This window comes from Balaenoptera physalus (genome assembly GCF_965194825.1).
Source record: "Balaenoptera physalus genome assembly, contig: HAP1_SCAFFOLD_601, whole genome shotgun sequence".
Taxonomy (NCBI): Eukaryota; Metazoa; Chordata; class Mammalia; order Artiodactyla; family Balaenopteridae; genus Balaenoptera; species Balaenoptera physalus.
The window spans coordinates 178,476-236,189 of NW_028126143.1; the positions used below are offsets into that span (position 1 = coordinate 178,476).

At 40.2% G+C, this 57,714-nt stretch overlaps 2 protein-coding genes across 2 annotated transcripts; one reads left to right on the forward strand and one right to left on the reverse strand.

Moving 5' to 3' along the window:
• Positions 1–21,287: 21,287 nt before the first annotated feature.
• Positions 21,288–55,648, forward strand: LOC309653568 (cyclin-Y-like protein 1). Its single transcript, XM_082478479.1, has 10 exons — positions 21,288–21,548; positions 30,676–30,750; positions 32,636–32,670; positions 38,722–38,822; positions 42,371–42,406; positions 44,608–44,659; positions 45,632–45,751; positions 49,573–49,739; positions 53,021–53,183; positions 54,739–55,648. The coding sequence occupies exons 1-10, from the start codon at positions 21,323–21,325 to the stop codon at positions 54,853–54,855; spliced, it is 1,092 nt and encodes a 363-aa protein (XP_082334605.1). The 5' UTR covers positions 21,288–21,322; the 3' UTR covers positions 54,856–55,648.
• LOC309653564 (10 kDa heat shock protein, mitochondrial) lies at positions 35,423–36,373 on the reverse strand. The gene has a single exon (XM_082478473.1). The coding sequence runs from the start codon at positions 35,917–35,919 to the stop codon at positions 35,611–35,613; it is 309 nt and encodes a 102-aa protein (XP_082334599.1). The 5' UTR covers positions 35,920–36,373; the 3' UTR covers positions 35,423–35,610.
• Positions 55,649–57,714: the final 2,066 nt, after the last annotated feature.

Sequence of the window (57,714 nt, forward strand, 5' to 3'; positions counted from 1 at the left end):
ACAGTTTAGGAACCGCAGCCGAGGCTCCCCGACTGATTGACTAATCCGGCTGGAACCGCCTCCCTTCGGGTTTGTCCTCACAGACTCCCTAAGCCCGGGAGCGACAGTAAAAACCGGCGTGTGTCTAGCAGTCCTTTTCAGGATAACAGAGAAATGTTTCGGAGACTATGGGTTGAAGGCTTTTATAAATTCCTGTGTGTCAGGATGCTTCTAAACCAGGGCAGTACTAATGACTGTATGATTTTCTTAAAAAAAAAAAAAAAGCTTATGTAGAGACAGTTGCTTCTTCCATCAAGTTATACAATTCTGGGGTGTTTCCACAAAATCTTGAAATTAAATTTCATGTGAAGTTCCGTGCTGATTGTGTAAAGTACTTTGTCACGGAGCAGTTTTCCTTAAACCGGGAAGACGTGCTTGGGGTAGTCGGAAGTCAAGTGCTTAAGAAAGAGGCTGGGAGTTCTGTCACTGCCTGGAGTCTTGCGGCCATGCGCTCGCTGGTTAGGAGCTGCGCATCTGCTTGAGGTGTTCTTGCAGCCGTCCTGTGTGTAACCACCGTAATTATAGTGGAAGAACCAAGTGGATTGATCATACTGCATAATTGACTCCGTGGACGAGTTATTGGCAATAACTTAAGTTTTTAAAAAATATGTCAACTGCAGGTTCTCAAATAAGTACTCTCCAGGGTGCTAAATGTTGACTCCATTAAGATACTAAATTGGGGGCTCAGAAAGGGGCTCCATACCCCATTTGCTGAGGCTGTAACTAGTGCTTATTTGTAATAAGAACCTTGATTATAAGATGCATCCTATGTGCCTCATACTGGGTTTGAAACGACTTTCTTGTATGTCATCATTTTTCTAATTAGAAGCACTAAGTTCTCCTTCTTAACTGAAATGATGAAATAACTCTGTAAACTCAATGATGTTATGGACAGTTACTGATAAGAAAAGCAGCAAACCTGCATGCTTGTCTAGATTCCAAGGATTCAAGTGAAAAATTTATGGCCATCAGAGGTCCACAGTGCAAAGATGTTTAGGGCCATTTTCCAGCCAAGGTTCCAGCCATGATTGTGTTCCAGCCAGGAAGTTCTGTCAGCACCAAAGAACAAGTGTTGGAATAGTAACATGGATCCCGTAATAGCAGGAGTGGTCCCTCCGGTGTCCTAAGTAATCAGGTGTGCTCAGATGCTGCGTGCTCCAGCCTACAGCAGAGCTCAGATTCTTGCTCATTTATAACAAATCTGTTAACTGTTCTGTCTACACATGTGTCTTTTAAAACAGGAACATTCATAGCTCACAATCATGGCTGGAACCTTGGCTGGAAAATGGCCCTAAACATCTTTGCACTGTGGACCTCTGATGGCCATAAATTTTTCACTTGAATCCTTGGAGTCTAGACAAGCATGCAGATTTGCTGCTTTTCTTATCAGTAACTGTCCATAACATCATTGAGTTTACAGAGTTATTTAATCATTTCAGTTAAGAAGGAGAACTTAGTGCTTCTAATTAGAAAAATGATGACATACAAGAAAATCGTTTCAAACCCATTATATTTCTAGTTGTAAACATTTTTTTGAAGTCAGAAAAACAACATGTTCTTTATGACTGCTGGTTTGAATCATGAGAATTTGGCCACATTTGAATGTCTCTTGCTCAGGATTGGAACTTCTTTTTCTCTTTCGTTTTAGGTAGCCGTACCCTGTTACATGTATTCCCTAAGTTGAGCCAGTTCGTATACCTGTGTCCCTGAGTCTCCTGTGTCCCTGTGGTTAAACCCCTGGGTGGAGAACCGCCAGTGCAGTGTGTAAAGGTGTCCTGCTTTCCTGTTCAAACACTGCTGTTGGTTTGTGCTGAACGCAATTTTCTGTTTTTAATTAACATCACTGCTTCAGTCGAGGGGCTGGAAGCCTGGGAGAGCCAGTCATATGTGAGTTCTCACGGTGAGCTTGGCGACTGGAAGGTGAGAGCATGTCAGGTCATTTAAAGTATGCATCTAGTAATGTCACCACTTCGTCATCTAGTTAGAGATGTGAGTTGTCGCGGGAGCTAAAGGAAACAGGTAACCTCTGGGGAAGGATGTCCGTTTGTTCTAGGCTTTTGTCACGTGTTTCTCATCCTTGCTGACTCATCTTTGATTTCAAGTGTAGAATTTCTGATGATCTCTATGATGTCATAAGCAAGATTCACATATTTTAAGATGGGGAATTACCTGACTTTACCAGGAGATAGGTTTCCTATCTTGGATAGGTTTCCAAGATCCAAGTTTAAAAAGTGTGCTTATTTATTGAAAATACCAGATGTAAAAATTGCCGTATTTCACCAAATGTGTAGAACAGCGACCTTTTATATCTACATGTCTGTATAGCTACATAAACATAAATGTGGCTTTTTAAATTTCAACGTTAATTTAGTTCCATGTCCCTAGATGTCCCAGGAGACACACTTACGAAGGGTGACAAGAGGGCAGCACTGATGTGAGTTCGGTCAAGGGAGTGAGTGGCAGACGGAGACGTCGAGCTGCTTTATCGCTGGGTGGAGGGAGGGAGCTCGTGTCAGTGAGTTTATAGCCCGGTTCCCTCTCTGTCACACGGGTACCCCAGCTGCAGAATTATGAGAGCAGCTCGCCTGCCACCACAGGAAGCAGGTGGCGTCGGGCACGTGAGGTCCGTCTCTGTACCCCAGGCCCCCGCGCTGTCCTTCTCAGAGCAGACACTCGCTCTGAGGCACGTGGACACGGGTGATGGGTGGCCGCTCCAGGCGGGACGGGGACGGGGAACCGTGTGTCCCCTGCCTCCCCCTCGCCCGAAGAACCTGTGGTCTGGGTTCTGAGTCACTTCAGACCTGATTCCGACATCCTCAGAAACTCGCTAATTAGAATCTACCTGTATTTTTTGCAATGTACCAAGGCAGGTTCAAGAAATGCTTTTGGGGGAAAAGTGCATGCGAATTTCGTGGAAAAAAGTATTTGTGTTTCGACTGGCGTGTGCTTTTCCTTAGTATCAGCTGGTTACTGCATGTTGTCATTCAGATTGTACCTTTGGAGAGCTTTGGGCTTGTTTTCAGGGAACACTGGATGTCAGTTTCCCCCAGGCCACCGAGGTCCCCACTCATTCTGCGCTGAGCAGCGGAGGCTCGGCGCCCTGGACGCCCGCCCTCCGGCCTCCCCGCAGCCTCACCTCCTTCCTCTCTTGCGTTTCATCTTCAAGGCTGTTGCAAAAGTGTGGCGAATATTATGCTGTTGTGATTTCTCAATTGAAATTATTGGTGAGACAGTTTCTGTTTTCTACGGAGGCTGTAGTTTTACATCCATAAATATTGTTAACTAGCTATCTTTTAATGAAGCAAGGAAGTAGGACTTTTAAAAAGTGAATGTGACTCTTAGCTTGCTTAGCGGACCACTCAGCAGGCCCTGTTGGAAACAGTTAGAAAAGGCCAGTTACGTGTGGGCGCCGAGCTGCCCTGCCGTGGAGCCCTGGCACCGGCGATGACCTTGTGAGAGTTTCCAGAGCGGCTGAGTCTCGGCGCTTTGCACTCAACACTGTCTGCAGGTTATTTACAGTCACACTTATTATTCTGAGTGACTAAATCTGACTCTAAACTGTTGACATTTGACAGCAATTCTAGTTTTGATAGGCACCAAAATTCATTTGAAATTTGGATGAATACCATTGTATTATGGCGCTGAATTGTACTATTATAAATACGATCATATAAATGGTAAGGTTCAGTATTGTAAATCTCATGGTGTTATTAGCATTCATACTGTTTTATTTCTTGTGCTGATTTTACTTGAAGGCTGACTCCCCTCCCCTTCCAGTGAGTGGTAATTGCATTTAAGCGTTGACTAAAAGAGAAGTAACTGTAATTATTTGTATTTTAATCGAAGTAGTTTGAATGACAAATCATTGTAAGAATCCAATTCCATTTCTAGAATGAATGTGAATGCTCTCAGCAGGTGTATATTTTATTGTCTGTTTTATGAATTCATATCAGTAAGAATATAACCACATGGATGCACCCAGATTCTACATTAGGACATTTTTGTTCATTGAGCTAGTGTTTAGGAGAATAATCTGTATTTATAAAGTGTGACATAACTGCCAATTATTCCTATCAGGAATTACAACACTTTCTATTGACAATAAATGTCACATTTGACAACGTTCGCACACATTTTGCATGACACGACTTTCAGAAACTAAGTGCGGTGGCCGTCGGGTCTTCTTTAAAGGGAGACCAGCTTCCCTTGCTAAGTCAGAATCCAAGAGGTGGCAGGGGAGCTGAACCCACCTCCCTGACTCTTTCCCTCCGAGTGTGTTGCCCTGGGAGCTGTCCCTTCGTGGTCCCTGCCCCCAGCTGACCATCTTCACCTCTGTCCCTGCAACACTTAGGCCACCGTGTCCCCAGACCTGCTGCCCCTCTGGCTTCACCTCCAAGGGGTTTGAGCTGCTGACGGCTCACCTGGCACTCCTCCCTCCCCGACCCTCTGCTTTTCCTCCTTCCGTCTCCGGCTCTTTGGGGACCTGGTCCTCTGCTCTGCCTTTCAGAGTGCGGTGTACAGACCTTCTGCTGTAGGTTCTTTTCTCGCTGTATGTTTCCAGGTGGCCTCACCTGCCTCTGGTTAACCCACTGATGCCCAACACGGTGCCTCGGTGAGCCCCGCTTGGCTGTCCAGTTAACACTTCCAAGATCCTCCGCCTAATCTGAATCCCGAAACCCCGCTCTCTCTCTGTGTTTATATGTCAGACAACGGCAGCACCACCCAGCCAGCTCATGTCTCTGTCTGATGTGCTCGTGCCCTTGAGGCCGCCTCAGGGCCTTTGCTCACGCTCTCGTCTCTCCCTGGACGTTGACCCCGTCCCTGGCCTCTGTCCCAGCCTCCATCAGCCCTGCTCATTCCCAGTCACAGCCGCGCCCCTTCTCTCTTGCTTTCAGAACCCACGTTTGTCTGGGTATCTGGTGCCCGTATGCTTTATGGGCCTCATCCCACCCTCAGGTGTAAATATGGACCAGTCTAAGTCAATGATTGCCTTTGGAAAGGGCATGATTGCAGCTTTGCCAGTGAGGCTGCTTGTGAGTGAGGGGGGAAGTTCCCCTTTCTTTCAGAAAGAGACGCAAGACTGGGTGAATAAATTACATGCCTGGTACGTAACAGCTGATACGCACTGTTGAATCATAAGTATTTATCTGAATTAATGGTATGTCATGCTGTAAGAGGGAGGAAGTTCTGTTTCTGGCTCTTGTACTGAGAATTTATATTTATGATTAGCTATTTTGTAAATTTATTTATTTATTTATTTATTTATTTTAGGCTGCATTGGGTCTTCGTTGCTGCGCGTGGGCTTCTCTTGCTGCAGAGCACAGATTCTAGGCGTGCGGGCTTCAGTAGTTGTGGCACGGGGGCTCAGTAGTTGTGGCTCGTGGGCACTAGAGCGCAGGCTCAGTAGTTGTGGCGCACGGGCTTAGTTGCCCCGCGGCATGTGGCGTCTTCCTGGACCAGGGCTCGAACCCGTGTCCCCTGCATTGGCAGGTGGATTCTTAACCACTGTGCCATCAGGGAATCCCTGATTAGCTATTTCGGGTTTGAATAAAATTGTGCCTTTATATTTTTATAATTGCTGCATTTTGATATCAATTTTACAAATCAGCATAACTGTTAATGGTAAAATATACCGTATTCTCTTCTCATCTCTATCCTGCTGAATATTATCCTTAATGATTTCTCTTCAGATAATTATACTTTACCAAATGGCTCCATTAGTTGACTCTTCACATTATAATTATCTTAAGTTTTTGTTACGTGCTGAGGAGCATGAAATTACTCCTCAACTGTAAACCTGGGGACATTCGGACCCCTTGAGGCGGCAGCAGTGCTTTGGGGAAGGTGTGTGGGCTCGACATAGGCAGTGCTAGTCCTGTCATCTTGGTGATAGATCCAGGCTGTCATGGCTTGTGTGACAAGGTAGACAAATAGCAGCTTCTGCATTTGTGGCATTAGAAACGCCAGAGGTTTCACTGCCTTCCTGCCGGGGAGGGCAGCCAGGAGAAGTGGCGCCAAGCTGGCCTTTTCCACAGCCGTGAGGGTTTTCCTGAAGGGGTCAGGACTTTATGAAGGTAAACTTAAATGTCATTTGGAAAAGTACTTTGTGGTTACAGATGTGTACGTACCTGCACCTGCGTGCACACCATTTATGCGTGTACATCACTAACAGAGCAAAGTGTGAGCACCTGTTAGGAGCTGTGCTGGGAGCTGAGAGGACAAAGCAGGACAGAAGGGGTCCAGACACAAGGTGCATGCCGGTGAGCACCCCCCAGCTCCCCCCACCCATGACCACTAGCGGAGGTAGATTCTGGAAGCGCAGGCTTTGGGGCGGGGCAGGGGGGCGTGAGTGGCGGGCGACAGGTGCTTCCTTCCTGCCCCGAGTGGTGACTGCTGCTTGTTGCTGGGGGTACGGCTGTGGCTGTGTGCACAGGAAAAGAGTGACACACGGAAAACATGATCGCAGATGTTTATGGCTGTTATGAGGGAGAGAGACACGACCTTCCGAGAATACCGTATGTGTTAATCATAAGTGCTCAGCTTGGCGTCTCGGGAGGCTGCCTGGACCATCAGCTGCCCGGTTGTACCCTGGCTCTGTGACCCCAGAGTCTGGGGCCTGCATGCTCTCAGGTGACTCTGTGCGACGGTGAGCAGGTACCAACTTCTTTGTGTGACTCACCTGTAAGGTCGGGAGAAAAATAGGGAGGATACTCATATCTCTAGAATAATGACTATCATTTAATTCTTTTTTTTGAGGGGGATTAATAAGAAAAGATCCAGGTGGGATAGAATTGATTACAAACAGGAGACAGTGTGTGCGTGCATGTGTGTGTGTATGTTATAGCACATTTGGAAAAATCATTTGCTCTTATTAGTTATCTATATTATACACATTAGTGTATATAAGTCATTCCCAATCTCCCAATTCATCCCAACACCACCACCACCCTGCCCCCGCTTTCCCTCCTTGGTGTCCGTATGTTTGTTCTCTATATTTGTGTCTCTATTTCTGCCTTGCAAACCGGTTCATCTGTACCATGTTTCTAGAGTCCACAAATATGCGTTAATATACAATATTTGTTTTCCTCTTTCTGACTTACTTCACTCAGTATGACAGTCTCTGGGTCCATCCACATCTCTACAAATAACTCAGTTTCGTTTCTTTTTATGGCTGAGTAATATTCCACTGCGTATATGTACCACATCTTCTGTATCCATTTGTCTGTCGATGGACACTTAGGTTGCTTCCATGACCTGGCTGTTATAAATAGTGCTGCAATGAACATTGGCGTGCATGTGTCTTTTTGAATTATGGTTTTCTCTGGGTATATGCCCAGTAGTGGGATTGCTGGGTCATATGGTAATTCTATTTTTAGTTTTTTAAGGAAACTCCATACTGTTCTCCATAGTGGCTGTATCAATTTACATTCCCACCAACACTGCAAGAGGGTTCCCTTTTCTCCACACCCTCTCCAACATTTACTGTTTGTAGATTTTTTGATGATGGTCATTCTGAACAGTGTGAGGTGATACCTCATTGTAGTTTTGATTTGCATTTCTTTAATAATTAATGATGTTGAGCAGCTTTTCATGTGCCTCTTGGCCATCTGTATGTGTTCTTTGGAGAGATGTCTATTTAGGTCTTCTGCCCATTTTTTGATTGGGTTTTTTTTTTTTTTTAATATTGAGCTGCATTAGCTGTTTATATATTTTAGAGATTAATCCTTTGTCCATTGATTCATTTGCAAATATTTTCTCCCATTCTGAGAGTTGTCTTTTCATCTTGTATATAGTTTCCTTTGCTGTGCAAAAGCTTTTAAGTTTCATTAGGTCCCATTTGTTTATTTTTGTTTCTATTTCATTTCTCTAGGAGGTGGGTCAAAAAAGATCTTGCTGTGATTTATGTCAAAGAGTGTTCTTCCTATGTTTTCCTCTAAGAGTTTTATAGTGTCTGGTCTTACTTTTAGGTCTTTAATCCATTTGGAGTTTATTTTTGTGTATGGTGCTAGGGAGTGTTCTAATTTCATTCTTTTACATGTAGCTGTCCAGTTTTTCCAGCACCACTTATTGAAGAGACTGTCTTTTCTCCATTGTATATCCTTGCCTCCTTTGTCATAGATTAGTTGACCATAGGTGTGTGGGTTTACCTCTGGGCTTTCTATCCTGTTCCACTGATCTATATTTCTTTTTTGGGCCAGTACCATATTGTGTTGATTACTGTAGCTTTGTAGTATAGTCTGAAGTCAGGGAGTCTGATTCCTCCAGCTCCGTTTTTTTCCCTCAAGATTGCTTTGGCTATCCGGGGTCTTTTGTGTCTCCATACACATTTTAAGATTTTTTGTTGTAGTTCTGTAAAAAATGCCATTGGTAATTTGATAGGGATTGCATTGAATCTGCAGATTGCTTTGGGTAGTATAGTCATTTTCACAATATTGATTCTTCCAATCCAAGAACATGGTATATCTCTCCATCTGTTTGTGTCATCCTTGATTTCTTTCATCAGTGTCTTAAAGTTTTCTGAGTAGAGGTCTTTTATCTCCTTAGGTAGGTTTATTCTTAGGTATTTTATTCTTTTTGTTGCAATGGTGAATGGGATCATTTCCTTAATTTATCTTTCTGATCTTTCATTGTTACTGCATAGGAATGCAAGAGATTTCTGTGCATTAATTTTGTATCCTGCAACTTTACCAAATTCATTGATTAGCTCTAGTAGTTTTCTGGTGGCATCTTTAGGATTCTCTATGTATAGTATCATGTTATCTGCAAACAGTGACAGTTTTACTTCTTCTTTTCAGTTTCTATTCCTTTTATTTCTTTTTCTTCTTCCAAAGAAGAAGCACTACCTGACAGCACTATTTACATAGTTTTTTGCAAAACTATGTTGAATAGGAGTGGCAAGAGTGGACATCCTTGTCTTGTTCCTGATCTTAGAGGAAATGGTTTCAGTTTTTCACCACTGAGAATGATGTTTGCTGTGGGTTTGTCGTGTATGGCCTTTATTATGTTGAGGTAGGTTCCCTCTATGCCCACTTTCTGGAGGATTTTTATCATAAATGGGTTTTGAATTCTGTCAAAAGCTTTTTCTGCATCTATTGAGACGATCCTATGGTTTTTATTCTCCAATTTGTTAGTATGGTTTATCACACTGAATAATATGCATATATTGAAGAATTCTTGCATTCCTGGGATAAATCCCACTTTATCATGGTGTATGATCCTTTTAATGTGTTGTTGGATTCTGTTTGCTAGTATTTTGTTGAGGATTTTTGCATCTATATTCATCAGTGATATTGGTCTGTAATTTTCTTTTTTTGTAGTATCTTTGTCTGGTTTTGGTATCAGGGTGATGGTGGTCTCATGGAATGAGTTTGGGAGTGTTCCTTCCTCTGCAATTTTTTGGAAGAGTTTGAGAAGGATGGGTGTTAGCTGGTCTCTAAATGTTTGATAGAATTCACCTGTGAAGACATCTGGTCCTGGACTTTTGTTTTTAATCACAGTTTCAGTTTCATTACTTGTGATTGGTCTGTTCATATTTTCTATTTCTTCCTGGTTCAGTCTTGGAAAGTTACACCTTTCTAAGAATTTGTCCATTTCTTCCAGGTTGTCCATTTTACTGGCATAGAGTTGCTTGTAGTAGTCTCTTATGATCCTTTGTATTTCTGCAGTGTCTGTTGTAACTTCTCCTTTTTTATTTCTAATTCAATTAATTTGAGTTCTCTCCGTCTTTTTCTTGGTGAGTCTGGCTAAAGGTTTATCAATTTTGTTTATCTTCTCAAAGAACCAACTTTTAGTTTCACTGATATTTGCTCTTGTTTTGTTTCTATTTCATTTATTTCTGCTCTGATCTTTATGTTTTCTTTCCTCCTACTAACTTTGGGTTTTGTTTGTTCTTCTTTCTCTAGTTCCTTTAGGTGTAAGGTTAGATTGTTTATTTGAGATTTTTCTTGTTTCTTGAGGTAGGATTGCATTACTATAAACTTCCCTCTTAGAACTGCTTTTGCTGCATCCCATAGGTTTTGGATCATCATGTTTTCATTGTCATTTGTCTCTAGGTATTTTTTGATTTCCTCTTTGATTTCTTCAGTGATCTCTTGGTTATTTAGTAATGTACTGTTTAGCCTCCATGTGATTGTGTTGTTTATGTTTTTTTCCTGTAATTGATTTCTAATCTCCTAATGTTGTGTTTGGAAAAGCCACTTGATATGATTTCAGTTTTCTTAAATTTACCAAGGCTAGATTTGTGACCCAAGATATGATCTATCCTGGAGAATGTTCCATGTGCACTTGAGAAGAAAGTGTAATCTGCTCTTTTCAGATGAAATATCCTATAAATATCAATTAAATATATCTGGTCTCTTGTGTCATTTAAAGCTTGTGTTTCCTTATTAATTTTCTGGCTGGATGATCTGTCCATTGGTGTAATTGAGGTGTTAAAGTCCCCCACTCTTATTGTGTTACTGTCGATTTCCTCTTTTATAGCTGTTAGCATTTACCTTATGTATTGAGGTGCTCCTATGTTGCGTGCATATATATTTATAATTGTTATATCCTCTTCTTGGATTGATCCCTTGATCATTATGTAGTGTCCTTCTTTGTCTCTTGTAACATTCTTTATTTTAAAGTCTATTTTATGTGATATGAGTATTGCTACTCCAGCTTTCTTTTGATTTCCATTTTCATGGAATATCTTTTTCCATCCCCTCACTTTCAGTCTGTATGTGTCCCTAGGTCTGAAGTGGGTCTCTTGTAGACAGCATATACGTGGGTCTTGTTTTTGTATCCATTTAGCGAGACTGTGTCTTTTGGTTGGAGCATTTAATCCGTTCACATTTAAGGTAGTTTTCGATATGTTTGTTCCTATTACCATTTTCTTAATTGTTTGGGGTTTGTTTTTGTAGGTCCTTTTCTTCTCTTGTGTTTCCCACTTAACAAAGTTCCTTTAGCATTTGTTGCAGAGCTGGTTTGGTGGTGCTGAATTCTCTTAGCTTTTGCTTGTCTGTAAAGCTTTTGCTTTCTCCATCAAATCTGAATGAGGTCCTTGCTAGGTAGAGTAATCTTAGTTACAAGTTCTTCTCCTTCATCACTTTAAATATATCGTCCCACTCCTTCTGGCTTGTAGAGTTTCTGCTGAGAAATCAGCTGTTAACCTTATGGGAGTTCCCTTGTATGTTATTTGTCGTTTGTCCCTTGTTGCTTTTAATAATTTTTCTTTGTCTTTAATTTTTGTCAGTTTGATTACTATGTGTCTTGGCGTGTTTCTCCTTGGGTTTATCCTGCCTGAGACTCTCTGTGCTTCCTGGACTTGGGTGGCTGTTTCCTTTCCCATGTTAGGGAAATTTTTGACTATAATCTCTTCCAATATTTTCTCGGGTCCTTTCTCTCTCTCTTCTCCTTCTGGGACCCCTATAATGTGAATGTTGTTGCGTTTCATGTTGTCCCAGAGGTCTCTTAGGCTGTCTTCATTTCTTTTCATTCTTTTTTCTTTAGTCTGTTCCACAGCAGTGAATTCCACCATTCTGTCTTCCAGGTCACTTATCCGTTCTTCTGCCTCAGTTATTCTGCTATTGATTCCTTCTAGTGTAGTTTTCATTTCAGTTATTGTATTGGTCATCTCTGTTTGTTTGTTCTTTAATTCTTCTAGGTCTTTGTGAATCATTACTTGCATCTTCTCAATCTTTGCCTCCATTCTTATTCCGAGGTCCTGGATCATCTTCACTATCATTATTCTGAATTCTTTCTCTGGAAGGTTGCCTATCTCCATTTCATTTAGTTGTTTTTCTGGGGTTTTTTCTTGTTCCTTCATCTGGTACCTAGCCCTCTGCCTTTTCATCTTGTCTATCTTTCTCTAACTGTGTTTCTTGGTCCACAGGCTGCAGGATTGTAGTTTTTCTTGCTTCTGCTGTCTGCCCTCTGGTGGTTGAGGCTATCTAAGAGGCTTGATGGGAGGCTCTGGTGGTGGGTAGAGCTCTCATTTACCAGTTTTATTTTACATAGGATGCCTCATTTACTAAAACCATAGATTCCAAGTTGCTCCATGAAAAATGTGATATTCTTAGCCGTCAACATTAGGGAATTTCCCCAATCACATTTTTAAATTGATTTAATGTGTTATTTTTTTTTTTTTTTAATGAAACAAATAACTTTTATTCCACATTGCTCTTTAGAGAAAAACAATACTAATTCCACAATATATATCACTAATATAATAGATCATTTTAACTATTGAATACACTCATTCATAGTCACATTTATATCATTTCCTTTTTTTTTTTTTTCACACACACACACACACACACACTGTATTTTATTTTTACAAGAGATAAATAGACTGACACCAAGCATTGTACATGGATGACCACAACAAAAGCAACAATGATTGCCATTACCAAACATGAAACACACTCATACTATGTCATAATATTGACATTCAGTCCAGTAATCCTCCACTGTAACAGCTCCTTTACTTTGCAGTGAAAATTGATTTGTATATTCTTTGCCTCTGAGTCCTTGTGGGATTTTTTTTTTTTTTTTAATTCAGACAGAAAGTCACAAAAATTATACTCATCCTCATCAGTTCACTCAGTCCCATGTAATTAATTGTTTTTTTTCATCTTGATCTTTTGTTAGCACTTTTATGAGTTCATAAGTTTTTCATCAGAGTTCTGAAAATGCTTATTCATTCAGTTCAGCAGTACAGTCAGTTACCAGAAACCTGTACATGTCAGAGTCTTTTCCATGAATTTCTTGAAGATGAAACCCTTTTATAGGAACATATTTGCAAAATCATCAGAGTACACCCAGAACTGTCTGTAAATGACAAAAGCCTTAAAAATGACCACGGTAAAAGATTTGATGAAAGTTCATAATAATGCAGTTGACAAGAAAATTAGTTATTTCTGAGATATACATTTTAAAGTAATAACTAGGATTATTACATATAACATTATACCAGAACATATAAGATTTTTAGAAATTTCATGTAATGTCTGAAACATTTATATTAACATATTTCCATACATATTTCCATACAAATATAAGATTTTTAGAAATTTCATGTAATGTCTGAAACATTTATATTAACATATTTCCATACATATTTCCATACAAATACAAATATAAGATTTTTAGAAATTTCATGTAATGTCTGAAACATTTATATTAACATATTTCCATACAAATAACCCAATGAAAGTTTAGTATTAGTTGTTTTGTTTGCTTTTTTATACTGCAGGTTCTTATTAGGCATCAATTTTATACACATCAGTGTATACATGTCAATCCCAATCGCCCAATTCAGCACACCACCATCCCCACCTCACCACAGTGTTCCCCCCTTGGTGTCCATATGTCCATTCTCTACATCTGTGTCTCAACTTCTGCCCTGCAAACTGGCTCATCTGTACCATTTTTCTAGGTTCCACATACATGCATTAATATATGATATTTGTTTTTCTCTTTCTGACTTACTTCACTCTGTATGACAGTCTCTAGCTCCATCCACGTCTCAACAAATGACTCAATTTCGTTCCTTTTTATGGCTGAGTAATATTCCATTGTATATATGTACCACAACTTTATCCATTCGTCTGTTGATGGGCATTTAGGTTGCTTCCATGACCTGGCTATTGTAAATAGTGCTGCAATGAACATTCGGGTGCATGTGTCTTTTTGAATTATGGTTTTCTCTGGGTATATGCCCAGTAGTGGGATTGCTGGGTCATATGGTAATTCTATTTTTAGTTCTTTAAGGAACCTCCATATTGTTCTCCATAGTGGCTGTATCAATTTACATTCCCACCAACAGTGCAAGAGGGTTCCCTTTTCTCCACACCCTCTCCAGCATTTGTTGTTTGTAGATTTTCTGATGATGCCCATTCTAACAGGAGTGAGGTGATACCTCATTGTAGTTTTGATTTGCATTTCTCTAATAATTAGTGATGTTGAGCATCTTTTCATGTGCTTCGTGGCCGTCTGTATGTCTTCTTTGGAGAAATGTCTATTTAGGTCTTCTGCCCATTTTTGGTTTGGGGTGATTGTTTCTTTGATATTGAGCTGAATGAGCTGTTTATATATTTTGGAGATTAATCCTTTGTCCGTTGATTCATTTGCAAATATTTTCTCCCATTCTGAGGGTTGTCTTTTCGTCTTGTTTATGGTTTCCTTTGCTGTGCAAAAGCTTTGAAGTTTCATTAGGTCCCACTTGTTTATTTTTGTTTTTAATTCCATTACTCTAGGAGGTGGATCAAAAAAGATCTTGCTGTGATTTATGTCAAAGAGTGTTCTTCCTATGTTTTCCTCTAAGAGTTTTATAGTGTCCAGTCTTATATTTAGGTCTCTAATCCATTTTGAGTTTATTTTTGTGTATGGTGTTAGGGAGTATTCTAATTTCATTCTTTTACATGTAGCTGTCCAGTTTTCCCAACACCACTTATTGAAGAGACTGTCTTTTCTCCATTGTATATCTTTGCCTCCTTTGTCATAGATTAGTTGACCATAGGTGCGTGGGTTAATCTCTGGGCTTTCTATCTTGTTCCATTGATCTATGTTTCTGTTTTTGTGCCAGTACCATATTGTCTTGATTACTGTAGCTTTGTAGTATAGTCTGAAGTCAGGGAGTCTGATTCCTCCAGCTCCATTTTTTTCCCCTCAAGACTGCTTTGGCTATTCGGGGTCTTTTGTGTCTCCATACAAATTTTAAGATGATTTGTTCTAGCTCCGTAAAAAAGGCCATTGGTAATTTGATAGGGATTGCATTGAATCTGTAGATTGCTTTGGGTAGTATACTCATTTTCACAATGTTGATTCTTCCAATCCAAGAACATGGTATATCTCTCCATCTGTTGGTATCATCTTTAATTTCTTTCATCAGTGTCTTATAGTTTTCTGCATACAGGTCTTTTGTCTCCCTAGGTAGGTTTATTCCTAGGTATTTTATTCTTTTTGTTGCAATGGTAAATGGGAGTGCTTCCATAATTTCTCTTTCAGATTTTTCATCATTAGTGTATAGGAATGCAAGAGATTTCTGTGCATTAATTTTGTATCCTGCAACTTTACCATATTCATTAATTAGTTCTAGCAGTTTTCTGGTGGCAGTTTTAGGATTCTCTATGTATAGTATCATGTCATCCGCAAACAGTGACAGTTTTACTTCCTCTTTTCCAATTTGTATTCCTTTTATTTCTTTTTCTTCTCTGATTGCCGTGGCTAGGACTTCCAGAACTATGTTGAATAATAGTGGTGAGAGTGGACATCCTTGTCTCGTTCCTGATCTTAGAGGAAATGCTTTCAGTTTTTCACCATTGAGAATGATGTTTGCTGTGGGTTTGTCATATATGGCCTTTATTATGTTGAGGTAGGTTCCCTCTATGCCCACTTTCTGGAGAGTTTTTATCAGAAATGGGTGTTGAATTTTGTCAAAAGCTTTTTCTGCATCTATTGAGATGATCATATGGTTTTTATTCTTCAATTTGTTAATATGGTGTATCACATTGATTGATTTGCGTATATTGAAGAATCCTTGCATCCCCGGGATAAATCCCACTTGATCGTGGTGTATGATCCTTTTAATGTGTTGTTGGATTCTGTTTGCTAGTATTTTGTTGAGGATTTTTGCATCTATATTCATCAGTGATATTGGTCTGTAATTTTCTTTTTTTGTAGTGTCTTTGTCTGGTTTTGGTATCAGGGTGATGGTGGCCTCATAGAATGAGTTTGGGAGTGTTCCTTCCTCTGCAATTTTTTGGAAGAGTTTGAGAAGGATGGGTGTTAGCTCTTCTCTAAATGTTTGATAGAATTCACCTGTGAAGCCATCTGGTCCTGGACTTTTGTTTGTTGGAAGATTTTTAATCACAGTTTCAATTTCATTACTTGTGATTGGTCTGTTCATATTTTCTGTTTCTTCCTGATTCAGTCTTGGAAGGTTATACCTTTCTAAGAATTTGTCCATTTCCTCCAGGTTGTCCATTTTATTGGCATAAAGTTGCTTATAGTAGTCTCTTAGGATGTTTTGTATTTCTGCGGTGTCTGTTGTAACTTCTCCTTTTTCATTTCTGATTTTATTGATTTGAGTCCTCTCCCTCTTTTTCTTGATGAGTCTGGCTAATGGCTTATCAATTTTGTTTATCTTCTCAAAGAACCAGCTTTTAGTTTTATTGCTCTTTGCTATTGTTTTCTTTGTTTCTATTTCATTTATTTCTGCTCTGATCTTTATGATTTCTTTCCTTCTGCTAATTTTGGGTTTTGTTTGTTCTTCTTTCTCTAGTTTCTTTAGGTGTAAGGTTAGATTGTTTACTTGAGATTTTTCTTGTTTCTTTAGGTAGGCTTGTATAGCTATAAACTTCCCTCTTAGAACCGCTTTTGCTGCATCCCATAGGTTTTGGGTCGTCGTGTTTTCATTGTCATTTGTCTCTAGGTATTTTTTTATTTCCTCTTTGATTTCTTCAGTGATCTCTTGGTTATTTAGTAACGTATTGTTTAGCCTCCATGTGTTTGTCTTTTTTACGTTTTTTTCCCTGTAATTCATTTCTAATCTCATAGCGTTGTGGTCAGAAAAGATGCTTGGTATGATTTCAATTTTCTTAAATTTACTGAGGCTTGATTTGTGACCCAAGATGTGATCTATCCTGGAGAATGTTCCGTGCGCACTTGAGAAGAACGTGTAATCTGCTGTTTTTGGATGGAATGTCCTATATATATCAATTAAATCTATCTGGTCTATTGTGTCATTTAAAGCTTCTGTTTCCTTATTTATTTTCATTTTGGATGATCTGTCCATTGGTGTAAGTGAAGTGTTAAAGTCCCCCACTATTATTGTGTTACTGTCGATTTCCTCTTTTAGAGCTGTTAGTAGTTGCCTTATGTATTGAGGTGCTCCTATGTTGGGTGCATATATATTTATAATTGTTATATCTTCTTCTTGGATTGATCCCTGGATCATTATGTAGTGTCCTTCCTTGTCTCTTGTAACATTCTTTATTTTAAAGTCTATTTTATCTGATATGAGTATAGCTACTCCAGCTTTCTTTTGATTTCCATTTGCATGGAATATCTTTTTCCATCCCCTCACTTTCAGTCTGTATGTGTCCCTAGGTCTAAAGTGGGTCTCTTGTAGACAGCATATATATGGGTCTTGTTTTTGTATCCATTCAGCCAGTCTATGTCTTTTGGTTGGGGCGTTTAATCCATTCACGTTTAAGGTAATTATCGATATGTATGTTCCTATGACCATTTTCTTAATTGTTTTGGGTTTGTTTTTGTAGGTCCTTTTCTTCTCTTGTGTTTCCCACTTAGAGAAGTTCCTTTAGCATTTGTTGTAGAGCTGGTTTGGTGGTGCTGAATTCTCTTAGCTTTTGCTTGTCTGTAAAGCTTTTGATTTCTCCATCAAATCTAAATGTGATCCTTGCCGGGTAGAGTAATCTTGGTTGTAGGTTCTTCCCTTTCATCACATTAAGTATATCATGCCACTCCCTTCTGGCTTGCAGAGTTTCTGCTGAGAAATCAGCTGTTAACCTTATGGGAGTTCCCTTGTATGTTATTTGTCGTTTTTCCCTTGCTGCTTTCAATAATTTTTCTTTGTCTTTAATTTTTGCCACTTTGATTACTATGTGTCTCGGCGTGTTTCTCCTTGGGTTTATTCTGTATGGGACTCTCTGCGCTTCCTGGACTTGGGTGGCTATTTCCTTTCTCATGTTAGGGAAGTTTTCGACTATAATCTCTTCAAATATTTTCTCTGGTCCTTTCTCTCTCTCTTCTCCTTCTGGGACCCTTATAATGCGAATGTTGTTGCGTTTAATGTTGTCCCAGAGGTCTCTTAGGCTGTCTTCATTTCTTTTCATTCTTTTTTCTTTAGTCTGTTCCGCAGCAGTGAATTCCACCATCCTGTCTTCCAGGTCACTTATCCTTTCTTCTGCCTCAGTTATTCTGCTATTGATTCCTTCTAGTGTAGTTTTCATTTCAGTTATTGTATTGGTCATCTCTGTTTGTTTGTTCTTTAATTCTTCTAGGTCTTTGTTAATCATTTCTTGCATCTTCTCAATCTTTGCCTCCATTCTTATTCCGAGGTCCTGGATCATCTTCACTATCATTATTCTGAATTCTTTTTCTGGAAGGTTGCCTATCTCCACTTCATTTAGTTGTTTTTCTGGGTTTTTTTCTTGTTCCTTCATCTGGTACATAGCCCTCTGCCTTTTCATCTTCTCTATCTTTCTGTAACTGTGGTTTTTGGTCCACAGGCTGCAGGATTGTAGTTTTTCTTGCTTCTGTTGTCTGCCCTCTGGTGGTTGAGGCTATCTAAGAGGCTTGATGGGAGGCTCTGGTGGTGGGTAGAGCTGACTGTTGCTGTGGCGGTCAGAGCTCAGTAAAACCTTAATCCACTTGACTGTTGATGGGTGGGGCTGGGTTCCCTCCCTGTTGGTTGTTTTGCCTGAGGCAACCCAACACTGGAGCCTACCCGTGCTGTTTGGTGGGGTTAATGGCAGACTCTGGGAGGGCTCACACCAAGGAGAACTTCCCAGAACCTCGGCTGCCAGTGTCCTTATCCCCACGGTGAAACAGAGCCACCACTCGCCTCTGCAGGAGACCCCCCAACACCAGCAGGTAGGTCTGGTTCAGTCTCCCCCAGGGTCACTGCTCCTTCCCCTGGGTCCCGATGCACACATTACTTTGTATGTGCCCTCCAAGAGTGGGGTCTCTGTTTCCCCCAGTCCTGTCAAAGTCCTGCAATCAATTCCCACTAGGCTTCAAAGTCTGATTCTCTAGGAATTCCTCCTCCCGTAGCCGGACCCCCAGGTTGGGAAGCCTGACGTGGGGCTCAGAACCTTCACTCCAGTGGGTGGACTTCTGTGGTATAAGTGTTCACCAGCCTGTGAGTCACCCACCCAGCAGTTATGGGATTTGATTTTACTCTGATTGCACCCCTCCTACCGTCTCACTGTGGCTTCTCCTCTGTCCTTGGACGTGGGGTATCCTCCTTGGTGAAGTCCAGGGTCTTCCTGTCAATGATTGTCCAGCAGCAAGTTGTGATTCTGGTGCTCTCGCAAGAGGGAGTGAGAGCACGTCCTTCTACTCCGCCATCTTGGTTAATCTAATGTGTTATTTTTGAAAACATAAGTTGGGATATCACAAAATGGACTTAGCCTGCAGAGGCTTACTTTCAACCAGAGAGCTCCATTTCCATGTTCCGCTTAACAGAACCCAAAATGATCTTCCTTCCCAAACCTCTTCCTTTTCCTGCACTATCTAAGAAAAAGTAACCACACTCTACATAGTTCCCTAAGCCAGAACCCTAGCAGCCATTTTTGCTTCTCTTTTCCCCTTCCCGCTCCATATCTAGTCACTGAGCACTTCTATTCTACCTCCCAGATGACCTCAGATCCTTTCCCTCCACTCCAATCTCTGCCACTGCCTTTAGTTTGAGCCCTCACTCCTCTCTTAGATGAATATAAAGTCTCTTAATGGGTTTTGTTGCTTCCATCAGTCCTACTTATTCTCAAGCGTGACCTCACTACAAACCACCTGATAGTGACTCCTTAACTTCACAACATTCAATGGCTCTCATGTTTCTGGGAAGAAAACCAAGCTCTTTACCCCAGCATCTACTTGGGGTTAATAGATCTAGGTTTGAATTTCAGGTTTAAGTACTTTGCAGCAGTGTGACCTCAGACTGTTGGGCTTTCTAAGCCTTTGTTTTCTCACCGTGCCTGAGGTCACTGAGGGCAGGACTATTTTTCACACACGGGTGCCTGGCATGTAGGAGGGACTAATCAATGTTGAATGAAGGGAAAGTATTTTAAAATCCACATCAAAAAATTGTTCCTCCTTAAAAAAAGAAAATCCTGATACACTATGCCACTTCCAACCAAATTTGACTTCGACCTTTATTTTCTGATGATCACAATAAGGTGCCTTTGGGGATCCACACAATCAGGGATCAAATCCTGGCCACACCCCTGAGCAATCATGTGACCTTGGGAACGTGACTTAGCGTCTGTAAAATCTGTAAAATGAAGGTTTCTGAGGATTTTGTTCCCGAGGGTTAAATGAGTACCTCACTTGGAACGGGGGCGGGCGCATAGTGTTTGCCAAATGTTAACTATCGTTATCATCTTCATCAAATCAAGACCGTGGTACTTCACTTTGTGACTCTCAAGTTTGTATGAGAAAATCGTGCTTTATGCGTTGTTGTTGGCTAAAGTAGGGAAACCTGGAAACTCCTGCCGTGGAAGAGAGCAACAGGCGAGAAAAGCGAGTTGCTGAATCCCAGCGCCTCAGAGGTGGGAGGGAGGAGTTCGGTCCCTAATTTACTGATGAGGAAGTGGAGGGGTGACGTGTCCTCGAGTCTCATTCAAGACACAGCCACAGCTCTTTATTGAGAGTAGGACCAGGGCCCCGGGGGTTGCTATGGTTAAACTGTAGGCGGAAACTAACACTCTTTGGAAGGCAAGACAGGAGGAGCATTCAGTTATAAAAAATGGTCAAAAATTGGGGTGAAACTAAGTTCGTTGAGCAATACATCAAATGAGTCAACTGTGGACCCGGTGAAACCGAGTTGCTAACTGAACTGGCATTTTACGAACAGGGGCTTTCTACAGAGCCCACTGACTCAGGATGGCTTCGATTAACAAACTCCCGCGGCGCTTCCCGCAGGACCGGAAAGCTCGGAGCGCGAGAGATGAATGGAAACCACAGTCCGGGGCGCACCGCTCGGGGGGCGGGGCAGCCGCGGGCAGGGGCGGGGCATTGTGAGTCACATGCCTGCGCTCTGAGGAGGGCTCGTGGAGGGAACTCTGGTCGTGATTGGTCCGTCGTAACCAGGTAACCGAAGGACACATTCCGGTAGGCAAGGGCCGGCCGGGCTAGCTACTTTCAGTCGGGAGGTGGCAGCGGAAGGAGGAGGAGCTCCGGCTGCGCTCTCTCCCTCAGTGGCTGCGCGTCTCAGCGCTTGTCTGGTTCCCAGCCCTTTTAAATAAGCGGGTCTGGTCACCGCCCTCACAGACTAGTTGGTTCCGGGGAGGCAGCGGCGGGGGTGCGGCCGGGGCCGGACCCCTGCCCGGGGCCCAGCGGCTGGGCAGGGGTGCGGCCGGGGCCGTACCCCTGCCCGGGGCCCCGGCGGCTGGGCGGACAGGAGAGCGGCGGGCGAAGTCGCGTCTGCATGTGCGGCACAGCCCCGGCATAGCCCGGGGCTGCCAGTGCCCGCCGCGCCATTGTTGGGGGAGGGGGCGGCTTCTGTGCTCGGCAGAGTCGGGGGACGAGCGGAGGCGGCGGCGGCGAGGAGTGAAGGCGCCCCATGGGGAACTCGCTGTGTTGTTGCCTGTCCCCCAATGCCAGCCCCAAGTCGGGCCGGCGCAGGGGGTCAGCGGAGCCGGACTGCGAGTCTGAGGTCTACAAGGCGGCGGCCGGGAATGCGGTGGCAGTAGCTCCGGCGGCGGCTACCGTGGAACCCGCCGAGTTGGATTTCGCAGGTGGCGAAGGCCACCACCTGCAGCACATCAGCGACCGGGAGATGCCCGAAGGTAAGAAGCGGCGGGCGCGCCTCGCCCCTCGCGGGGTCGGCGCCGTCTGCTCTCGGGCTTACCTCTGGCCTCCGCCGCCCCCAGGGTCCCCCGGGAGGGAGACGCCGCCTAGGGCTCCTTCTTGCCCGGAGTTGGCTCTCCCAGGGCTGGGCACCGGGGACGAAGGCTGGCTCTGCTTGGCGTCCCCACCCCTTATTCTTTACCAGTCGCGTCCGGCCAGTCTCCTTCCCTCTTCCCTACCCGAATGCCCAATTCTTTCCCCCGTTCCCATTTCCCAGCCCGGCCTGAGACCCTCCAATCCGCGGCCCTTCCTGTTCGTGGTTCTATTTAACATCTCGTGGGACTTAGCAGAGACTTTCTGGTGTAGTCTCTCTTTTCTTAATGCAAACTTAAATACTCTAACTTCGGCGTATCCATCCCGTCTCCCTATCCAGATGGTACCTAAGCGAAGGAACTAGGTAAGGGCCTGATGACAGATTTCTATTCCTTAAGGTAGTTGATACTCGAGACAATTAAGACAAACATTAGAGGATTTGTCATTTAAATTCAAAATAGAGATGGACAGAGTCAGTGTGGTGTTCTTAACTAAAATTCTTTGGATTTTAATGTTTTCAGTCGCCCTGATAGAAGCTACTTTATCCCTTCTAACTATAATTTGAACACGATAGGAAAGAAAATGGTGGGAGAGGGGCTTAAAATAACTGTGAACGGTGTGAAACGTTACTGCCACGGCTGCAGAGAATAGTTGTTGGGTTTTTTTTCTTTACCAAAGGAGACCCCATGGAGTTCTGATTACTTTTAAATTCCCACTTTGACACAAGTATGTCTTCAGTTGCACAGCCTTAACCGACTTCTTTTGCACGTTGCCTGTTCTAAGGGAGGGGTGAGGTGGTTCCTGAGACTGCTGGACACAAGTTTCAAAGGAGAAAAAACAAATTCAGATTGTAATTTGTAATATAAAGGTTTGGGAGTTAACATACCACATCCATCCTGCAGAAAAATGTCTCCATGGCTCCCTCCTCCTCCGCCCCCCCCCCCAGTAGAATACTATTTAACTTTAGGAATGTTCAGGTAAAAGTTCTGTAGACTAAGTGGCTGGGGGTGGGTGTTGTCGGGGAGGAGAGGAGAGAGAGAAGAGAGGAAATGTTTGATTTTTGCCTCTAGAATTTTGGAAAGGGATGGCTCTAGGTTAAAAAAAAAAAAAATTCTGGGTAGCATAGTGGCACTTTAATAAAGACTGTTCTTTGAAGTATAAAACATTGTATCATAAAGATGTTAAAGCCCCACTGGCCCATTTGTTTCATTTAAATGCCAGAGATTATTTCATTATTTCATAGACGAAATGTCTTACAGCTCTTCTATTTAAATTTTAGTTGGGTTTATTTAATTTCTTTAAAAGTTAGAATAATGAAGCCTGTGGATTCACCCTTATGATGGACGTGGCTTTGTAAGTGGAAAGTACTCCCTTTTCAGAATCGTTAGATATTGTGAAAGAATGAACAAATTATGTGAATTAATTGTAGCTTTAAACACAAAGCATGTAAGTACTTGTGAAAACTGCTCTGCTTGTTGCTATAAGGTAAGCCTCTAAATGATTTTTAAAAACAGTTAGTAGTTGGCTAGTGTAGGATGAGAGACGAAAATTGGACCTTTATAGAATTCTTTTAAGATTTACAATGCATTTTCTTGTGTATTTCACTCGGCCCTTCCATCTACAAATAAGGCCCGTATATATTCTCCCTCTGTTGCCGATGAAGAAGCCAAGACTTAGAGATCTGAAATGACTGTGTAACACAGCTACTGAACAAAAGAGACAGACTTGGGAGGTGGTAGATATGCCAAATTCAGTTCTTGGGATGCTTAAGAAACTGTTTAGAGTGCACCTTATATTTTATTATAATTTATCCATAAGTTAGGCCTATCTCAGCATACTCCAGTTTTGATTATTGCCATTCCAGTTTATTGTACACAACTCAGAAGCAACATTTACCTCTCCATTCTCTGTCTGTACATACATTGCAATGGATATGAATAAAAGTAGAAGTCATGAAATAGCCTAAATTTATCAGTCAGGTAAACACGTTGATATAATTTAAAGAGTTTGTTCTGGTGAAATCCAATTGAAGCCGAGAATGCCCTGGACAGAGGGACATTAGGGGAAGCTGGTAAGCGGGCAGGTAAGGTACTAAGCATTTAGCATACGACTATGTATGATAAGGAAGGAGTGCTAAATCAGGAACTGGAAAAATAGAGTTCATGAGTACAGAATTTACCTTTTTATGTTTAACATGATTGTTAAAATTTCATTTCAATTTGTCTTTTTTGGGGGGGCATTCGATAAAGTGATAAGAGAAACCTCAATTTCAGCATTTGCCTATTAATTAAGTTTCCATAGAAACAAGGTCAGAACACCAAATATAAAGTACAGGCACATTGGAAGTTTGCTCTTCATGTCTTTATTTCAGACAATTTTGTATCAGTTTCCCTGGAAACTGAGAAATACCTACTCAGATATAAAACATTTTGGCTTTTCTACAGTGAAGAATTATTTGGTTACTTAGAGAAAATCGTACATAAATGATGCTCTGTCTTGTTCTTCAGAAACATTGGAGAAGAACATGATTTCTTCAAGCCATCTCAAAAAAGTAACTCCTAAGAACGTAGTATAGATTTCAGATAGACTCAAAAGAATTTTTTACTACTTTGTCTTTAACAGTATATCTAATATAACTGATGGTAGTGTCATAATAGAAAAGAAGATGCTACGGTCCTATTATCTGATTTTATTTTTATTCATCAACTTTTCATACAGCCTTTATGTTCTGACCTTAGGAGCTTTGCTAATTTTCTGGTGAAAGGTGCTCTCTCAAGTGACCCCTACCTCCCATCCCCCTGAAGAGTGGGTAGGGAAGGAATTGGCAATATGATGTGGAAAAACCTCTGAGCAACAGATCTTTCCTTTTTTTGGTGACAGTATTAATGAACATTTGATGTGAAAGATTGAGAAAACACAGAAAAGTCCTTCACTCACACTCAGAATATCCAGAATTTTTATTAATATTTTGGTGTTGATTCTTCCTGAACCTTTTGTATGCATATAAACATAACATTGTGTTTATTTTACAAAGATGGGATTGTTCTTTATGTGCCACTTTGTAACTTTTTGTTATAAAGAAAAGTAACGACATGAAGCTCCTGTAACCGTGCTGACACCTAGAGAGTGCTCCAGGGTGATGTCTTTCCATGCAACTGCGCATAGCTCTACAGCCTGCCTTTTACCAACTGTTTACTGGGCCATCGAATAACCTTGGAGCGTAATTCATTTACCCAGCCTTTATGGTTGAGCATCTTTTATAATCCCATTATAATGCTTTATTCAGGGGACACAGATAAAAACTGATGCATTGTATTGATACTTCTCTATAGCATTCTGATTGTACACTTTGTCTTACGACTTAATTAAATTCATAGGGTGAGTCATTTTGTAGTAAAGGTATTTTAACATTAAATGTTCTTTTTCCAAATTAAAGTTACCATTGATTTTTCACTGAACATTAGATTTCCTCTTTTAGGTTTTCGTGGTTCTTGGTAACCTGTCTTGTGTCTTTGATTCTGAGTAACTAAACTACTACTCTAAGAGATCTGAAATTAACTCTGGTCCTAGGTGACAGACACATCAAAAGACAGCATTAGAAGAAATCTTAGATGATGTGGGAAAATTGGGAAAACCTTAACTGGTTTTGGGTACACTGAAACATGATTATTAGGCACCATTCCAGAGGCAGGACAAACAGTGGTTAGACAAGACAAAACCCGTATCCTAACTCAGGTCCTTACTTTCTAGAGGTGCCTGGGGGCTGACGACACAAGAATAACATCAGGTAGTGAGAACACTAAGAAAGAAAATGAAGGTAATGGGCTGGGGAGGAGGACAGTTTTACAAGGGGTGGTTAAAGACAGCTTCTCTCCTTAAGCGACCCATGAGCAGTCCTAAGAGAGCCGTGTGAGGCTGTGGGAGAAGAGGCTTCTGTGCAGTTCCTAAGAAGGGAATATGCTTGATGCGTGCCAAGGACAGAAAGATGGGTGGCTGCAGCTGAGTGAATGAATGCCAGGAGGAATATGGGGGATTAAGACCTTGTATGCCTAGTGGGCCTTGACCAAAAAATATGAATTTTAGTCTAATTGTAATGGGAAACCATTGAAGGATTATATGCAGGGGAATGATGTTAATTCTTAGAAAAAGGGAAGGGGGGTAGAGAGGGCGGAGGGAGATCAGACCAGCTACTGTGTGAGAATAGACTGTAAGGGTGGAAGGAAGCAGAGAGGGAGACCAGTTAGGAGGCTGGTGCGGTAGCTCAGGTGAGAGCCAACAGTGGCTTGAACAAAAAAGCGATAATAATAAGGGTCTAAAATAGGCTGTAGTATATAGATTGCTCTTGCATTTCATTTGATTCTCACCATGTTCTGAGTTAGGTAGTGTAGGAATTCTTCTCTTAGGTATAAATTGAGTTGTCCAAGGTTTTAAAAATGAGTATTGATAGAGAGTAGGACTGTAAATTCCAAATGCATGGCATATAGGAACAGAATTTATTGTTGACATTATGTGAGCTTCTTTGGAATACTACCTTTTTTCTCAGCCTTTTTTGTTGTTGTTGTTTTAGTGTATTAAAGTAATAAAACTTAAGAGTTAAAACAGTAACACTGCGTAATGTGAAATGAAATGAAGGTAACTTGCAACCCAGAAAGGTTCTTAAAAGTCCAAGAAACTGAGTAAAGTGCTCTTTAGAAATATATAAAGCCAGGTGTACTTACCTATGTGTCACCTCTCAGTCATGATCACTGTAACACTGATTGAGGATTAAAATAAGGCAAAACTGAGAACCAGGGTAGAGGCAGGTACAGAAGCAGTTGGAAACCAGAGCTGGGAAGTTTGGAAGCCAGGATTGTCCGAAGCTAGGAAAGCAGGATCAAGGCTTGGGTGAGCAGTAGCCTGGCAGGTGCAGGAGCCTGCTGTGTACCCGCTGGTGAGGCAGCCCAGCTCAGGGCTGGCTGGCAGGAACTCCCTGACTGCGGTGGAAAGTGTGGACGCAAAGAGATGAAATCATCAGTTTACATGGTAATTGTAAAGATTGTAATGTTTGTATTATGAGCCATAAAACTAATACACTGCACAGTATAGGGATGCTAGGGCAGTTCAGTAAATGCAGTGGTTACCGTTAAGTAAACTGGTGCTCAGCAGTTGGCCCAGAAACTGCTGACATCTCCTGTTTATTTGGAATATATTGAAATCAATATGTCGATATTAATCGCTTTCTGAAATATGCTGCTTCTGTCAGATGCTTTCTTGGTCACTTCCCTCTCCCTCTAATATTTTAACAAGGACAAATCATTTATCGACAGTTTGATAGCATAGTTTTAACACTTTTAGCCTTCAGTAATGCATTTCATTTGTTCTAAGTTGCCTATGTTTTCACACTTTTAACAACTGCAATTGAGATGGATCTTAACAACTGGTAGAATCTTAGATTGGAGGAAAAACAGTACTCAGTGTCGGTGGTGTTTTACAGGTTTCCTCTGAGGAATGTTTACATGAAGACCGAGTTTAATTTTTTTTTAATCATACTTTTTCTACATCGACCTATCATGCTGTCAAATAAGTTGCAATTTAAATTGATAATACAAAAATGATGGGTCTTAAAATACAGTTTTAATCATAACCCCTAATCATGAGCTCAAGAATATTTCTCCTGGGTAAAACATTCTTAGAGGTTTCTAAAGAAATAACTTTCGGAAGAATCCATGTAATTTCCTGAATGCACAGTAATTCCCTGAAGTCTCTAAATTACTGTGTGTGCATGTGGTGGGGAGAGGGATGAGAGGGATGGTGGGTGGTAAAGCTTTGCTTAATAGTTGGCAGTCTTACCTTTGTGATAGTGAAGAGTGTGGTAGGTTTTATCAGAGTCTCCTTAGGCTCTTGGGAAGATAGTTCATGGGAAGTGCAGAAATATTGTGTGTATGTATGAGTTTACTGTCTAATGGCTCACATGTCCATTCTATAAGATAGTGATGTGGTATTTTTCATTAGCAAAAAGTGCAAGTTATATAGAAAATTGTTAGTTATATAGGCTATAAACAAAAGATTAATATTTTCTGAAAACCTCATGCAAACTGACAGCAGTAGGGCCCTGGTGTTTACAGTACATTCAAATGATAGGCCAACTCACCAAAGTGGAAATAACACTGATAACTGTGGGAAAATGGTCAAACTGTGTAATCAGAAGAAATACAAATTAGATCTACAGTGAGGTTCCTCATTCATATCAGTAGGAATTTTTTTTTTTTTTTCAAGTATCCAAAGCAAGGGTAGGAACTCAAAATGTCATGATTGGTAGCATTATACCCTAATGTGCCCCCCACCTTCTTTAGGAAGCAATTTAGCATTGTACATGGAGCCGTGAAAGTGATCTAACCTTTTGGCTTAGTCATTCCACTTCCGAAGATCTTTGCTAAGGAGATAAAACCATTATTTTAAAAAACTATGTACATAAAGATTTTCCTCATAATATTTTAAGAATAGAACTTTGTAAGCACCAATCCCCAGCAATAGGTGATTGGCTAAGTCCAGTATAGGAATAACACTTGATGGGCCAGTGTGTATTCATTAAACAATAAATATGCAACAGTGGGGTGGAGAGCGCTTGTTAGTAACAAGAAGACATAAATTGTACACTAATTAGAGCTTTTTTTAACGTATAAGAAAAGCAACTAAAAGTAACAGTTGTGAATCATTGTGTGTTAATGATTGTGAATGGTTGTGTGTAACTTTTAAACAGAGCATCGTTTTGTCTCATGCAGATTTTTGTTCATGATATTTGATAAAGAAATGAGCAAGTGACTTTTACCTTTCCCCACTTTTAGTGTGATCATCAGTACTGCTGATTAACCAGGTCTCCTTCAGTTGCAAGTTAAAAGAACATCACAGAGTTAAGCACTACTTGACCCAGGAGTTAAATGATCTCCTCAGTTCTGCTCTCCTCTGTTGATGTCTCCTGAAAAGCCTTTCCCCTCATGATAGCAAGGGGAGTGTCCAGCAGCTCAAGACTAGCTAAGGATCCTAGAGTACAGTTCTGCCTTTCTCTTTTCTTGGCAAGCCCCAGGACAGCTGTGATTGATTGGCCGTTCCTGGATCCTGTGCCTACCTTTGAACCCCCTAGGATAGAGTAGGGAGAGTGCCAGCTTTTTTCTGGTCACTTGGGCTAAGTTTACTTTTTTTTTTTTTGCATGTTGTCATTTCTTTTATCCCAGCCTTCTTGACTTTTGTATTTAGATCTGTAGTAGCACATCTTGGTTTGGCGGGGGTGTGTGTGTGTGTGTGTGTGTGTGTGTGTGTGTGTGTGTGTGTGTGTTAAAGCTTGCTTCTCTTTGATTCTGGCACTTAATTTTCCTGGACTTCCATTGAAAATTGTTAAGTTTTACCATGCCATAGACACTGATAAATAAGACAGCTACTTTGCAAACATTTCTGCTTATTTTTTAGATTCAAATGTAGTCTATTTACTTTCTTTTTGGTATAGGTAAGTAGTCATGAATTCTTTCGGAAGCTATAGGTTAGAGGCAGCTGTGAAAGTCTCTGCCTGCCATTTTGTGTACAGCTGAAATAATTTATTTTCCCATTGTCTTAATTTTTCAAATATGTAGGAGAAAAAAACTTTAAAATAATTGTATGGGTCTTTTACATAAAAATGTTGAATAGAATATTTTCTCCAAAAGCAGCTTGATAAACTTCAAATTCAGTGAAGGAATTTTCATGAAGAACAAAGCAGTTGGTTTAGCTCTGTAAATTACTAGTGCTGGCAATGACATTAAAATGGATGGCTCAGATTCCTGTTAAAACGGGAAGTCCAAAATTACTGTTCGTGCCACATTCTTTCTGGGTGGGAAAAGGGGATTCTAGGTAGATACATTTGTGAAATGCTGGGTTAGACAGAATTCACTACTAGACTAATTAGTTTTTAATATATCAATGTGTGTATTCTTTGGATTCTCTAAGAGGCAGGGATATATTTGTATTTCACTTTGACCATCAAAGCCATCTTTCAAAAACAGATCAGTTATTATGTGGTTTGGGAAATAATTGCCTTAACCATTACTCTTTATCTGAATCTTGGTCCAGTTTCTTAAAAGATTGGTTAAATGGTTTGAGATGGACTTTGCTGAGGAAGTGTCATAGGGCTTTTATGTTTGTTTGTTTGTTTGAAACAACAACCTTACTATCCTGTGTGGTAGCTTGTGCTTGTTTTGTATTTCTGCCTAAATAGAAGACGCTATCCCACCTTGGTGCAAGGTGGGCTACAGGCAGACCCACCTTTTCGTGTAGGTATGGCCAAAATTTTTTTCTAGTAGCCCTATGATCTGCTCCAGAAAGTACTCTTATTGAAGCCCCAAATTAATCATGCAGCGTGGAATGAAGAAGTGAGTTTAGCTTTGGAAATAGAGGGCAAAGTTAAAAATCACTCTCATGGAAGTGTTCCTCTAGATTAGAACATTGAACTTTTATGTAGTCCTCTTAAATCTGCCATGATGAATAGCCCCCAGATAAACCACAGCCAATGAAATGAGTTCATTTGTTGAATGGAGTTAGAATTAGCCATTTGATTGTCTGAAGAACATTTGCCAAAAGCAACTCACTTCGTTTTGGCATATTTGATATATTGAGCTGGTATCTGACAGTAGTTGGCCACAGCATAACTTGCTTCTTGAGACTGTTCCTGGAATGTGCTAGTAATATCAGCTTTAAAAGAGGGTGACTGAATTTTTAATTGATAAATAGGAGGGGAGTCACATATATGATTCATCTAAAAATGGCATAGATTATTTAGGTGCAAGTTAAAGAAGTCTAAGACATAGCCATGGTTTTACTCCACATGTATGGAGAGTTTCTACAATTTTGCTGTTTCCCAATAGAATTTTTATATTGTGCCTTTACTAAAATTGCCTTTTTGTCATTACTAAAAGCTCTTCTCAAGACTATTAATAAGTGGTTTCAATCAATGTGTAGCTATCTTTAAAATCATGTATTTTTCTACTCAACTAAATCACCACACCTTTTTCTCTTCTTCCTATACAGACTTAGCTTTGGAACCAAACCCTTCTGACCACCCAAGGGCAAGCACCATTTTTCCGAGCAAATCTCAAACAGATGGTAAGGCAATGCTTTTTTTTCCCTGAGAAAAAGAGTGAAAACTGTTTTTGTTTTGTGTATTATAGGAGGTATTTAGAAAAACTCTTACAGTGGTTTAAATGTTTCACTTTTTTATGTATTCACTTGTCTTATTTTAATATGTTGATGATACAGTTTCCTTTAGTTGTCAGTGTTTTAGGGAGGAGAACACTTAGACTATCTGTTTATACATTTTGCCACCTCTTTATCAACATAGTCAACTGGCCACATGATTTAGATGTGGTCTATTTCTCCATGCTACTTTGTCCTTTTCCCCTTGCTCCGAAGAGCACATATGTTAAAGACAAATGATAGGGTTTAGGTCACAGTTAGGTTTTCATTTGGTCAAATCAGAAAAATCAGTTGTTATATGTGGGAATTGAGCCTTGTGATTTTGGCCCTGTTTTACACAGTGTTCAACCAGACGAGCCTATCTCACATCCAGATTTATGCTACTCAGAACTTTTAAGCTATTCAAAACTTTCTCATCCTAATGTAGTGCTGTGCCAGGGTAATAAGAGCAACATGCCATATGGGGTTTTCCAGAAGATTATCCTCAGCATGTGAAACTCATATACATTTCCTGTGTCCTCCTTGTTTTAAGATGAGAATCAGAACCGTAGAATTTTTTGCACTCCTGCTTGCCTGCTTGTCTTCCTGAATGTTATGTTAAATCCTAGTTTATTTGCTAAAAAGCCATACGTGACCAAGTTTTTCAGTTGATTACGAGAGCAGGAATACAAGAAGTGAACATTCCATAATATTTAAAGTGATGCAGCACAATAAAAAACGGAGGTTTGGTTTTTTGTTGTTGTTGTTTTGCTTTTGGTTTTTTTCCGTTAGATCACTGGTTTTTATAAAAGGATATAACTCAGGAACAGCCAGATGGAAGAGATGCATAGGGCCAGGCATGGGGACAGGGCACAGAGCTTTGATGCCCTCTGCAAGGGTACTACATGCTCACCAACCTGGAAGCTCCTGGGGTTTCTAACTTGCATTTTTCTAGTGTGTGTACTTGAGCCACTCATTTCTGGTTAGGATTGCTCTATTTCTCAGTTTCTTCCAGAGCCATGAGCTGCTCACATGTAGAGGGGCTCTGGAGACAGTAAAAGAAAAGCTGTCCCATGCCTGTCTCTCTCTTCAGCCTTAAGGAATCCGTGCCTGTGATGCCTGTCTGGAGTTAAAGGAGGCAATGTGAGCAAGAGTGTGGCCTAAGACCCTCTTCAGGCTTTTATTCTTCTGGCCTTTGTTGGAGCAAAACCGTTTTGTGTGCTGTAGATATGTTCATTTAGGTCAGCACACTCATTTTAAAATTTACGTTTAACATAGGTTACTTTCCAGTTGTGTATTTTTTCAGTAAGGTATTTGAGTAGGTTACCATTAAGTGGTTCAGGATGCTTCCAGAGATCCTGGTGCGTTCGGAGACGAGTGCCTGGCCAGAAACTGGTTCTTAGAGTCGTCATCTGTAGATTGTGGTAATTAAAGTAAGCTGTGTGTAAATGAAGACTGAGAAAATACTCCTGGCTAGTAGTTCAGCTATGCAGCAGGTACATTTTTTTATTAGCTAAGTTTCTCACCTGGCCTGATTCGCTTTGTCCTTTTCTTTTGTAAATGGGGAGTCTTTCATTTGTGCCTAATACAGAATATCTATTAGGTCAAAAAAGTGAAACTAAGTTTTTAGATTTTATTTATAGGACTCATCTTGCTGGGTGATTTAAATTATATATTTTGTTGGAAATTATTTTAAAAAATAGAATGGAATTCTATCTCATTGTGTTATTGGTAATCCATCAGATAATTAGTGACTACTTTTATTTTTCTATGGCATTTGTATCAGAATTCATCAGTTAATTTTTTTTATTCTTAGTGCGGGAAAAGAGGAGGAGCAACCATTTCAACCATGTAAGTAAACAGTTGAAAAGTTAAGAAATTAATAGTTTGAATTAAAAATATGTCTGCCATGATTCCTAAAAATATGATGGATCCAATACTGTTAGCATGGACCTCTTTTTTGTAGATTTTCTAAATCTCTATTTTCCTAATTATCAAATGTATTCAGGAAAGTCTTTGACTTAGTAGTGCCCATTTTTTAAGGGTTCTGACATTTACGTTAAATTTCACTAATACGGTTGTAGTATAAAGATCTGCCTTAAATTCTTTTGCCTTATTTTTTTGATCTTATTTTTTAACCAAAGTAATAAAAGTATAACAGGTAAGTTAATTTTTAGCACTGTCCATTGACTTCTTGTCATAGCAGGTGAAAGCTGAGCTTCTTCGCTCCACCATGACGTTATTTCCCTCCCTGTGTTCCCTCAACATGTATCAGTTTTTATTAAATCAGAATCAATGTTTACATTACTACGACTCTGCAAATATTGTGCATTGCTGAGCCATATAGTTCTCTGACTGTGCCTCCTCCTTGTACACCCTTCATTCTTTTTCTTAAATATTAATGAAATTGGAGCACTTCTGCACTTCTCTAGGATAACCCAATCCCCCTTTTCCTAGCCAACGTGATCTCACACAGCCAAATGCAGTAAGTAGCTCCCTGCCCGGTCTCCCTGCTTTCACATTCTTCATTTTTTCTGTGGAATTAATTTCCTGACTATATTCACTTGCCTGTTTTCTAACAGCTATTTTTTTCCCCAAATGTTTTAACATTTGTCACATGCCTATGAAAACTATTTTCCGTCTACTAAGCCACATCTCTTCCATTTTTTTCTTGGAGACACTTTGCCCCAATCTTTTGTCTTCCTACTCCCATATAGACTAGTGTTCCCCTAGGCCTGCTCTATGCCTCTTTTCCTGGGATATCTGTGTGAAGTCATCTGGGATCTCACATAACTCTGCTCTCTTATGTTGGATCCCCTATGTGCTAGATTCTGTTTCCCTCTTGTCTTGTTATACTTCCTTGTTTTACTGGAGCACATTTTCCTGGGAAAAGGGCACATGGGCAGAAAGTTTAGAGAGATCTAGCCTCTCTGAAACTCCTTCTATTTGATAAAGTATAGAATTCTCAGTTGAAACTAATTTTTGCCGTTCTAAAGACATTTCCCTCTCATCTTCTCATTTACACTGTTGCTCTTAAACCTGTTGACATTGTATGGTACATTGTACATGACCGATTTTAGTCATTTTCCCCCATCCCTTCCTTCTCGGGAACCTTTTAGTACCTTCCCTCTCCCTGGGATTTTGAAATTTCATAATTTGGTTTGGTATAGACCTTTTTGGTGTGTTTCTTTGATATTCTGTTTTTTTCTTCCAGGTTCCTATTATTCAGATGTTGGAAGTCTTAGACTTACCAGATCGCTAACTTTTTTCCCCTCCTGCTTTGCATTTTGTCTTTTTGTCCTGCTTCCTGGAGATTTCCTTGACTGTGCTCTAATCCTTCTATTGAATATATTGTTTTGTCTACCTTATTTTCAATTTATAGAGTTCTCTTATATCCTGTCATTCTTTTTTTCACTGATGCAATTTCAAGTTTTCATTTGCTCCTGAGTTTTTATCACTCCCATCAATTCCTTCTTCCCGTTTTGTTTTGTTTTTTTTTAAAGCGTCCTTATATTTTAGTTTATTTATTTATTTTTTGGCTGCATTGGGTCTTGGTTTCTGCACGTGGGCTTTCTCTGGTTGCGGTGAGCTGGGCCTACTCTTTGTTGGGTGCGTGGGCTTCTCATTGCAGTGGCTTCTCTTGTTGCGGAGCACAGGCTCTAGGGCGTGCGGGCTTCAGTAGTTGCGGCTCATGGGCTCTAGAGCGCAGGCTCAGTAGTTGTGGCGCATGGGCTCAGTTGCTCTGTGGTATGTGGGATCTTTCTGGGCCAGGGCTCGAACCCGTGTCCCCTGCATTGGCAGGCGGATTCTTAACCACTGCGCCACCAGGGAAGTCCCATTCCTTCTTCCTGTTTTGATCTCTTACTTGTTGGGGGCTTCCCTCAAACGTGTGATGGTCCTTGGCTGTCTGTTAAGATCTAATTGGAAGCATCACTTGGACAACTCGTTAACTGATGGGCCTCACTGCAAGGATTTGGGGACCACGCCTCTGAACTCTGAGCCTGCCTTGGGTTCTGTAAGACAAACTGGTTTTCTTGTTCCTGTCCTAGTCAGCCTCTGTAGGTACCAAGGTTGTGCTTCCTCTGTTCTGCCATGTCAGTTACCACTCCTTTATCTAGTCTTTTCACCTTTCAAACATTAAAAATCATCTGCTGTTTATCCTGTCTTATGTATAGCTTTTTTAAAAAATGCCTTTAATTCTAATGAGATGATATCTGAAAGAAGGGGGAGAGGAAATAGATTTGTGGTCAGTCTACTCAAACTTAGATTTATTCTTTGAATATAGGTTCTGAGTTTGAAGTTTAATGCAATATAATTAACGATATTAATTCAGACAATATTTTTGATTATACCTATAATTAGAATATTATACTTTTCTACTAAGGCCTTGAGTATGAATTCTATTCAAACCACTCACCCTACCATATTGTCCATTAATGTGCAACATAGATGGAGTATTACAGACTTTTCAGTGAAAGTCATTGATTCTTAATAAACGTATCCAAAACTTGTGAAAAGGGGGAAGAAAAAAGTGAACTTCAGCTTTATTCTCTCTCTTTTTTTTTTTTTTTTCATTTATATACTTTTATTTGGGAATGTTTAAATCAATACAGAGAAAACGAAATTTCAGAGACAATGAATATCATTAGTTTGGATATCATTACATTATTATAAAAGAAACACGGAAATTATTTACAGGATGAAAGATTTCAGAACTTCAGTGGCAGCTTCACGTGATGCCATTGGGGGAACGGGCAGCTTCACGTGATGCCATTTCAATAGTGACTTATTTTAGTCGACATATTTTCCAAGAATGTCACCATCTCTAAATAAGAAATAATCCTTGTCATCTAGAACTACTTTGGTGCCTCCATATTCTGGGAGAAGAACTTTATCTCCAACTTTCACACTAACTGGTTGAATCTCTCCACCCTTTCCTTTAGAGCCTGATCCAACAGCTACTACCATTGCTTGCAATACTTTTCCTTGCGATTTTTCTGGAAGCATAATGCCTCCTTTGGTTACAACTTCGGGTGCACTTCTTTCAACTAATACTCGGTCAAAGAGGGGAAGAAACTTTCTAAATGCCTGTCCTGCCATGACTCGGGTTGCCGCACTTCGTACTCTCGCTCTCTCCAGCTTTATTCTTTTAATGGGTTAAAATCAGAGGCAGTAGGCACAATGGGAAGAGTCATTGGGTGGGGGCAGGATTTCAACAGGTACTTGACCTTTAATGATAAGCTTTGAGGGTTGTTACTTACTAGCCTCCTAGGTATGATTATTTTCTAGTCTTCACCATTAAACCTGCAGTCTACTAAGCAACCTTTCCCCTTATAAAGATTGTAAAAGTCCATGTATTTTGTCCTTAGTGCTGAATGAAGATAAATACTCTTCTTCAGTGACCAATTGAAATAATACCTATGAACATTAAACTGTCAGTAGTGTTTTTTGCTACTTGTTTTTTTTTTTTTTTTGTATTTGCATTTTATACCCTTATGTGTGTCAGTGCAGTTTATTGAGGTTGTGAGCCAGCAATGGTAAAGCTTTAATCATAAGGGACAGTTATCTTAAATTTTCAAGCAAGATGAGAGGAAAGTAATCTGCTGGCAGCTAACATATCTAGGCTTTGCTCAGAGGCTTCAATTCTGCCATCCTTTAGTGAACACTAGATGCTGGAAAGTTTGAATAGTTTCAGGAGTAGGCCTGTGGAAGTGTTTCTTTTGTAGGATCGAGCCAGTAGACTGTAAGTTGCTGATACAACTTAAATGAGCCCCCATAGGATTATAGAGCACATCTAATTAAAAATTTTAAATGTTTTAGCAGTAATATTTCCAAAGACAAATCAATATACATTCATAATAGAAAAAAAAGTTTTTAATAGAGGAAAACAGGATAAATAGCACCCAAAGCTCTACCAACTAGTCTATATTTTGGTACATTTCCTTACTATTTTTATTCCCCTCATATATATAGATTTTTGGTCAGAATTGACTTTTATTACGTGTAGTGTATGTCATATTATACCCTAATAGTAGTGACCTTAAAAGATAACCTGCTTCGTTTAGAATCAAAGTATTTGAATGAGTGAATTTTCATTTTTCATGCTGTATCTGTTTTTTGAGATTCTAAAATTACACATTAACCAAATAGCTTAAGGACCATATCAGAGTTTTAGTTTAAAACATTTCTAGCTTGAAGGAGAAATTAGTCTTCCAAATAGTGATACTGTTTCAAATATGTTACATCTAGAACTTTTTGTTAATAAGGAATAAGTGGCTTTGCATAAAGCATCTGAAACAAGCAAAATGGTGTTTTATATATGCCATTTGGATATTTCTGATTATTGGATACTGGCAATTTTTATTTAAATGCTCTGTATTTTAAAAAGCATCAACTAGATTTTCTCCCTGCCTCACCTTTCATGTATTTGTGGAGGACATTGATGGGAGAGTGTGACAGCATGGTGAAAACTATTTTATATGAATAGGAGGAAGGAAGGCTCATCTGAATTAGTAAACAAACAAAAACCAAAACCAAAACCCAGCTTTAAAATTGTTCGTATTCTGTGGTATTAAAGAATGCTACTCTTCCTTCCAGTGGCTTTCAGTGATTGGGATTTGGTTATTGGCCTTACTTTAAGGAAGAGAGTTGTCCTAACATAGTTTAGGCCATTTTAGTATTTGACTATTGCCGTGTTCATGGGCTCTTCACAAATAAATGGATACTTCTAAAGTGTTTTAAAGATAGTTCATTCTCTAGAGGGTCTCAAAAAGTTCTTTGTCACCTATCCAACACCACTGTAGATAAATTCTCACGAATTTGTACCTTTAGTAAGATTTACCTCCAGTTGTAACTGATCTTAAATAATTTCTCAAACACTTGTCGAATCCTAATTTGTCCCAGATTCTGTGCTCAGTAGCTGGAGGTAGGAGAAGAATCTTCCTAACCTGGAGAAGCTTGTTTACTTAAGAGGGTGGTACTATGCAAGCAGCTGAGACCATGGAACAGTTGGTAAATTAGATGTGTGAGTGTGCAGAAAGTGAGAAGTTTTGTGGTGTGCCTGCTGGCAAAGGGATCCTAGAGGCAGATGGGGTCAAGCTTGCTGGGACAGGAGGAAGAAAAAGGCATTGCAGGCAGAGAGCAGCATGGGTGAGGCAGGAGTGTCAAATAACACGTAGAACAGAATTAGTACAATTTTGAAATGAATGGCAAGTATTCTCTGAGGTTCTCACTTGAGTAATGTAATGGCAGTCTTACTTAAACATGAAGTGAGAAGTTAAATTCTCAGAGTTGTTTTATCCGTTTTTTTTGGATGCGAGAGAATCTTTAAGCAGTACCTTTTTGTCCTCCAGATAAGGAAATTGAGGCCCAGAGAGACTTATGGCCCCCAGCTTTTTAGTGATAGAGCAGCCCTGGCATGCCCAGCCTCTGATTGGAAAACGTTTGTTTCGTCACACTGTCTCCTGAACATTTATTATTGGTGTTCATTTACTGCAGTGAAATGCTCCTACATCGGTATTATATAAAGCATTACGTTTTATTGTAGTAAATGAATAGAAATAGGAAATCTCAGCTGCATTTCATTGCTTAAGGAAAAAACCCTGAAATCTTATTCTAAACTTTTTACATTATTATAAAGGTAATTTATAATAGGTGCTTGCCAGGTTTGATTATAGGTACTATATCAAGGCAGCATTTTAGAACCCATTTCTCAAAGCTCGTCTGTGGAAGTCAGAGTATAGAGGTTTCCCATAGAGCTGCACATGATATCACACTCAGGCAGTTCATGGAGTGTAAGAAAAATCTTAATGCTTTATCGTTTGACATTTTAACCGAGGAAAAACACACACTTGATAGGTTTAACTTACTGTGACATTTTCTTCTATTTCCCTTCCCCTTCAGGTATCTCCAGGGCAGCTTACTAAAAAGTATAGCTCATGCTCAACAATATTTCTAGATGACAGCACGGTCAGCCAGCCTAATCTTAGAACCACAGTAAAATGGTGAGTACAAGTAGGTTGCCAAGGGCTGAGTGACAGACCCCCTTATCGCTAAAAGCATCCTAGCCATACATAAGTTCATTCATTTGAATTGTCCTTTTCAGTGATCAGGTTAAAAAACTGGTGTCAACTATAGATTGATTTCAAGGACCTAAATATGAATTTTCAGTTTCCATTTTAATCTTAGAGCGCATGATAGAAGGGAAAGCCAGTTAGCAAATAAGAAATCCCAGAAAAAGTATAAATCTTTATTTGACGCGTTTCTGTTGCTAAGCCATTGTTGAACACAGTGAGAAAGAGAGGTGCTTTTGATTGGCTGTTTCTAGAGACAATTATTACTGTATGAGTTGTAGTCCTCAAACAACGTGCACTACTTTGGAAGCTGCTCTTAGAAGAAGGAACAGCTTGTCCCCTGCTGGCACCAAAGCGAATCTGCATTTAAATTTAATTGGAGTTTGTCAGATTTATCCCACTGTGCTTTTTTTTTTTTCCTGCACTCTTTCTGTATGAAATTTTACTTCTCCTTCCTGTCCCCCAAAGAGGGGGAGAATATATCAAACCAGTCTTAAGAAATACACACTCAAGCTTAATTTCTTTGTAGATGAAATTTGTTCAACTGAGGTTTTAACTTAATAGACACATTTAAGTTTTGTTTATATATATATATCTCCAACACACTGTATCACTCACAGCAGAGAACAATAAAAGAGGTGAGGTTTCGGAAACATGGCTGTGGTCAGGCTTATACTTAAGGAGACACGAACAGTGTCATGATGATGGAAACTATTCTTTAATTTCTGGGAGCACCTCATAGTCCACAATTGGAGATGCACTTTCAAAACACCCTAATGATGAACCTTTCAAGCTTATTTAAGAGAAAAAAACCAAACGGGATGCAGAGCTTCTTGCCTCCTCCCTCGCGGTTGTCCACGAAACATTAACATCTCCTTAGGATATGAATGTTGATTTTCCAGAACACAGTTTGGGAAATGCTATTTGAAAATATTAATGTCCTTATCCTTAATTTTATTTGTTGTCTTAATTTTATAAGCTAATTGTATTTTTAATTGGTTTTTAATGTGCCAGCTTTTTTTTTAGCTATTTAAATTATCAGTAACTTCTACTTTAATTAAAGACAGCAAGTTCACAGTCATAATAATGTAACTTTCCTCTCTTGCTTACAATAATAGTTGCAGTCAAGTCATGTTTCAGCAAAAACTGAGCCCCATCTCTAAAGTCCTGAGTTTGGGCACTTATCACATAATCACTCAATGTTTTTCTTCAGCCAAGACACTGAATCTGTGGGTACAAAAACCACTCTACTTTGGCTAGAGTCGCAGCTTCTTTTGAATTCAAAAGAGTCTGATGTCCAGTATATAATTCAAAAGTACTTTGAAAGTAAACCTTGCTCAGGGACTTCCCTGGTGGTGTAGTGGTTTAAGAATCTGCCTGCCAACGCAGGTGACACAGGTTCGAGCCCTGGTCTGGGAAGATCCCACATGCCGCAGAGCAATTAAACCCGTGCGCCACAACTACTGAGCCTGTGCCGTAGAGCCCGCGAGCCACAACTACTGAGCCCGTGTGCAACTACTGAAGCCCACGCACCTAGAGCCCGTGCCGTGCAACAAGAGAAGCCACCACAGTGAGAAGGCCGCGCACCACGACAAAGAGCAGCCCCCGCTCTTGGCAACTAGAGAAAGCCCGCGCGCAGTAACAAAGACCCCATGCATCCCAAATTAAGTAAAATTAAATAAAATTAAAAAAAAAAAAAAAGATTTACCTTGCTCAGACAAGAAGGTTTCATCCTTTTTTTTCCCGACCTAGTCTAATTTTTGGAAGTACAGTAAATTTTAATTTGCTCTCATGAAGTTTTAGAAATGATCATTCATCACATTCATTATTGGTGAAATAAAGGTTTACTGAGAAAATTAATAGGGCCAATTGGCTTTTAGGAATGATTTTGAAAATGTTTATCATGGGGTTAGTTTTCAGTGGGGTAGCTGTTCTCAGTGGGGTAGGTGAGCCTTATTAGAATCACTTATGCAACTTTTCAAGATATATGTTTCTGGATGCACAAAGTCCACCCGCCTGCCCCCGCCTCCAAGACACAGTGTCTGTGTGTCTGTCTGTCTGTCTGTCTCTCTCTCACCCACGCACACACACCTGTTGACAAGATGGGGAATGATGTGAAGCATGATTATATGGACAAAAGCATCCCGAGTGATTCTCCGATCTTAACCCTAACTCATTCATCCCTAAACTTTGCTGCACGCTGCAGTCATCTGGGGATCTTTAAAAACAGTCCTGATGCCCAAGTCATACCCAGTGCCGGTTAAATCAGAACATCTTGAAGCAGAAGCCAGGCAGTTTTTAAAGCTTCTCAGATGATCCCAGTGTGCAGCTGAGCTTGGGAGCCACTATTTGGTTAGAGGGCAGGAGAAAGAGAACTGCTTCTGATAATTAGTGGGACCTTAGGTAAGTCAGTTTTAAGCCTTGGTTCCCTTATCTGTAAAATGGGTGGTTTAATTAAATGTCATCTACGGTTCAGTGGTCCTTTCCATCATAAAACTTCTAATGCTGTGATTTTAAAATCAATTTGAAGATGAAACTTGGAAGCACTATAGAAGTATCCATCTTTGATGCTAACGGTGTTACAGGCCTTTATACAAGTGCTAAGATTCTATAGACCTATTCTAAAATTCAGATTTGCCTTCCCTCAATTATTTTGAGTTTCATTTTAGACACTGAGAACAAAGGGGAGCATATAACTTAACCAGAGAACCCCTTTGTTGCCTAATATACAACATCTGTGAATAACTTAGGAATATAGTAACTTAAAAAAGACTACCTAAGGACTTGTATCTATCTGTTCGTTAATACTTTATTTAAAATAATTTGGAAATACCTGTCATTAATAGGATACTGTGTAGTATTATGCTGTCTTATTAGCACTGCTTATTTCAGGATAGCTAGACCTATCATCAGTTTTGTGGCTATAAAATTTTGCTATTAAATTTTCTAATAATTATGTAAAAGTGATTTGAAATCATTTTGGTATAGAGCACTTTTATTATTTACTTTTAGGGAAATAATGGAAAACGGATGGGTAGGTGGATAGCGAACTAAATCAACTGAAATGCAGGGGCTAACAAAACAACCACACACACACACACACACCCCCCCACACAAACTACTATATGGCTTAAATTTAAGCATGTGTATAGATAGATATAACTTGTACAGGACAGAAGGTTTTGTGGGTAGAAGGACAAATGACAGGGGACATATGTAATAATTTATATATTATAATAATCAACCAAAACATGCCTTCTAACAGCATATCTAGCATTTTGGGTCTCCTAATTTTGCTAAAAGCTGAAGAACCTAAAACAAGGGGGAAAGCACCCATGTGGTACTGTTCTGAATTCGAGGATTTCGGGGCCACTGGGCCTCTGGAAGGTCTTCCCTCCTTGCTAACCCCTTTTTAAAAATGTCTTCAGGCCTGATATGATAAAAATCAGTGATGACAATGTATTTTTTTTCCTCCACAGTATGACCTTAGCAATATATTACCACATCAAGAACAGGTGAGCTCTTTTGAAACCTATCTTGTTATTCCAGCTAATTAATTTACAAGGTATCAAGTTTAGTGTTAGGTAATAACTATAGATGTTACTGGCATAAGCTTTTATTATTAGAGTGCTTTTATTACAATATAGAAGTGAATCATTTATTTTTCTCTTAGGACCCTTAATTCTTAGGTTACTGAGCATCCCAAAGAGTATTTGTTTATATGGGTTATATTGATAATTTACTGTATTAGAAATTGAAATTGAGAATTTAAAAAATTAAATTCATTGTATATTAAAACAGGGTGTGCCTTAGCACTACTGAAATTTTGAGCTAGATAATGCTTTGTTGTGGGGTGTCGTCCTGTGTGTTATAGGATATATAGCAGCACCCTTGGCCTCTACTCACTAGATGCCAGTAGCACCTTCTTCCCTCCACATTACGACAACCAAAACTGTCTCCAGCCATGGCCAGAAGTCCCCTGGGGGACGAAATCACCCCTGATTGGTAACCCCAGTGTTCAACATAAATCATTTTTTTTAATGAAAAATAACTATTTTCCACAACAAAAAATATTGAGAGAAAAGTATCTCCTCAATAGAAGACAGCTGATTCTCATATCTATTCTGTCTTCAGTCATTTGTTTTGAAGAAACAATATGAAGAAGATCCAGCCGCTTGCAGATATATAGTTGGAAAAAGGTGTATTTTTAAAGCCTTCAGATAATTTGGTATATTCTTTGATACTGTACCAAAAGTCTGCATGTGCTAGTTTCTTAAATTAGTTAAAATGGAATTCTAAATCATATCAATGAACTTGTAATAAATACTATGTTAAATTAATACCCATTGATCTGTCATGCATACTGAGTAGATCTTTTTACCTGTACCTGACTTTATAATATTATACATTGGTCATTTGGAAAGTATTGGTTCACATTTCTTTAGACAGTGTCAAAAACTCACTTTTGTTAGTATCACCACCAGTCTTACCAGAAAAGTCTTTTAAGTGTTGAGAAGTTGTCAAGTTCACAATCGAAGGTAGAAGTTTTCCAAAACTCCTGATATTTTTAGCTTGATGGCTTGAATTTTATCATTGGCAACAAATAACTTTAGAGTTATTTTCCTTGAAGTGACAGGCTCACTTTGTTCATTTTTGAAAGAATGACTGTGTCAGTTGTACATTCAAATAACGATGGTGTTCGATGAAAAAAGTGTTTCAAATAAAGATGGTGTTCTATGAAAAAAATGACTTACCGCCAAGTCACAAGTGCTTTTCCTTAACACAGCCATATTTCAGTATGTAAAAGTGCTTAATGCATACTTTCCACTTATTCAGAATATTAAAAAGAAGGACCAAGGTTTAAGAACACTATTAATTTTTACTCTTTTATCAAGGATGTTCTTCAAGCAGATTTTTTAACTGCAAGTGGCAGTGAATAATTGAATGACTTCTAATTCAGTTTGGTACCACTGCCTTGATTCATGCTCAGAAACCAGCAGTTTTACCCACTTTTGCTTTTATACATCCATAGCAAATGTCACACAATGTGAAGGGCAGGTAGTGTCTTAGTATTCTTATAAAAGCAGTTTTGACCTCTTGGGCCTCCTGAAGGAGGGGATAGGGGAGAATCCCAGAGGCCTGCAGACCACATTTAGAGAACCGCTGTTCAAATGAGCGCAGTGTATTAGTGTGGTGAAATTTTAAATTAAAAAGCCTGGTTTCTTTTAAAATAAAAAGACAATTACATTTTTAACTCAAACTATTTAAAAGAGACAAGAAGAAATACACAATAAGGATATAAAGAACTAAAGAGAAAAAAACGGGAAAAAACCATGAATCTCATATTCACATTGATTGAAGTGAGAAGAATTTATTGCCCACCACCACTGCTTCATAAAATGTTCTTGCATATTCCAGTGTGAGGTTAGAGGGGTGAAAATATATTGGTTTACTAGCATTGCCTGTTAGGGAGGGTCAGTGCTTATAGAGGCAACTCTGGCTGGTTGTTGTAGAAAAGGTTTCACAGAACTTGATGTGCTGAGTAAAAATAGGTCAGGAAACCTTTCTAAGGGTGGAATCCAGGAGAAGAATTTATAAAACTGTTTGCTTCGTTGAAGGTTAAGCTTCCTCTACCCCTCTCTCTACTCCTAGCCGATATTTTACTAAGATAGTAAGTCCTGAATTAATTTTTTAAATGCACATTCTTATTTTATAGAGTTGCAGATAGATCCTTGGATATTTTTGATGAGAGATTACATCCACTCACAGTAAGTGTCAGTTTTATTGAAGTGGTATTTTTCTCTTATACAGTTGTGTTTATTTCATGCTGATTTGCTTTGAAATTAATTACTAGAAGAAAATTACTTCCTCCAGCTCGAAGTCAAATTCATCTTCCTTTAAGTCTTCTTCCCCACGCCATGTTGTGTCTAGTCATTTTCCCGAAGGCGTGCTGTATAAGGGGTTGATGGATATGAACCGAGTTGCACTTTGTGTGAATAGTGAGCAGGTAAGTAAACATACCCAAGTAACAGAAAATGTATCTTTTTAAAGGATGATGTTCCATAGCATCAAACAATATAAATATTTGTAAATAAACCTAATATGATAAGGCCTCTAAGAAGAAAATTAGAAAACTGTTTACATTTTAAACGAATTAAAATGACAAAGTTTTAAAATTCACTTCTCCGGGTGCTCTGTGGCCACACGTGGCTGGCGACTGCTGTACAGGACAGCACATTCTTAGAGCCTTATGGTTACAGGACACTGGAAATGTGTTTTCAAAGTTGACTACAGAAAAGTATGACATATGGTGATCAGCAAGACTTTTGAGCCTAAAAGTATTGGGTTGGCCAAAAAGTTTGTTTGGTTAGTGAATATATTGTTCAATAAAATGCTTGGTGAAAATGAAAACTGTGTCTTTTATTTTTACTTAAAACCAAATGAACTTTTTGGCCAACCCAATAGTTTACATTTGGTTAGAATTCTGTGGGGAGGAACGTGGAAATACATAAATTTTCTGCGGTTGTGCCTGTATTTTTCTTTAATGAATGGTGGTGAGTACTGGATCACTGTGGTATTTTAGGATCCCATTGTTTAGATTTAAAAGACTACAAGACATGTCACCCAATCAGAATTATTTTAAGGGGCACGTGGGCCCAAGTGTGAAGACTGCTATCTTAAGGGTACTTTTAAGTATTTTTCTTCCGTGGATACTTAAATTGCATTTTTTCTCCCTTCAGCGAGAAAAGATTCCAGAGGAATACTTCGAGCATGATCCTGAACACAAATTCATTTACGGATTTGTTCATACTCTTTCTAGTGCCGCACAGCTAACTGCTGAAGGTGCAGTAGTAACTTTGGTAAGATATTTTTTCTTTCATAAAGCATCTGTAGAAATTTCTGTCTTGTACACATGGTATGGTCCTGTTTTTCCCAAATGAAAGTAGGTTCCTGAAACGATCATTAGAACTTTATTAAGAGAAACCTATCAAAAGAAAGTAAAGTATACACATTTGAGCTTTAATCATCATTATGATTTAAAACGTTGCCATTGCTTTTCTCATCACAAAACAATTGCTATTAAAGGCAGCAGGAGAGATTTCTGGTTTCTCCTTCCACACCTGAGGGGACACACGCACGCACAGTGCACACACGCACACACAGACGACGCGTGTGGTGGTGGTGGGGCGGGGCAATCACTGAGCGCTCTGGTCCACAGGCAGAAACAGGTTCCGGGCAGTTTGAAGCTGAGTCCCAGACTGCACTGCCTAGGCAGTTCTGATGTGTGTCCTGACTGAGAACTACTGCCCTCAGTTCTCTGTTCCTTGGATAATGGATAATGGTGTTAACCATCCCTGCTGTCCTCTTACTGCCTGCATGTGAAGTTGCCCAGGACTAGGGTGCCAGTAGGACTTCAGAAGGCTTTACTCTAGTTAGCCTGCTAAGCTACAGCTGTGTAAGGACCTTTTTGTCATCCATTCCTAATTCCTATGGTAAGATTTTATCATTTGAATAATAAATCATATTCAAGTGAGAGGTAGTTGGGATTGTTTTACTCCTCCCTATAGCAAACCTGTAGGGGGGAAAGTCAGCTGCGTGGTCTGCAGGGAAGGAATACTTAGGCCACTCACTGCCTGCTCCTATCAAGGCAGAATTTAGGACAGGAGGCTTGTCCTTTTGAAAAGAGACCCCTCAGTGGGTACTGGATCAGACACAGGCCTTTTCTTGGCGCTACAGGCCACTTGGAGTGCTTAGCACATGCTTGAGAGAGGCAGGAATGGTGCTTGCATATGGAGAGCTAGGAAATGCAGGAAGGAGAGTATTTGGGTTGGAAGAGGGGCATTTCTTTGTAGCCAAGTTAAGCTTGATGTACCTGCGAGACAGCAGAATGGCAGTGTCTAGTAATCATTTGAATATATGGGATTGGAGCATGAATCTGAGCTAGAGGGAGGGAATTAAGTGTAGCTGTTCAAATGCAGAGAAAGTATGTAAAATAAAAAGTGGGTAGAAGATAGATCCTACTAGAGACTGTCAGCACTTAAGGGACAGATCCCCAGAGGAGTGGCTACAGTGGTAGGAAACCCAGCAGAGAACCCTAAGAGACACCAGGAGAGGTTCAAGAAGGAGAGTATGGTCCAAACGCTAAATGCTACCAAGAAGTTGCTCATGTCATAAATACCATGTCACTGAATACCTACTCTGTGTCACTTTTCTACATGTGGGGGGTGGAGGAGAGAACAAGTTGGATAAATAAAGTTCTCGCCTTTATGGAGCAAGTGTGGAAGACGTAAATTTTTTTTTTTTTTTTTTTTTTATCGGAGTACAGTTGATTTACAGTGTTGTGTTAGTTTCAGGTGTATAGCAAAGTATAAGTGTTTTTTTTTTAATGAGTGTTTTTTAAAAGATGACTATTTCAAGTGGTGGTAAAAACCATGAAGAGAAAGCAAGGTAAAGGGATAAAGTGATTAGAGGGGCTTACTAGAAAGCTCAGGAAGAGCCTCTTTAAAGAGGTAATGTTTGAACCCAGGACCTGGCTGAACTGAGGAAGATCAGGTACGCTGGCATTACGGGCAGAGGGGACAAGTGCAAGGCTCTGAGACAGGAACTTGTTCTGTGTGTTCAAGGAAAAGCAAGGTGGCCATTGTGATCCGAGCGGGGAATGAGGGAAAGAGCATAGGTGATGAGGTCACGGAAGGACAAGGCCGTACCGCACAGGGCCTCGTAACTTGCAGGCCACGGGAAGAAGGTATTTGTTTGATGGGAAGCCTCTGGCAGATCTGGAGCAGGCGCATAAAGTACTCTTAATTTAAGAGGCTCTCCTGGCTGCTTTGGGGAGAACAGACTGTAGTCTGTTGGGAGGCAGAGAAGTTAGGCAGTGGCAGCGATACAAGTCAGAAGTGACAGACAGAAAAGCGGTCAGGGTACCAGTGAAGGTAGAGATAACAAGAAGTCCTAACAGATTGGAGCAGGATACACTCAAGTGCAGGTTTTTGGTCTCAGCGACTGGGCGTGTGGCAGTGCTCTTTCATTTATGAGGGAAGGCCTGGGGAGTGGAGCTCTGGGACGAAGAGCTCTGGGTTGTTTGTGTGAAGGCACCGGTGACCACGGCAAGAGTAGTCTCTGTAGAGTGGTAGCAGCAGGAGGCTGACTGAAGTGGGTTAAGGAGAGGATGGGAGATGAGGAGCTGGCCTCAGGCCTGAGGACGCCGTCTAGGGGCAGTGGGGGACAGGCTGGGGACATGGAAGCATTCACACTGGAGGAAGCCTCTGACAGGGAGAAGTTGTTCAAAAGGAGACTAACTGTGGGCACAGTGCTCTGCAGAAGTGAGGTGGGATCAACTTCATTCATAGGAGAGTTAGCTTCAGTGAAAAGAAAGAAATCTCGCTTCCTCCGAGACAGGAGGGCAAGTGGGATAAATGAATATCAGCACGTGTACCAAGTTTGCCAGTACAAAGGTGAGAGGAAGTTGAGAGATTGCCAGTGTCGTTTCAGTGCCTCTGATGAGTCCCATAAAGTAGAGAGTTGAACCTTGCGGGGAGAGTCGTTCTTAGGGTACTAGAGAGTGCTGAGTTCTTTGGGGAATGGGAGCCGAATTTCACTAAGAACATATAATCTCAATACCCGTCTTTGAAAACACAGTAGAGTTTGGAGGGCATGGGCGAATCTGAGCTGTCAATCTGATAACCCTTCAGAGAGTAAACAGACTCTTTCAAACTGGACATTTTTCTTTTTGTCAAATGGCATATACACTCTTCTACAGAGGTAACAACAAATCACAGCTTACCTCTCTAATCTTTGCTCAGCTGTTAACTCCATCCAGTTCTTTGTAGGGTAGACATTTGATACATGTAAAAGAAACCATGAAATCATCTCACAAACCGGCAGGTTTAGAGGAGCCCCAGGGATACAGACACAGGCAGGTCTTCCCACCTTAAAACCAAAAGAATTGACTAAGCTGCAGATTATGTAAGACAGAAATGAATAATGAAATGATAATGGAGATGTGAAAAATTGGGGCTATGAAAAGGACTACCCTTTGTATGCATGTGTGTTCCTTCAAAAGGCACTAAAATATGGGAATACTTGACAGTTGTAAAGCCCCTTTGTACTGCCTGTCCTGCTGTGCCACGCAGCAGCCACTGGGAGGCTCTCTTGACCACCAGTTTTTATCTTCAAGTTCATGCCACAAAAGGACTGGTGACTGACTCTGAAGAGAAGGTAAAGATGTGCTCAGTCTTACCAGAATTTTACACACTCAAGCGTTATGTAAAATCGCCATGCAACCACCACCAGTCTTGTAGTTAACATTGCACGTGATAGGCACTCAAGCATTTACTGAACAGTTGAAGTCGACACTGGGCTGTATGTGCTGCCCTTGACAAGTGGGAAGGTAATAATACAATGCGTGTCTTTAGAATGCCCTTTGCTGAGATGTCCTTTCATTCCTGTGACCAAAATTGGGTTGGAAATTCACACGGGCAGAGTAGAAATATCAGACTCACAGAAATATCTGACTTACAACTGTGACCTGGCCTCTGGCCTTGGCTTGGCTGAGCAAAGTCTTTGTAGAACCTAGGAATAAAAGGGGTGTCAAAAAGAGATGAAATCTGTCATTCCTAACAATTCTTATCACAGCACTTAAACTGAACGAAAATCAAAGATCAGTGCTCTACTTTTGCAGGTTTACTTAGAAAGGCTTTTAACTTATGCTGAGATCGACATTTGCCCCACTAACTGGAAAAGAATTGTTTTGGGAGCCATTCTTCTTGCCTCCGAGTTTTGGGACGATCGGGCTGTATGGAATGTGGACGACTGCCAGATCCTCAAGGACGTTACAGTTGAGGACATGTGAGTTTGTAAGGTTACCGTGAACTTTCTAACCATTTTCCAATACCTCATTTGCTCTCATAAAGTTTACATTTTTAAGAAATGTTACATTTTAAGAAAGGTTACCTTGTGCAGAGAGCTGAAATAGACATAAAATTACAGCCTTCTTTCTATCTAGCTGTAGTATAACAATTTGTATTTCCCCTCATTCATTGGTAGGTCTTGATGTGTTATTGTTGTAATATTCTGCTTGAGAAATTGAAATTATTTTTCTGGTGGTTTTTGCCAAACATTTTACAAGCTCACTACCAGAGCAACATGGTACAGTAAGTAACTTGACAGCTTTCTTAAAGCTGTCTACCAGGTCCAGTCCATTTTTAAGGGGCACATGCCTGGTCTTTGAAGCAAGTGGCCACTGTTAAGGTCTTAGGGCCTCTAGACTACTGACAGGTTATAATTTCAACCTGAGTCACACATTGTGTATTTGCTTTTGCTGGTCTTTTTCTCCTTTTTATCTGAGGTTCTGTTGTTACAGAAACTATGATGTACAGGTAGCCACATATAAAGGTTTCAGATCCCTGTGTTCCTGTCTCCTCCCCTAAAGTCTGCTGAGCTAGGAAACACCTACCTCTCAGGTCGTCCGGGAAGCATCCCTGGGGCCTCACCCAGGGCACTCAGCAAACACAGCGGCACTTTGTGGGGCCTTGAGTTAACTAGGCAGGTTCTCCTCACAGATGGCACGCTCACATTGGCATGAAACGCCAGGCTTCCAATCTGGCTCTGGTGAAGGGCCCCAAGGGTGGGAAGCAGGATGAGCCAGAGAGGTAATTCCAGCAGACTCTCGAAGTGCCCGCTTGACAGTGAACCTGTCTTTGTGGGTGGCATTCAGGAAAATGTGAAAGGACACCTCTTGATTATATTGGACAGCAGCGGCCGATCAAGATGGCAGGCAGGGGCAAGAGTTTGTTTTTGTTACCTTTGCCCCTTACCCTAGATAATTCACAATTACCAAAGTGCATATTTACAGCTGAAGCGAGGAAAGCTGTGACTAAGAGAAGGGACCAGTGACTGTCAGTAGCTGTCAAAGTGGCTTTTGGTGAAAATGCCCACTTTGGTGATCATGTAAACCAGGTGGTCGTGGTGATATTGCTGGTAGCAATCTTAGCAAACAGTGGAACAGCAGATAATGAATTTGAAATGAATAGAAGTACTTTTGGAAGTTGCAGAAACTAAAGTGACGTTGACCAACACTATCATCAGTCTTTGAACTGGTCCCTTGAAGGAAGGAAAATTTGTAATCGTGAACACCATCCCTGCCATGATGGCAGCTGAAATTTTCTCAGAATCTGCAGCTGAGCTGACTGGGGCTCTGGTTCCAGGTACAACATCCGAGAACATGCAGGGAAACGTGTGGGTGTTCATAGACATTGAGCCCAGGAGCATTGGCGGCACTGTCCAGCTATGAAGAAACTAATTCTAAACAACGCTTTTCTGTGTAGAACGGAGAATCACCAGGAGTTATGTTTATAATAGGCTGCTTTTGTTTATGATCTTTGGGAGTTGGAAAGCATTACAACAAAGTGTTTAATACACATTTGTTTCATCCCTCTGCTGTTGACTACTATTTGTAATGGTCTCATTTTGAGTCTGAATTGAAAAATTGCTGTCTATCAGCTTTTCCTTAAAACTTTCTAACATCTCTGTGTCTTGTTAAATATATATTTCCCTTCAAAAGAGTAAGTTAAACTGAGCAGCTGCTGTTCAGACAGTTTGCTGCGCCTGTAAGTGGTAGGCTCTTCAGCCACCTAGCCATTTACAAACAGCAAAAAACACAGAAGATGCATATTCTGTAGGCATAATGCTTTTCTTCAGTGATTAAAGCTCTATTAATAGACATGTTAATCCTATGAAGTACTGTATTTCCACACAATTAAAATGTATTAGTGGAGAAAATATAAAAGGGATAGTGAAGTGCATTTATTCCTGTAGTAAATTAAGTCCTGATTAGCTGATTATCAAAACATTATCTGATTTACATTTCTATAGACTTCTGGCCGTATGAACAGGAAATTAATTTTGGAAGTAGGTTCAGTTAGGTTTAAAGTTCAACAAATGAGAAACCTCATTTCTGCTCATACTCTGCTCTCCATACAGGAGAACATGGAGCATTTGTTGATTTATCCAATGGATAAAATATTAACACTTGAAAACCAAGAAACCAAATGTATTGTAAAATAAGCCACTTGCATGTTTGTTTGGGTATTTATCATTTTTATCTAATCAACTCTCTAAAGTGATTGCTGTGAAAAGTGGTAAGATTTACTCTAACTTTATATTTATTTACTTAAACATTTGGCAAGCAAATGGCTGGATATGGTCATATAGCAGAAGCCTGCTCCCAGCACTCTACTTTCCCACTTCATTGAATTCGCCCTCTGTGGGCGTGTGCAGTCTGTCCTGGCAAGGGGCGGTAGGTCTGAACATTCTGGGCTGCTCTCCTAACACCGGGGGCAACAACTGCTCTATCAGAGGTCGTATCGTAAAGTGGGTTTAGTCTAGCTGAGACATAATCTTACTGCCTTCCTAAGCTTAAAAAGTGCATCCTGTCCTGTCATGGTGACGACAACTCACCCTAGTAAGGTTTTAAGGTGAACAGAAACTTGTATTATGCCCTTTGACACAGCCCCATGCACGGGGTGGGGGTGGGGATGGGGGGATTCCCTTTCCCATCGAATGTAGCTTATTTATTTATTTACTTGAGATGAATCCTTGTTGCCTCAAGAGTTTTCCCCCCTCAGAGATAATAGCAGTGGCTCTCGATGGATCCATTTGTTGCCGTGGTGATGTGCCCACTCCTTTTGTTGGCTCGTCTCTACTTCAGTAAGCCCCTTCCTGTCATCAGCCCGGTGAAAATGTCTGCAAGTTCTTCAGAGCTAATAAACAGCATACATCATTCCTTTCAACTGATCACTAGAGCGGGGCCTCGTGAGTGAGTGTGGAGCATGAATCGTACAGCTGCACTAATGGAACTCTGAAGAATGAGCCCCTGAGTCAGCAGCATGAGTGCATAAGAGGGCCATGACCTCTTCCCCCTTGTCCCAGACTCAAAGTGCTGGGACGCAGAAAGGACCACAAATAGCTGTACCTTGTTTGCACATTAGGGTATTAATCCAGCTGGGTAGCCATTATTGGTTTCAAAACAGTATTTAGAGCCATCCTAGTAGCTCAGAATGGTATTTTTGAAGATAGCCCAGTTGACTAAAATTGTCCTGTGTTGGTTTTGTCTTCTCCTCCTCCCCCAGGAATGAGATGGAAAGGCACTTCGTGGAGCTACTTCAGTTTAATATTAATGTTCCTTTCAGTGTGTATGCCAAATACTACTTTGACCTTCGCTCCTTAGCAGATGACAACAACCTGAATGTTCTATTCACTCCTCTTAGCAAAGAAAGAGCACAGAACTTAGAGGTAAGGCTGTGAAATCACTAACTGGGGTTTTCTGTCAGCCACCGAAGCCACACCTGTAGCTAAATTATATTAAGCAGTGATTAGGAAAATGGAAAGCTGTTAACAGTTTGAAGAGCTTATTGACCCGTTGGCATCATATTTCCTGTGTCTTTTATGGTTTATACAGGGATCCCACATTATAAAAAAAAAAATTGTCTCTTCTGTAACCATAATTCAGAATACTTTCAATCATATTTAATCTGTTCTTAATGGTTTTCCATTTGAACCTCTACACTTACATATAACCATACATGAATAATTTCTTAAAATTGTATCCCTAATCAGATGTACCTACAGAATCTACTTACCACTCTTAACTGTCTGTTTTTTTTTTAATAATTGATGTTTTGGACTATTTCTACTGTCTTGATATTTTTAATAAATAAATAAATGTATTTATTTATTTATGGCTGCATTGGGTCTTCGCTGCTGCACGCGGGCTTTCTCTAGCTGCGGCGGGCGGGGGCTGCTCTTCATTGCGGTGCGCAGGCTTCTCATTGCAGTGGCTGCCCTTGTTGCAGAGCACGGGCTCTAGAGCGCAGGGTCAGTAGTTGTGGCGCACGGGCTTAGTTGCTCCTCGGCATGTGGGATCTTCCCGGACCAGGGCCCAAATCCGTGTCCCCTGCATTGGCAGGCGGATTCTTAACCACTGCGCCACCAGGGAATTCCCTCTTAACTGTTTTTTACTCAGCTTGCAGTTCGTGTGTGTGTGTGTGTGTGTATGTGTGTGTGTGTGTGTGTGTGTGTGTATCACAGTTCAGTCCCATGAGTTTATTAGACAAAGCATCCGTGGCTAACCTGAGAGACCTATACTTGGAAGGTATAATGTGGATTCAGATACTGGATGTAGAAAGTACATGAGTTTTTAATATAAATGGTAACGTACATGGAACAACGTAATACTTATGGCTTATGATTTTTGGTGGGTATACAGCAAAATTCACAACTGAAATGAACACATTTAAAATTGATACTTTCTGTGGTACCTTGGTGGTACTTTAGAATAAGATGTTTTTCTACCATAATTTATGTGCAAGTGAAATAGCACCTTTCAGCGCTTGTCATTAGACCTCTCCTACCTTCAGCACATACCTACCTGATTAAAATTTTCTTAGAGTATGTAATAACTAATGAAAACTGAAGAGAAGTTGAATAGCTGAGTAAACACTGATTTTGCCCAAGTGTATGTCCATTACGTTTAAGGATCACGTGTGTAGGTAACAGATGATATTGCTATTAGGAGCCTATCATTAGGAAGCCAATTTTTAAGTAACTCTAAGTTATTAGGGCAAGTTACCCCTTGCCCCAGCAATCTAATCATAGCCCTTAAAGGTTATTACCTTAGGGAACTGTCAGTTAGTGTAGATATCAGCTATCCAAAGTAGCAGTAACTATGAACTTATCTAAACGAATGGAGATGTGTGGCTTATCAATGATGCTTTTTTTGTTTTTTTAAGGTCCGAACATTTTTTTCCCCCCTAATTATACCTATGTTCTACCTGATTGACTTTCCTAGGCCATTTCCAGATTGTGTGACGACAAATACAAAGACGTGTGTAGAGCTGCTATGAGAAGGTCTTTCAGCGCTGATCATTTCATTGGTATTCGGCGCTCCAATGCCATCCTCTCTTAAGGGAGAAGTGAGGGGTTGTAACATCATAAACCCCTCGAAACAAAGACTGGAGAAATATCACCTCTCCTGCTCAGAAACCAGCAAAGTTAGTATTTTCACCTTAAAGAAAGACATTGAATTCAAGAGACTCATGGACAAGCGAAGATTATGCTCATAGGAAAGAACGGGACCTCGTCAATGTAACACGCTCTTCTGTCCTTTTTATTGTAAACAGAGTTACAAAAACCACTCCAAAGCTAAAAGCTCCCAATCCACGCACAGATATCTGCTCCCAATCCACGCACAGATATCTGATAGCTGTGAGCTATGTGAGGTTTTTTAATTAATAGTTTAAATTTTTAGACTTTAAAGACACTAGCTATATAACTTCTATGTTTTTCTTACCTCACTGTCCCATACTGCTGCATATTCCTTTAGAATCAGTGCAGTATTACCATCAAAAAATGGGACTCCAAAAAAAAAAAAAAGTAAAAAAACAAAAAAAGAAAAAAAAACAAAAAAACAAAAAAAAAACAAAAAAGAAAAAAAAACAAAAAAGAAAAAAAACACAAAAAAAAAAACAAAAAAAAAACATGGGACTCCTAACAACTCATAAAGCCAAACTTCGGAACAGACTGTTGTAGCATCGTTAGGTTTTGCAGGGTTCTTCCTCCCTACTATATCATTGAAGCTGCTAGTCATTATTGGCAATCAATTTAAACCAAAAAGCTGCTGAATAACACATGTCATCCAAATTCTTTGCAGGCAGTACTTATTAGCATATTAGCATGTTTGCGATCATAAACAGAGAAAGTAGGTTATTTCCTTCTATTGGGTCCGTGCTGCATTTCTTGTTAACTATAATGGTGCTTCTGATTTTGTGATGATTTTCCTCTTTGTTATGTACTTGTGTTAAAGGATATTTTCATAATTCCAGCCAACATGGTGGTCCAGTAATTAACAAGCCGGTGATGAAATAGAAGGTGTCCCAAAAGTCTTAGAACAATTTTAAGCTTTAATATAGTGTGCTTGGATACTCCAGAACAGTGTCGCAGAAGTATAAATGCTAGACTGGCAAAACATCACTTGAAACTTTAATCGAATTTCTTCTAAACTCATTTACTTTTGTACATTTTAAACATTAAGCTTTTATTTTTTTATTTTTTATTTTTTTAAATGAATTAATTTATTTAATGGCGTGTTGGGTCGTTTCTGTGTGAGGGCTTTCTCTAGTTGTGGCAAGCGGGGGCCACTCTTCATCGCGGTGCGCGGGCCTCTCACTGTCGCAGGCTCTCTTGTTGGGGACACAGGTTCGAGCCCTGGCTTGGGAAGGCCCGTGAGCCACAATTACTGAGCCTGCGCGTCTGGAGCCTGTGCTCCGCAACAAGAGAGGCCGCGATAATGAGAGGCCCGCGCACCGCGATGAAGAGTGGCCCCCACTTGCCACAACTAGAGAAAGCCCTCGCACAGAAACGAAGACCCAACACAGCCATAAATAAATAAATACATAAATTTTAAAAAATAAAAAATAAAACAATAAACGCTTAACGTTTAAAATTTACAAAACTAAATGAGTTTAGAAGAAATTCGATTAAACTTTCAAATGATGTTTCGTAAGTTTGTGGCATTTATACTTCTACAAGTATCAAAGCTTAAAATTGCACTAAGACTTGAGGGGATACCTCCCCTCCTCTTTTTAAAATAGTCCTTTGCAAGGCTGGGCTGCTTACCTGCTTGATCACCTAAGTTTCTTTTTTCTAGATTTGGTGAAGGAATTATGAACAACAGTGTTAATTCACATGTAATAAATTGAAAAGAACTGGACCCTAGTAGTAGTGACAGGAGAGTAAGTGATACGAAACAGCTTTTCTATCCTGTGTGTTAACCTGGCTGTAGGTGTCTCACTTCAAGTTCTATGTAAGAGGAAACATATAAACCTTAGGAACCCTTACCTCAGGCTTTAAAAGGCAGGGAGGTCCAGTAATCAGTCTTTTTGGAGATTGGTAACGATGTCACCTAAACTTGAAATATTAAAAAAAAAAAAAAAAAAAAGTGTTCTCAACTATGTGAAATCTTTCTCCTCCTACCTTCTCAAATGTAATCCTAGGAATTTTGCCTGTAAACAAAGCATTTCTGGGCCAGAAGTACTTTCTCTCTTTATAGCAAGGCTTCACATTATACTGAGTGCTGCAGGTTCCATCATTTTTAAGGGACAGAGACATAAATGATAAATTATGGTATATAAAATACTACAATCTACCACCTCAAAAAATATTGTTTATGGAGTTTGGAGCTTGGAAATTCAAGTACTGATTGCAGTTTTATTTTGAAAAGAATGCTACAACTTATGTGGTTTTTCTTCCTCATGTTTATATTAAAAGAAAAGCTAATAAACTCTGTTTTAATTAAAATATATGGCTACTGTGTTTGTAACACTTCTCACTGTTCACATAACATTACAACTCTGCCTAACTCAAATGTTTTCAGTCAGCTCTGATAGTCGGGCCTTAAAGCATTTTCCAACTAACCATTCATAAGTTGTTTTGACCCCTGCCTTTAGTTAAGATGTAGACATTTATTTCTTCAGCTTACGCTCTTTTCAACCTGAAGATAATCTAGTACACTTAAAATCACTGGCTACAGTGCTCAGTGGCATAATGCATTAGATGGCATTTTTGAATTGTTTGTTATGGTGCCAAGATGGAAATGCACATTGAAAGATAAAAGTAGGTAAATCCACAGAGAAAGGAATTACAGGAATACTGTAGAATCAGAACTTGTTGTTTGAGGGTTTCAAGCAATTGAACAGGAAAGAAAATGGAAGAACAGGAAGCAGTAGAATTGTGGTTGCTGTTAAGAGGGTGACTTTTAAACAAGCCA

Coding starts and splice junctions, on each gene's coding strand:
- LOC309653564 (XM_082478473.1), bottom strand. CDS start 35,919: ATGGCAGGACAGGCATTTAGAAAGTTTCTTCCCCTCTTTGACCGAGTA.
- LOC309653568 (XM_082478479.1), top strand. CDS start 21,323: ATGGGGAACTCGCTGTGTTGTTGCCTGTCCCCCAATGCCAGCCCCAAG. Junction 44,660..45,631: donor AGAGATTACATCCACTCACA/GTAAGTGTCAGT, acceptor TTCTCCCTTCAG/CGAGAAAAGATTCCAGAGGA. Junction 53,184..54,738: donor AAAGAGCACAGAACTTAGAG/GTAAGGCTGTGA, acceptor TGACTTTCCTAG/GCCATTTCCAGATTGTGTGA.